This window comes from Phyllostomus discolor, chromosome 11, assembly GCF_004126475.2.
Source record: "Phyllostomus discolor isolate MPI-MPIP mPhyDis1 chromosome 11, mPhyDis1.pri.v3, whole genome shotgun sequence".
In the NCBI taxonomy this organism is placed as follows: domain Eukaryota; kingdom Metazoa; phylum Chordata; class Mammalia; order Chiroptera; family Phyllostomidae; genus Phyllostomus; species Phyllostomus discolor.
The window spans coordinates 45,943,126-46,015,214 of NC_040913.2; the positions used below are offsets into that span (position 1 = coordinate 45,943,126).

Consider the following 72,089-nt stretch of genomic DNA (forward strand, 5'->3'; position numbering starts at 1 on the left):
CTCCAGGATGTGCCGGACTGGGGATCCACACCTGGGCTAGGGATTGTCTGCATCTGCACTGTGGGGTTTGCCCATGCCTGTGCCCAGACCAGGGATCAAACCCACAACCTAAGTATGTGCCCTGACAGGGAATCAAACCTGCACTCCTTGGGTTATGGGACAATGCTCAACCAACTAAGCCACACTGGCCAGAGCAGTTTCATTTTTCTTGTTTTTTTTTTTTTTTTTTAATTTTTGAGGACCTAACCCCCCTTTTCCTAGCAATCTTTTCTGTATATCAGATCCACACATGATTTTGAAGGTAAAAGGATGGGGACCGGAATCTTCAAAGACAGAAAAAGAAAGGGCTCCTTAGACTCAGAATCAGCCCTTACTCTCAATATTTTCTCTGAGGAGAATTAGAACCTCCCAGGGACCAATCAGGGTTGGGTAGAGGTAATTCTGTTTGCTCTCTGTCATCAGGTGGCCATTGCAAGAACACCTGCCTATTTTTTACAGGCTTCAAGACTGATCACATTGGCCAATCTTTTCTTGTTTTTTGTAACCCCATGATAAAGATTGTTGCCTAGAAGAGCACAAAATACATTGTGCCTTGCCTCCTGCATGCTTTCTGTTTGTGGTCTCAAACTGAGTGTTGATTAGACTGGTCCTCTTCATTCCTAAATGCTAGATTGTTGGGCTGGGGACAGGAATGTAAGGGAGAAAATAGGAGAGAGTCTTTTAGCTGCAGAAAACCTTTATTCTTCTCCAGAAGTTCCAGGTTTGACTTCTATAAACTTTAGTGATCTGCACAGGATATTAAGGGATTCCTGAATCCCTCAAAATCGTATGCAAGATTGCACATGTGTGCATAGGTACATTTTTGGGGAAGAGGTTCCATAGCCACACAGGGTCTGCTACTTTAAAAAAAAAAATGAAGAAGAAGAATCACTGCTCATGAAAGGTTTTCTTAACTTAAAAAATACAAAGTTAACCCTACTGTTATAACTTTAAAGTAAAAATTAATAATTTTTAGTCAAGTGTGACTCTCAGACATCTGCTTATTAAAGAATAATTGAAGGAAAGATTGATTTAAATGTTTTGAATCTTGAACTTTTATCATGACTGAACATATGAACATAGATAATTCACTTCAACAAATATTTATTTAGTGTTAGCTATATTGGACATATAAAACTTGGTAGAATTCCATCTCCAACATCAGGGGAATGCAGAAGAAGCTGCAGGGGAATGCAGCTTTTTCTTTGATCAAATAGACTATACAAATAAGTCAGACACAAACAGGAGAACTAATCCTGCTGCAGTCTATAATAAGAATTAAAATTAGGAGATATTAGAGAATTGGGAGTCCTTTTGGCTTGTTTGAGAAATAATGAGGATATGAACTCAAAAGGTACAAAGCAAATGAAGAGAATGCATAAATTATATGATCTAAGCATAAATTTGTTTCATTTTTCATTTGTTTGTTTCATCTTACTTTAACACATCTCTTTTCTTGTATCAGGCAGGCACTTGTTAGGAATACTCAGGGAAAAAAATGGGTAGTGTCTGATCTCACAAAGCTCTCTGACCAGCCCTGACTAGGTCCTTTAATGTAGTAACTCAAAAATTAGTGCCATCCCTTACAAGTGCTCACAGTTTCCATCCAGAGCCATTTACCCACCATCCTTTCAAACCCTGCTTCCTAGACTGTTCCTAATCCTCCCAGCTTCTGATCACCTTATTTTCTTGATTTTGGTTCCATCCTTGGCAGTATTCCAGCTCTCATCTCTGTTTTCATTTCTTAGATACACTTCCTACTTCCTCTTTTGGGTTAGGCTGATTTCATGAGTTTTGGGTACATTTTTACTTAGTCCATTAAGGCCCTGTCGTCTTGATAACTAGGATTAGTCCTCATAGCTGCCTCTCTTTCTCCTGAATAGTCCAGACCCAGACACTCAGAGGCCAGCCATAAAAGACAGGTGAGCATGTAAACTAATGAAGAGGCAATGTCATCATGCTGTCTTTAGGGGTCAAGTAATATACTCTTGGGAGCACAGAGGTAGGTGCGGGACCTGATGAGTTCAGCAGGGTTCAGCATTAATAAAACTGCGTTCCTAAAGGAGCATCCATTGGTTTGAGCCAGTAAGAATTCACCTAAATGATTAACTGACCAACTTTCACAATCATTAAGGATTAGAGCAGGAAGGGGCTTTAGAGATCGTCAAATTCAGTCTTGTCATTTTTTTACTGAGAAGAAAACTGAGGCTCATGAGCATAAGACCCACAGGGAGTTTTTGACATATTCTTACCTGCCCAGTGCATTTTCCCAAATAGCACCTCGCTGCAGGGCAGTTAAATTATTAGTGGAAAGAAAAGATGTGTGTCATTTTGTTTCTAAAACTGTCAAGAGGAGCCACATCTTAAATATATTCCTTATGTGATCTATCAGAGTCCTAGACACCAATATACTTCCTTAAGAATTCCAGAGGAAATAGCAAGGCCGAGAAGAAAAATGGATTTGTGAAGAGATGAAGCAGGCAAGATAAATCTGGGGTTGCCTATAGTATCAAGCAAGACAGACAGACACAAGTTTGCATAAGAATCCTGAAAAGATGAAGTCAAAATTCACATCAAGGAGAGCATAGAATCTAGATCCTTCCTACTCCAGCTGTGGTCTGGGATCAGCGTCAGAACATGTGGGAACTTGCTGGACATGCAGCATACCAGGTTCCACCTCAGCCCCATTGAACCCAAATCTGCAGTCTAACAAGATCACCCAGTGATTCACATGCACACTAACATTTGAGAGGCAAACAACAAATTGCTTACTTTGGCTTTTTTCCCCTGACTAGTTAAAATTACATTGACAAACTAGGACAAATGAAATTTGCTTGAGTGCATGGATGAGGATACATAAGAAACCCCAAAAGAAAATCAAAACAAGATCTCAGTAAAAGTTTTACTTCTTGAGCAGAGTATATACCTTTAACAACTATTTTCCTCTGAGCTTTAACAAATTGTTTTGATTCGTACACTACATTGTGAAAGGGCCTGTGTTTGCAATTAGGTGGCTCTGACAGATGGGGCGGAGTGATTAGGTGTTTCTGCCCAAGAGGCAGGACAGTTACCTGTGCCCAAGAGTATATTTCTCCCAGATGAAATATGAACCCACTTTTTAAAGAACACAATAGTGTATTGTGCTGCCTGATGAAATTCATGGCAAACTGTTCAATCTTTTTAAAACATCATTTTGAGGAATAAATGTAAAAATTGGATAGCAAACAAATAAAACAAAAGTTAGCTGCCATCATTCAGGCTATATTTTACCTGGGTAATTTACACATTTCCAGATGCCAGGGAGGAAGCAGAGTCAGGAGTTCCAATCCTGGATGTCCCTTTGTTAACCCATACAGTTTAAAGCTTCTCAATCCCAACTAGGCTGCTTGAACCAACTGAGATGCCACAAATACAAACTGGTGGCTTTTCCCATGGGAAGCCAGAGAAGTAGAAAATATTTCAAGCAATTTGGGCATGCTTGCATAACCTTTTTGTGGAAGTTCCTGCACTAATAATTTGCAATTAAAGTGAAATTGAGCAAAAATAGAATGACCTCTCATTTCAACAAGGACTATATTTTGTAGACTCTGGTATATGAATGTGCTTTGTATCTGATCCTCACATAATGACAAAGAAACCTCAAACCACCAACTTTTGACATTCCTAGCAGTAAAGAGTATATATATCAGGAAGCTTGTGTAGCATTAATGATAATCCTTAGCTGACAACTAGCTATTATTGCATAAAATGTACAAAAACCAACAACCAAGTAAGGACAGAAAAACACATTCTCAGACCAAATTAGAGTTGCAAAAATCACATTATTTGTAACAAATGTGGTCTCTCAGTCAGCCTGATGTCTGAAATTCCCAAACTTCTGAGTCACTCCTCAGTTTATCATTAGCTGTTTGATATCTGGGATTAGGAATTTAATTTTTATCAATCTAACAAAAGCTTCCTTAGAAAAGTTACTCTGCAGTTGGAAAATACATATAATGTGTTATACAACATTATTTCTACATTTAATCTGTGAGTTATTGGTGTTATTTTCTTCCCTTACTTTGGATAAATAAGAGTTCAATGTTAACCAGAAAAGAGTTTGAGAATTGCTCTGCTAATATTATGCCATGACTATTTCAAATATTTCTGAGATACAATGAGATAGCTATAGGTTTCCTCTGAAATTTTATAAACTCTACGATTAATGTGTAGAGTGTTTACGTTATTTTATGGCTAAAAATATCTGTCAAAAGAATTTTCTGGGATTGAATCACCTATTTATCTAAACAATCCAAGCAGAACTGGGAGGTCCTGCTAGTGAGAATGACTAGTTGATGAAATGAAACTCCAAACTGAAGAGAGAGTACATCCTGCTCAGCCAGTGCCTAGGAGAGCTGCAGCAAGGGAAAAACTGGAGCCTGACTATGAAGGATATGGAGTGCTTTGCTGATGGTTTTGGCAAAGGAGACTTGAGAAAGACATGTGAGCAAGGTGGTAATGTGAATTCTCTATATTATAAGGTACTTCTAGCCCAGGGAGTGAAGGTGGCTAGGAGGGAGACTAGTTGGAAGGTTACTTAAATTAGGTGAAATATTGTGAGAGTTTAAACAAAGTATAGTTAAAAGACAAGAAATAAGTAAAATTGATAAAACATGTAGATGGATGAGATGGGAACTGAGGCAGCAGGTGAAGGCCAGGGCAGTGGTAACTGAAAATCTGTGGTAACTGCTGCTCTGAGTGTACATGAGATTGCACAGGCCAGAAAGTAGTATAGCAAGGCAGAAGGGCTATCAGGGTAGTGGGCATGAGAAAAAGCAGAGGAAAAAAAGGAACATGAGGGAAATCAGTCACAAGAGAAGAGATTTCAAGAGCCAGTCTGCAGAATGCTGTGCTGCAGAGAGATAGGAAACAGGCTGAGGCTGCTCATCTGTGGAATAGCCCACTGTCTGTGTCACTTCTTCACTAATCAACCCACTTTCCTTTAAACTCTAAAATAAAAGGAAGAAAGAGAGATGAAAGAAGGAAAGAAAGAAAGAAAGAAAGAAAGAAAGAAAGAAAGAAAGAAAGAAAGACAGAAAGAAAGAAAGAAAGAAAGAAAGAAGGAAAGAAAGAAAGAAAGAAGGAAAGAAAGAAAGAAAGAAACAGAAAATGAGAGAAAGAGGCTGCGTTCCATGTACAGTGGACTTTGACCTTTGAGAGGAGTTTAAATCCAGAGGAATGAGAAGACAAATCCCAACCTATAAACAGGGTTCAAGACATTATCTATTTCATCAAGGTGAGGGTGGGGCGGTCCACCTATTCCAACAGAACAAAAACCATGGAAATACACCCTGTTGGGGAATTCAAGTTGTATTGAATGAAAGGGGAATGAAAGGTCTCCAGAGGTAGTGTAGTGAGCAGTAGGATTATCATCAGAGGTCTATGAATTCATAGGCACAAGTGTTACTTTAGAGGAAATGAAAAATATATGTGGCAAGCATATATTTTTGCCACATATAAATATATGTGGCAAATCCTTTCTTAAATATCACACACAGAACAGGGTCACCAGCTGTGCTCATCAAAACAGTGTATTTAGTGACCCATCATTTCCTTGTTCCATAAACTGACACATCTTTATTTGCTGCTCCAAAGAGCAAGAATATATTTTTACCACTGTATGTATTTAAGCAGTCTTCCAATTTTTGTATTTCCAAATGTCTTTTTAAAATATATTTTATTGATTATGCTATTACGGTTGTCCCATTTTCCCCTCTTCACTCCCCTCCACACTGCATACCCCCTCCCACCCACATTCCCCCCCTTTAGTTTATGTCGGTGGGTCGTACGTATAAGTTCTTTGGCTTCTACATTTCCTATACTATTCTTGCCCTCCCCCTGTATATTTTTTACCTACCATCTATGCTACTTATTCTCTGTACCTTTTCCCCCTCTCTCGCTTCCCACTCGCCTCTTGATAACCTTCCATGTAATCTCCATTTCTGTGGTTCTCTTCCTGTTCTAGTTATTTGCTTAGTTTGTTTTTGTTTTTGTTTTCAGTGCGGTTGTTAATAATTGTGAGTTTACTGTCATTTTTACTGTTCATATTTTTTATCTTCTTCTTATATAAATCCCTTTAATATTTCAAAAAATAAGGGCTTGGTGGTGATGAACTCCTTTAATTTGACCTTATCTGAGAAGCACTTTATCTGCCACTCCATTCTAAATGAAAGCTTTGCAGGATAGAACAATCTTGGATGTAGGTCCTTGCCTTTCATGACTTGGAATACTCCTTTCCAGCCCCTTCTTGTCTGTAATGTCTCTTTTGAGAAATCAGCTGACAGTCCTATGGGAACTCCTTAGTAGCTAAATATCTCCTTTTCTCTTGCTGCTTCTAGGATTCTCTCCTTCATTTTAATCTTGGGTAATGTAATTATGATGTGCCTTGGTGTGTTCCTCCTTGGGTCCAACTTCTTTGGGGCTCTCTGAGCTTCCTGGACTTCCTGGAAGTCTATTTCCTTTGCCAGATTGGGGAAGTTCTCCTTTATTATTCATTCAAATAAGTTTTCCACTTGTTGCTCTTCCTCTTCTCCTTCTGGTACCCCTATAATTTTGATGTTGGAATGTTAAAAAAGATGTCCTGGAGGTTCCTAAGCCTCTCTTCATTTTTTTGAATTCTTATTTCTTCATTCTTTTCTAGTTGGATATTTCTTTTTTCCTTCTACTCCAAATGGTTGATTTGAGTCCCAGTTTCCTTCCCATAGCTATTGGTTCCCTGTATATTTTCCTTTATTTCACTTAGCATAGCCTTCATTTTTTCATCTAATTTGTGACCAAAATCAACCAGTTCTGTGAGCATCCTGATCACCAGTGCTTTGAACTGTGCATCTGATAGGTTGGCTATCTCTTCGTCACTTAGTTGTATTTTTTTCTGGAGCTTTGCTCTATTTCGTTTGGGCCACTTTTTTTTTTTTTTTTTTTGTCTTGATGTGCCTGTTATGTCATGAGGGGTGGAGTCTTAGGTGTTCACCAAGGGCAACCCAGTCGCTGTGTTGTGACGCTGTATGTGGGGCAGGGGTCTGAGAGGGAACAATGGTGCTTGCTCAGCTCTCTGCCAGATTTCAGTCACTTTCCCCGCTTCCCACAAGCAAATTAGGCCCTTCTGGTGCTGATTCTTGGGTGGGTGGGTTTGTGTATGTTCTAGGACCCTGTGGGTCTCTCCAATGAACTCTCCTGTGAGGCTGGGAGTTTCTCCCAGCACCTCAGTCCCCACAGGTGTTTTCAATCAGTGATTTGAGGCTTTATTTCCCTGTGTTGGGGCCCTGAGTTGTGCAGTCCATCTGCTCCCCAGTTGTTTCTCCTGGTTTATCTGTGTGGGAATGTGGGACCTCCCAGTCCGCAAGCCACCACCTCACAGAGTCCACTTGCTGCTGACTTGCTGCAAGTCCTCTCTGACCCACTGCCTGGCTGCCCATCTCCACCCTTCCTACCAGTCTGGATGAATGTGGTTTCTTTAACTCCTTGATTGTCAGACTTCCATACAGTTCGATTTTCTGTTGGTTCTGGTTGTTTTTTGTTTTTAAATTGTTGTTGTCCTTCTTTTGGTTGTGCGAGGAGGCAGAGTATGTCTACCTATGCCTCCATCTTGGCTGGAAGTTGTATTTCCAAATATCTTAACACTGACCTCTCTAAGTTTTTTCAGTCTTTACATATCTGGTTAATATTCTCAGCAACTGATATGCTAATGGAATGCTTTTTGTTTAGAAAGAAACATGCATAAGTTCACCACTATCACCATAATAAGCATTTATTTGCTTGCTCATTTGTTTATTTATATTTCATCAAAGAAAGCCAGTGGTACTAATTCTATTGTTGGCAGTTGACACACTCCACATAAGTATTTATTAAATGCATACATTTCATGTTGTCCAAATAAAGCAGAAGGTTGAATCACCCCCACCCAAATCTGCTCTTTAAAAAAAAAATTTTATTATGTGAGAAAGTGGAGATGAAATCTGATTTTTAATTCATATTTTTCTCTCCTTTTACATAAATTGTAGTCTTTACCCTCTGAAAGTATTTAGTAAAGGAAATTATCAGGGCTCCCTCCAAGGAAAACTGAACAGCAGGTGCCATTTCCCTTCAGGGTCTCTGACCTTTTCCTTCAGAGCCATCTCCATTCAACCACCACCCCTCCCCCAGACACTTGTAGTATTTCAAGTTATTCTGGAGTAGGGTTTTTCATGGCAACATCTTTTTTTTATTATATTGTGGGGTGAGGCCAAGTCCCTGAAGACTTCTGGTAAAGTAAGCAGATGGCCTCTTCCACACAGTGTCATTTAAGGGTCCCAGATCAGACTTCCTCCTTAGAACTCTTTTATCCAGGTGACTTAAGCTCTGAACTCTTCTCTCTATTGTCTTTAACACACAAACTTTCTGAGAAATAAATCATTAAAATAGTTCTCAGAGAGATGTTACTGTATGTTTAAATATGTGTTAATAGACTTTCTCCTTCTATTGAAATTATAATTTTGTATGATTATAGTCCAGTACTTATTTAGTAAACATACCCTGGACATGATGAAAAGAAGACTCAAAATATGGTTAAATATTTTCTATTCTGTTGGAAGATGACATCTGGAGGTGATAAGGACCAGGCCAGAAATCATGATCTAGAATACCAGCATCCTGTACAGCACTGCTTAAAGTACAAGTAAACTGAGAGATCCATTTATAGGTTACCCTAACATCATAACAGCAGCCCTCCAACATTCTTGTTTGACAAAAAGATAAGAAATACAGAACTCCTAGTAAAATTGGTAAACAGAAGACCCTCCACACAGACAGATGCATAGGAGCAAGTGAATTCTTCCTTGGGAATAGTCACTAAGAGGCTTAGTGTTTATAAACACTAAGGATATTTGAAATTAGGGATACTTAAAGCCAAGAATCCATGGCCAGTTTGAGGCAAATATATTCAATATCCAAAGGTTAATGCTAAGAACTATTGTATTACAATAAAGTGTGAAAATAAAGAAGAGGTCAAGAAATCAAAAACTGAACAAGAGCTAGAATCTTTGCAGTAGTCTTTCTTAGTTTCTTCATAGAGATGAGCTAACCCATGGTGTGCAGGAAAGGGGAATGCCGCTACACCCAGCCCTCCAGTAGTGTTGGATCCACTGGGAGCAGTAGCCTGCAGGGCAAGACAGAGGAACTGGGAGAGGGGAGCTCTGTCCCACTGCACTGCACTGTATTTCTGGGAGAGCTTTTACAAACTCCAAATCAGCTCTAAAAAAGGAAAATAAAATTTTCTCTGCGAAGTTCTACAGTCTTGGTAGAAGTCTTAGGAGATGAAACCATAAGAATTCCTGGATGACTATGTTGAAGACCCTATGAACTTTTCACCTTAGGACATCTTCACATGTTCTTAAAAGGAACTTCAAGTAATGGAATTCTTCTATGTTTTATTTTTCATATTAATCAGAAATCTATGGACCCTGAAGTTCTTTTCGGGAACTTCATGTATCTGTCATACTTCTTAAACCACCACAATTTCTGCCAACAGAGATGTAGCATAAAAAAAGATAAATAATATTCTGCTTTTTGGTAAAACAGAAGAAAAGTTTGAGATAAAAATAAAATTGGATGGCTAATCTACCATTTATTCTCAAACTTCTCCCCTGCCTCTGTCACTGAGGGTTGGGGAAGGAGGTCATGTGACATAATTTTGGCCAATGACATGTCAGCTGGAGTCTGCTAAGACTTGTAGGAAATGTTTGGCTATCCTGTTTAAATCAATGGATAAGGTTGATGCTGTCCTTATTCCCCTTTTCCTGCCTTAAATGCAGATTTGGCACCTAAAAAAGAGGCAGCCATCTTGTCATGGAAAAGATCCAACGAATTACCAACATAGTCACTGAGCTGATGAACTAATGCTAGGCCACCTACCTGTGGGCTTCTTGCTATGTGAGGAGAGTAATCCACCACCTGCTAAAACCACAGTGAATTGGATTCTCTGTTACTCACAGCCAGCCTCATTTGTAGCTGATATGGGATGACTTTCATAGGTTTCACAAAAGGGAGATAGCTTTTTCCTGAGTTTCTTCCAATAGTAGCATTTAATTAAAAATCAAAATATTTCCTAACAATGAATATCAGTCTGGGAATGGGCTTATGTATGGCACATTAAGCTATCTGGCAGCCAGTGAGATTCAACCCAAAAGGAAAATAAACTCACCCAACTCATTTCTAAATTATTTAATTTATTGACAACACCAAATAGAATTATAAGTAATTCAGGGTTTTCAGAGTTTGATATATTAATTCTTTGACTGTGAATCTTACAAACATTTTATGCCAACCAATGGTATAAAAAATCTTATAATACATTCCTTATCTTTTTGCAGAACTAAGTTCTTAGATGGCTGCTGTTATGATGTTAGGCTAACCTAAAAATGGATCTCTCAGTTTACTTGTACTTCAGGCAGTGCTGTACAAGATGCTGTTATTATAGATTATAATTCCTATAACATAAAGATCCTTTGGGTCTGGCAAAACTACTTTCACTCAGATTGTAATAAAACTTTATAATCTGTTGACTCTACTTAAAAAGTCTCTACTATATTTCACAGAAGCCAAAATGCCTTGGTCTCAAGCAAAACACAGGATTAAGGTGATTTTCCAGTAATCTGGGGCAAAAGGTGGAAAATTTCCCTCCTCTAAGGTACATCCTAGAAGAGAACCAACAGGTCTTACACTCATGCTGTAAGGGACTCAATGCCCAGGGACATTGGAAGGATCCTAGAAGCTTGTTAGAAAAGCAATTTTGGGATGACTCAAGACTAATGAGTTCGGAGCTACATTTGAAGAAGATATTCAGGGATTTGGGTCCATGTGAAAGTTTGAGAAGCACCACTCTAGAGTTCCACAGACTTGTTTTTGTCAGACCATCTAGTAAAGGTAGAGAGTGACCCCTTTGCATCCAGGACAGGAGCTGATGGGCCATGGATTGGTCCATCCACAGATGGGGACAAATGGTGACAAGTGATGAAAAGAAAAGAAGAGAAAGAAGCCTGGGCTTGGGGCATAGGGATGGCCTCTCTCTCCCAACCCTGTAATGCTGCTGTTCTATATCACAGGGGCTGGCCTGATATAGAAGCATTCTATAAGGCAATACTTCTCAAGCTACGGCCTGTAGGCACATGTTTCCTAGGGGTCTAGTCTCTTTTTATTGTTGAATTTTACATTTGAATTTCAATGACAATCTTCAAAAAGAATTACCATTATCAGAATCACATGGGACTCTGAGTATATTCATGTAATTCTTGTACTTCCAATGAGGATGCTACACAGACAAAAAAAAGTCACAGGAATTTGAAAAGATGAAAGTGCTGAGTTAAATCAGTAATCCCATGATCAAAGTTTTACACTCAAAAGACCCTGGCTCTATTGCAATCAGTAAGTATTGATTTCTCTTATAAGCAGATCCCATCATTGTATGTACCAACTTGCAAAAATTAATTAGCAGCAAGCATACAGTGAAGCATTTTCTTGTTCCTTGTTTAAGTAGTAATTGGATTTGTCATCCATTTAACATATATTCCAGTGACATCATATCAACTTTATCTTCAAGAGAACAAAACAGTTTTACAGAGCTACTTTTAAATTTGACATTTATGAATTTCTCACTAACAGTTTTGCTTATGTATGAGATAAGCTTTTATGGAACTAAATATATCTTGAAAATGTTAATACTATCTTGAAAAGTATACTTATGTGAACAAGCATTAGTAGCAGTATTACCGAAGCCAAAACTGTACTATAGAAGTCACAAAAAAGAAACCAAAAGATATATAAAATCAGACATAAAGCTGCACTTGAAATTGAATTTCTGCAAAGTGGCATTCTTCATCACAGTAAAATTATTAATATCTTAGTTTTATAGCTTTATTTATATAGTCATGTTCCAAATAATGATGTTTTGATCAATAACAGATTGCATATATGATGGTGATCCCATAAGGTTATAATGAAGCTGAAAAATTTCTCTTGCCTAGATACATTGTAGCCATAATAACCTCATAGCACAATACATTACTCCTGGTTTGTGGTGACACTGGTATAAACAAACCTGCACTGCCAGTTACATAACAGTATAGCACATACTACATAATACTTGATAATGATGATAAAGAACTATGTTATTGGTTTATATATTTACTATACTATGCCTTTTATTGCTATTTTAGAGTGTACTCTTTCTACTTATTAAAAATGTTTGCTATAAAACACTTTGCCATGTTACTCTAGCAGCAGTCTCATACATTTCATGTATACCATGTCTCTTGATTGCATCATTTTGTCTTGCGCTTGATTTAATTTTTTATTGTTTTGTGCAGTAACATGCTGTATAGGCTTGTAGTCTCAGAGCAGAGACTACATTATATCATATAGCCTAGGTACATAGTAGGCTATTCCATCAAGGTTTGTGTAAGTGCGCTCTATGATGTTTGCACAATGACAAAATCACCTAATGATGCATTTTTTAAAGATTTTATTTATTTATTTTCAGAGAGAAGGGAAGGGAGGGAGAAAGGGAGAGAAACATCGATGTGTGAGAGAAACATCAATTGGTTGCCTCTTGCAAGCTCCCAGCTGGGGACTTGGCCTGCAACTCAGGTATGTGTTGTGACTGGGAATCAAACCAGTGACTTTTTGGTTTGCAGGCCAACATTCAGTCCACTGAGCCACACCATCCAGAGCATAATGCATTTCTTGAGAGTATCCCTGCCATTAAGTGGTGCATGATTGCATTTAATTAGTTAGTAAATTCATTTTGGCTTTGTATTTGTGTAATAACTATATACATAAGGAGCTTATATTTTATTTTATGACTTTACATGTTTAAGTATTATTATAATAAACATAATAATAAAAGCTTATGATAATAAAGATGCCCAATAAAGGTGTCCATTATTTAAATTTGAAAAACATTCCTGTAAAAAGGTCCTTTATCTGATTTTGCCCACTTTGGGCATGAGAATCTAGCCTGAAGAATCATGTAGGTTTTACTTAGCACACCTACCTACTTATAACATTCCTTGAAAGGGTTCTTTAAAGGGGCATTTTATTACAATAACAAAATAGGTGAACACACACTATAAAATAAGAAGTGTTAGTTCATTTACATGTGTGTTTCTTCCAGAAAGGATTTAGGTGGTTTTTAAATATAAATAAAACATTGCAAGATAAAAGGAAATTAAAATAGATGAGCAAAAGAAAATAAGAAAATAAGAGTACAAGCATCAGAGGTAACCTGAGTGCAGTTTGAACATAAATGCACACCCTGAGGTCCTAATATCACACACAGAATGGCTTGCTCCAATGTGACTCTCTTGATAGGATCTATATGAACCATCTTCTTCTTCTTCTTTTTTTAATCCTCACCCGATGATATGCTTATTGAACTTGAGAGAGAGAAAGAAATATCAATGTGAGAGAGAATCATGGATCTGATGCCTCTCATATGCACCCTGACCAGGGATCCAACCTGCAACCTAGGTATGTGCCCTAATCAGGAACCAAACCAGCAGTCTTTTGGGGTATGGGAGGACACTCCAACCATGAGCTACCCTGCCAAAGCTGAACCATGCCTGTCTTATTCATCCTAGCACCCTAACAAAGCCTGGTACATTGCAGGTATTTAATAAATTAATGAATGAATCAATGAATGAAAAAGGTGGATTACAACAGGAAGAGGGGAAACATTAAATTGCACAGTAAGATAGAAATATATCAACTCTTCAGCAGATGTATGTCTGAAATTGAGAGGGAAAATTTTTCTCATGGGTGACTGTAGGTATATATTTTTGAAGGCAGTTGACTTAGGTATAAATATATTTTAGAGATCAAATGCAAATAACTAGAAATAAAACTGATGATATAAATATATCACTTTTAAAGAGAGATCAATAACTAAATTTAAATGACTCTCCAAATATACCAATATTTATAACTAGTGAAATAAAATAAGAACAAAGAGTTATATATACTACATCCCAACTTTACCCCCATACTGACACTTGGGGAGCCCTATCATTAAGAAGATGCCATACAAGTTTACCTAATTTGGGCAAAGCAGTCATTGTTGTCAAGTGTGTTTGTGCTATGATAAACTTAGCTGGTGAGCAATGAATGGGTCATAGATTATATCACTGAGACACATTTCCTTCCCCCATACTTCCCTGCCCACCCTGTCACCTATCTCTTATCCCACAGACTTTAGCCACAAATACCTTCACCCAGAATGTGACTATGCACAGGATGGGAATTTATATTGCACCAATCCACCTATGAGATGGCTTAGCATGTCCCATATGGTCATGTGCTCAGTTACAAAGGACTTGCAGTACCCCTTTGCCATTCCATGAGGTTCTGCTGGGTCTGTTGATCACAGTAGTGGGCATTTCTGGGTTCAGGGACAGTCATAGGATAAAAGCATGCCTAATCAGTCTTTCCTTGGAATTGGATTATGGTTACTAGGAAAAAGAAGCTTGTTTTCTCTATGTGTTATCCTAATTTGGAATGCTGAGACTCAGAATTGTTGAAAGCCATCTCTGATGGTTAATTTTATGTGCCACTTGCCAGGATCATGGTGCCCAGACGTAAGGTCAAACATTATTCTAAAAGTTTTTGTAAGGGCATTTTGAGTGACCTTAACATCTAATAGGTAGACTTGAGTAAATCAGGTTGCCCCACTCACCATAATATGAGTAGGATTTGCCCAGTTAGTTGAAGGCCTAAATGGAAAAAGACTGACACTGCAGATTTTGGGTTACGGGGTGGTTTTTTTTCTTATTTTAAACAAAAGTTTTATTTAAATAAGATGTTAGATCTGAAGGGAAAACTATAGATTCATTTCTTTTTTATTTTTAACTTTTTTATTGTTGTTCAAGTATAGTTTTCTGCCCTTCCCCCATCCCCCCATACCACCCCAGTTTTCCCCTCCTCCTTCCCCTGTTTCTAGCCCCCCTTGTTATTGTCCATGTGTTCTTTATAATTGTACTTGTAAACCCTTCACCCTTTTCACCAGTTATCCTCTCCCCTCTCATCTCTGGTCACTGCTAGCCTGTTCTCAAATTCAATGTCTTTGGTTATATTTTGCTTGCTTGTTCATTTTGTTGATTAGGTTCCAGTTAAAGGTAAGATCATATGGTATTTGTCTTTCACCACCTGGCTTATTTCACTTAGCATAGTGCCCTCCAGTTCCATCCATGCTATTGCAAAGAGTAGGAGCTTCTTCTTTCTTTCTGTTGCGTAGAATTCCACTATGTAAATGTACCATCGTTTTTTGATCCATTCATTTACTGATGGGCACTTCAGTTGCTTCCAGCATTTGGCTATCATAAATTGTGTTCCTATGAACACTGGGGTGCATAGGTTCTTTTGGATTGGTGTTTCAGGGTTCTTAGGATATAATCCTAGCAGTGCAATTGCTGGCTCAAAAGGCAGATCCATTTTTAGTTTTCTGAGAAAAATTCCATACCGTTTTCCATAGTGGTTGTACCAGTCTGCAATCCCACCAACAGTGTACTAGGGTTCCCTTTTCTCCACAGCCTCTCCAACAGTTGTTTGTTTCTTTGTTTATGATGGCCATTCTCAATGGTGTGAAGTGGCATCTCATTGTGGTTTTAATTTGCATCTCTCTGATGGCTAGTTATGCTGAGCATCTTTTCATATGTCTCTGGACTCCTCTGCATGTCCTCCTTGGAGAAGTGTCTGTTCAAGTCCTTTGCCCATTTTTAAATTGGGTTGCTTGTCTTCTTAGAGTGGAGTCATGTGAGTTCTTCACATATTTTGGAGATCAAACTCTTGTCTGAGGTATCTTTGGCAGGTATGTTTTCTCATATTGTTGGTTCTCTTTTCATGTTAATGCTGTTTTCTTTAGCTGTGCAGGAGCTTTTTATTTTGATAAGTCCCATTTGTTTATTCTTTCCTTTATGTTCCTTGCTTTAGGGGATATATCAGTGAAGATTTTTCTGCATGGAATATCTGAGATTTTTCTGCCTATGTTTTGCTCTAGGACTTTTATAGTGTCATGACTTATATTTAAGTCTTTTATCCACCTTGAATTTATTTTTGTGTATGGTGTAAGTTGGTGATTGAGTTTCATTTTTTTGCATGTAGCTATCCAGCTCTCTCAACACCATTTATTGAAGAGGCTATTTTTACTCCATTTTATGCTGTTGCCCCCTCCATTGAATATTAATTGACCATAGAGACTTGGGTTTATTTCTGGGCTCTCTGTTCTGTTCCATTGGCCCATGTGTCTGTTCTTATGCCAGTACCAGGCTGTTCTGATTACAGTGGCCTTGTAATACAGTTGGATATCAGGTATTGTGATCTCTCCTACTTTACTCTTCTTTCTCAAAATTGCTGTGGCTACTAGGGTAGTTTATCATTCCATATAAATTTCTGAAATGTTTGCTCTGTATCTGTGAAATACGTCATGGGTACTTTAATAGGTATTGCATTGAATCTGTAAATTGACATTTTGATGATCAATGAACATGTTTGGTATATGTTTCCATTTGTTTGTGTTTTCCTTAATTTCTTTCTTCAGTGTTGTATAGTTTTCTGAGTACAGATCTTTTACCTCCTTCATTAGGTTTATTCTTAGGTATTTTATTTTTCTTGTTGCTATATCGATGGCATTTTTTTTCCTAATTTTTGTTTCTGATATTTCATTGCTCATATACAAAAATGCCTTTGATTTCTTAATATTGACTTTGTATCCCGCTGTTTTGCCAAATTCATGTATTAGGTCAAGCAGTTTTTTGGCCGAGTCTATAGGATTTTCTATGTACCCTATCATGTCATCTGCAAACAATGACAGTTTTTCTTCCTCCATTCCAATATGGATGCCATTTATTTCTTTGTCTTGTCTGATTGATGTGGCTAGGACTGCCAGTACTATGTTGAATAGAAGTGTGGAAAGCAGACAGCCTTGTCTTTTTCCTGATCTTAGTGGAAAAGTTTTTAGGTTTTGCCTATTGAATATGATATTGGCTGTAGGTCTCTCATTCATGGTCTTTATTATGTTGAGGAATGCTCCCTCTATTCCCACTTTGCTGAGTACTTTTATCATAAATGGTTGCTGCACCTTATGCTTTTTCTCCATTTATTGATCATGTGATTTTTGTCTTTGCTTTTGTTTATGTGGTGTATTATGTTTGTTGATTTGTGAATGTTGTACCATCCTTGCATCCCTGGGATGAACTCTACTTCATCATGGTGCATAATTTTTTTAATGTATTGCTGGATGGTATTTGCCAATATTTTGTTGAAGGTTTTAGCATCTATGTTCATCAGCGATATTGGCCTGAAGTTTTCTTTCTTTGTTGTGTCTTTATCTGGTTTTAGGATTAGGATGATACTGACTTCATAAAAAGAGTTTTGGACTCTCCCATCTTCTTGTATGTTTTGGAATAGTCTGTGAAAAATATGGGTTAGCTCTTCCTTAAATACTTTGTAGAATTCTACTGTGAAACTGTCTGGTCCAGGGCTTTGGTGTGCTGGGAGTTTTTTTATTAGTGCTTCTATTTTGTCAGTTATTAGTCTGTTCAGAATTTCTGCTTCTTCTTCATTCCATTTTGGAAGATTATATTTTTCTAGAAATTTGTCCATTTCACCTAGGTTTTCAAATTCCTTGTCATATAGTTCTTCGTAGTAATTTCTTACAATCCTTTGTATTTCTGTGGTTTCAGTTGTAATCTTTCCTCTTTCATTTCTGATTGTGTTTATATGGGTCTTCTCTCTTTTTTTCTTGATGAGTCTGCTTAAAGGCTTGTCAATTTTGTTTATCTTTTCAAAGAACCAGCTCCGGGATTCATTGATCCTTTGAATTGTGCTTTTAGTCTCCATGTCATTTAATTCTGCTCTGATCTTGGTTATTTCCTTCCTTCTACTTGCTATGGGCTGTCTTTGTTGTTGTTGTTCGAGTTCTTGTAGCTGTAGGGTTAGGTTGTTTATTTTAAATGTTTCTATTTTTTTAGGTGGGCCTGTATTGCTATGAACTTCCCTCTCAGGACTCTCTTCACTGTGTCCCATAAGTTTTCAGTTGTTGTGAGTTCCTTTTCATTTCTTACCAGAAGGTTTTTTTATTTCTTCCCTGATCTTGTTCTTGACCCATTCATTGTTTAATAGCATGCTATTCAGTCTCCATGAGTTTGAGTATTTTTGAGCTTTTTCCTTCAGGTTGTTTTCTAGTTTCAGTCTCTTATGGTCAGAGAAAATGCTTGATATGATTTCAATTTTCTTGAATTTGTTGAGGCTTGTTTTGTGTCCTATCATGTGGTCTATCTTTGAAAATGTTCCATGTGCATTTGAAAGAATGTGTATTTTGCCTCTTTCGGATGAAAGGCTCTCTACATATCAGTTAAGTTCATTTGATCTAGGACATTGTTCAATGCCATAATATCTTTGTTGGTATTTTGTTTGGAAGATCTATCCATTTTTGATAGTGGGGTGTTGAAATCCCCTCCTCTAATTGTGTTACTATCAATATCTTTCTTGCAGTCCTCCAAGATTTTCTTTATGTATTTTGGTGCTCCTATGTTGGGTGCATATATATTTACCATTTTATGTCTTCTTGATGGATTCTTCCCTTGAATATTGTGAAGTGACCTCCTAGGTCTCTTTTTATGGCCCTTTTTTGGAAGTCTATTTTGTCTGATATGAGTATTGCTACCCTGGCTTTTTGTTTTTCTGTCCATTTGCTTGGAATATTTGTTTCCAGCCCTTCACTTTCACCCTGTGTAGGTCTTTTGTTCTGAAGTGGGTCTTTTGTAGGCAGCATATGTGTGGTTCATGCTTTCTTATCCATTCAGCTATTCTATGTCTTTAATTGGAACATTTAATCCATTTATATTTAAGGTTTTCATTGATAGGTACTTATTCATTGCCATTTTTTTATACCTGTGTTCCTCTCTCTCTCTCACTCTTTTCCTTCCTTTCCTTAAAGCAGTCCCTTTAGCATCTCTTGCAGAGCTGGTTTGGTGGAGGTGTATTGTTTTAGACTTCTTTTGTCTGGGAAGCTCCTTATTTGGCCTTCTATCTTGATTGAGAGCCTTGCTAGGTGAAGTAGCCTTGGTTACAGGCCTCTGGTTCTCATTATTTGAAATATTTCTTGCCATTCCCTTCTGGCTTGGAGTGTTTCTATTGAGAAGTCAGCTGCTAACCTTATTGGAGCTCCCTTGTATGTTACTTCCTGTTTCTCCCTTGCTGCTTTTAAGATTTCCTCTTTGTCTTGGAATTTTGCCATTTTAGTTATGATATGTCTTGAAGTGGGCCTCTTCAGGTTCCTGTTGATTGGGACTCTCTGTGTTTCCTGTATTTGTGTGACTTTTTCTCTCATTGAATTAGGGAAGTTTTTGATCATTACTTTTTCAAACAGGTTTGCTATCCCTTGTTCTTCTTCTTCTCCTTCTGGTATCCCTATTATGTGGATATTATTATGTTTCACTTTACCCTGCATTTCCCTTAACCCCTCTTCATTGTTTCTCAGCCTCTGTTCCTTTTCTTGCTCTATCTGGGTGTTTTTTCTACCTTGCCCTTCAGCTCACAGATTCAATATTCTGCTTCATCTAGCCTGCTTGTAATTCTTTCTACTGTGTTTTTTATTTCTGAGATTTTATTGTTCATTTCTTTCTGGGTTTTGTTTATAGTTTCTATAATCTTTTTCATGCCAATGTAGTTCTCACATGGTTCCTTGTAGTTGTGAGTTCCTTGAGCATCTTTATAACCATTATTTTGAATTCTATATCTGATAGTTTGGTTACCTCCATTTCCTTTAACTCTTTTAGTGGGGAGTCTTTCACTTCTTTTGATTGCGTGTTCTCTCTTTGTCTCCCAGTTTTAGGTGACTCTTTGTGTTTGTTTCTAAGCTTCCTGATGTTTTGCTTTGCTAGCTGTCTTTGTATGATGAACTTCAATGTAGGAATTCTATGGGGCTCAGTGGTGTGGTCTCTTTGATCTCCTTGTCCGGATGCTATAGATTTGCCCTTTCCTTCTTTGTGTGGTATCTCTTGTTGTATTTGGGTTTTTACCTTTTGGTGGTTTCATTGTTGGTGGGTTTTTTCCTCCAGTGGTATACTGATGCTCATAGCTCCCACCTATTCTTGTACATGATCAGTGGTAGTGGGTAAGAAAAATGGATTAAGACAGCGGGAGCATATTTTATGGGATTTAAAGTGCCAGCAAGTATAGAAGAGATAGGAGAGTCTTCAGATAAGCATAGTATTAACTGTGATATTTCACCCAACTAACCACTTTTTATCAAAGGTGAAGAAGTGGTAAGACTCTCGGTAGAAGGGAGGATGATTGTGAGATGAATCCAGAAAATTGCAATTGTGCAAGATTAGCTGATAATATATAATGTGATTAAAGGATAGAAAGTAGGCGTAGTGTGAGAGAGAATAGAGTTAACCACAACAACAATAATGCTCAGGATTAAAGAGAAGTGCGCTAAGATCATGAGGGGCTGCTGTGTAATGTGTACAGTTGTATGGAACAACAATTACTTACAACAGTACTAGAACAACAATACTATGACAAGAAATATATGATTTGAATAACCAGAGTGGAAAGTACCTGACCAAGAGTTGTGTGTTATTGGAACACGGGTGAAGTGAAAGGAGGAAATTAAAATATAATATGAAAGAAAGAATAAGGAAAACCAGTCAAACAATGCAATTAAACAGAGAAATAAAATGAGGAAAACTAAACATAAGGAAAAAAAATTTTTTAAATACTAATAAAAGTGGTAAAATAATGAAAAATAATAATACACATAAACAATAAAATGCCAGCTCTATGGGATAGCAAAGTGGCATTTGTCTCAGTTTCTCAGTTTCTGGGGTTAACCTTGTGCTCCCCCTTTTGATCTGTCTCTGGACCCTTCTTAACTCCACATCTTATTGTCTCACTTGGAGGAAGAAAAAAAGGGAAAAAAAGAGAGAGAAGAACAGAGGAACCAAAAAAGAAAAAGATAATAAGCCTCCTGCTGACTTTAAACCTGTTCAGCAAGTTCTGCTTGTCTTCCTAGATGCCACAGGAAGAGGGGAGGCTGGGCTTCGCTTTCCCCCTTCCTAAGGTTTTGAGAGGATGGGGGCCAGGTCTGGGCTGCAATATTCACTTTCCCAGCCTCTGGCCCAGGTCTTCTGTGAACTGCCAGGCTCAAATCAGCCACTCAGCTGCTCACAGCGTGAGTCAATCTTGGGTGCGCTGTTTCACTCAGCCACTCAGTCTCAGGTGCATGGCTCCAATCAGCCTCTGAGCACACAGTCTGAGACAAGCAGGACACCTGATTCATTTCTTTTAGTGTAATTTATCTCTACTTAAAAGCAGATTGTCCTACATGTAGTAGCTATATGTAAAAACATTATAAAATAGTCCTTGGTTTTACAGTGATAAGTGAAAAAAAACATTAAAATTCTCCAATTGAACACCAAAAGTTTTTTATTGGTCTTTTTTTGTTAAACAGTGAAAGAAAAATAACTGGAATACAAAGAGCTGAATGAACATGGCACTAGTGGAGAAAGGAGGTATTTTCATAAAACCAGGATTTTTCCCTTCCCATTTCCATCAAAACATACCATAGCCCATTTAGTTTTAAAAAATGAAAATGCTTGTGCACATATATTGCTTAATGTGCAATAAAGGAAACAGAAATGGAGAAATGAAAGGATAGAGAAAACTATACTATAGTAGTCAGGTTGTGGTAGAATTAAATGGAGGTTTTCTAACTGAGAATGAATGTCTTTTTGGTCTGAGGAATCAAGTTCTGGAGTCAAGAAACAGGTTCCCCTTTCAGTAGAAACCTCCTGTTTGCTGCTTGAACACATTAACTGCATCTTCATCCTCCATTTCCAACTGTGCAGGTGTGTCTGTTTCATTGATTGGCTGCCTGTTAAATCCAAATCTGATATACATCATTTGCAAACTCTGTTGTTCACAATAGGCTTTCACTAGTTTACTAAGTGGTGTATGCCACTCTTAATCTTATTCTTCACCACAGAACCATCCTGCCTGCCATATGATTGTTGTTCTCAGTTTTGACTCCTTCCTTGGGCTTTTCATAGGCCATGGCAAGTGTCAGAATCTCCTCAGCTGTCTCTTCACAAAAGAAGTACCAGGTCCTAATCAAATGAGCACATAAGCAACACAAGGAGTAGCAGAAGAAAGAGGTGGCAGTAGCGGGGGGCGGGGGGAGGGCATTAGCACATGGTGTGTTCCCTCCACACTGCATGCCTGACCCTGCAGATTTTGGATTTATTAGCATCCATAATAGCATGAGCTAATTCCTTAAAATAAATATGTATATATGTACACATTTAAAAATGTGTACACATTTGTACAAATGTGTATATATGTACACATTTATTTTATATCTTTATAAATATATAAGTATATTTATATATATTCATACTCATTTTGAATAAATATCATTGAAATTTCCATCTAAAAATGAGTCCCAAACCTCTGCCATATGTTCTATATATATCTGACATAAAAAAAATACTTTTTTAGATTGGCATTGCATTTTAAACCTGCTAAAATTTGTTCACATGTATTTTATTTGACCTTGAAGTTTATTTTTAATGGGCTTTGATTTGTATAAAATAATGCTACCAAAATCCTCCACTAGCTAAAGACGTTAGTTGATGAGTGATCATAGCATCAATTACATCTGCCTAGTAAGGTCCTTTCTGTCTATGTATTCAGCATGCCCAGCTTAGAAAGTCATTTTTCCAAAGGCTTCGAAAATTATAGTGAAAGAGAGACTCAGGATTCAGTTTACATTTTTGGATTATAGAATAACGATAGTTATTTTTCCTTTAATAGTTGAGTTCCTTGTTTTGCACTAGAAAAAAGATCTCAGCAATTTCCTTCCATAGTTGTTCAATTGTTGTTATGAATGAATTTATCCTCCCTGTTGCTGTGTTTCTGATCTTGATCTTAAGAGGAACAGATTTCCCTATGTAGTATTTGAAGCCATTCTTGTCCATTAATGACATAGATAATTTTGACATTAGTCAGTTTTGAAGCAAAGCATGCTTTAGAGAGAATATTGCATTCCTATAGTAATAAAATTTTTTTCCAAATTGCTTACAACTAGTTATTAGAATCAAAACAAACCCTCAAAAACAGCAAAACAGAGCAACCAAAATTATTCTGCTTTCATGTGGAGAAGAAACAAGTCAAATGCATCCCGTGATTATATTCAAAAGGAAGAGAATGAAACTTTGAAAAACTTCTTGGACCCTTTCCAACATAAACTTTCCTGTTTCTTACATGCACATTACAATGTAATTACTTCTGACTTAGCATGTGCTGTAAAATAGTTTTCCAAAGCACAACACATTAATGGTTACAGGAGAGCAAAAATGAGTTTTTCCAGACTCATACTGCAAATTGTTTAAAAAAAATTCCAATGATCAGTTTTAGGAGTTCGTTTGACACACTCTAATCTAACAGTTTACAACAAAATTTGTTGGGAAGTTTACAGTAATATTTTTAGTACCAGTCTATGAAGATTAATCTTGGATTTTAAAATCTGAATTACCTTGACATATTTTGTTTCCAGTCTGAAATCTATGATGTTCTGACTCATTTTTTGCAAGAGTTTAGATGGAGGCATTTGGATTATGTATATCTGTGTAGACAATTCAGCTGAAACATGTTTGCACATGTGTGTGAAGTCTATTTCTACAGAGCAGAAAATGGCCACATACTTTCAAATTATTATAGTCAGTGTTTTAGTAAGGCAGTTACCACATCATCATTTTTATTCACCCAACTTTCATGTTTTCCTTATTCTTTTCTTTCTTATCTATTAATCAGTTTGCTCATCCTTACCTGTTAATCCGTTTTCTTCAATGTGTACAAAGCCCTCTATCAGTGAAAATATGGGTAGTTTGTAAGGATAATGTGTACATTATAATTTGATGTCCTTTTTACCCTAGATGGATTATCTTCACTGTAAGCATTAACACTGATACTTGAGACTCAAGCAATTTCTACAGTAGCAGCTTCCTCTTTACCCTACAGTTTAATGCAGGGTAACTGGTATCCTGGCTACTCATGAATTCTAGCTACTATGCTATAGCTGTCATATCACATACATTATTATGAGCTTTTTAAATCTTAGCCTAAAGTGTAAAATAGTTTTGTATTAAGGGTAAGAACTCTCACACCATTTTATACATGGAAGAACTGAAATTTGATCTGGAACTCAGTCAACATCTGAGTTCTATATAAAGGCAGATATTTTGCAGACAGCCCACGAAAGAATAAATAAAATAACACACAAGTTTCATTAATGCTAATGGAAGTTTCTGAATATCAGTAAAAAATGAAGAGTCAATGATATTCATATTAAGAATTCTGTTAACTCAGCAGGGGGGCTTTTCCAAATCATCATGGGTGGCCAAAATGACTGCATATTCAAAGCCAAATGCTACCCTGGAATGCCCCCACAAAGCAGAGAGAAGAAATGCAAAGTTTAATTAAAAAGAGCTCTTCAAGGGCTAGAAGATCAACCCTGTCATTTAATTAAATTGTAGACATTTTGGTGAACTGATTATTTAAGTGATATATCTCATTTCTCAGATACCCTTTGTCTGATCTTGGACTGCCCCCACAAACTCCAAAGCCAAACAGATAGTGAACGTTTTTTCCTACCCAAGGAGATTACTCAGTGTTCTACAGTTCCGCTTGCTATTCCTTTTCCAGGCTTTGAGGAGTGGGAGCAAGGTGGTATTTTCCTCCCCATTCTCCTCAATGGGGCTTCTCACTAAACCTTTCGTGTGTTTGGAAATGGAACCAAAATCCAGCCTTAAGAAGGTCACAGGAGTCAACTTGTGCCAAGGAGAGCCTGGATGATCTTAGAGATGCAGAAAGAAAGATAATGGTGGCCTAATATGTTGCTTCTAACATGTTTCCATTTTACTGTCATGACACCGAGAGAGGAAGACTCTGAAAAGCTAAGATTTCCCTCTAGATTTAGCAGACTGAGGATTCCTTCTGCCCTCTGAGAGCATGGTGTCTTGTGATTACTTTTCTATTATCTTGACTCTCCACACTTGCCATGACAGAGGACCTTTTTGTCTGGTCATCCCTAGGCCAGTGGGGGAGGGGGAAAAGTGTTCACAACCGGTTAACTGCAGTCTTTTATTTTTTTCATTAATTGATCTCTCTGGAATGAAATGTACTCTATAGGCCTGAAACATAATGCTTTTTTTATTGTATTCTTCTTCATTGACCAATCCCCAAATTCCTTCCATTTTTAAACAATCAGTCCTCTTAGTCAGGATTGTCCATGGATGTAAGCAGAGAAGGTGGTCTGAGGCTAGTAGAGAGCCCAACTACCTGAAGTAATGTACTCCATGGGCCAGCCCCCAAATTTATATACTATCAATACTGAATTAGGCCCTTTGGAATAATGGAAGACAAAATTCCTCAGAGTAAAGTTCAAATTCCTCAGGGTAAAGTCTGGGAAAAAGAAACAGATTAGCTCATTGAAAATTACAAAAATAAATGCCAATATCCATTGACATTTTACCAAAGTTTGGTCCCTCATATTAGATCATGATATTGTGGAGTGACAAGGACTATGGAACTCACCTAGACCATGTGTTTTTCCAAAGTGGAAAGTGAGACTCTGCATTAAAGTGACCTGCTCAAAGTTTGTAGTGGCACAGAGGTAGAACCCAGGTGGTTTACTCCTGGCAAAGATCTTCCCATAGTTGTATCTTATGACTTGGAAAAGTTTGGCACAGCTGGAAAAGACTAGGATCTGGTACCAGCTACACAACAAGGATCAGGGGAGTACGGGGGCACAAACTGAGTTGCAGACACTGGGAAGTGCGGGAAACGAAGTCAGAGCTCTCATTTTTATGTATTAAACTCTGGAGTGTTCCCACAATTCCCATAGGCTCTGTGCTGATCAGTGAAGGATGTAGGGACAAGGAATTGTTAGTATCTCTAAGGCAGAGCCCTTAGGAAATGGGCAATAGAAGCCTTACTACATATTTGGGGAAGAGTTTTGGTAAAGGTGGCCAGCATGTGTGATGCTGGGAGAAGTCAGACTCAGAAGATCCACTTGAGGCCTGACAAAGTAAAGCTAGAAGTGCCTAAAAAAGACACGGAACAGCTAACAACTAATTATTCTCTCACATTTTTGTCTAGAACAGAGCCTAGTAGGGTCATATAATAAAGACTCAGACTGGTGATCTCAGGGTCCCAATAAAAGCCATACTGAATACAGAACTGAGAGCAGTCCCACCCTGATGGTGAACTCCTTGATGTTGAAAAGCAAATATTTGGTCCATTTTTTCTCATAGATATGTGAGATTTTTCACAATCTTTCTGTGAAATAGGTCAACAGTATCTCAATTTATTGACAGAAAAAAGAAGAAAGAACAAAGTGCCCAAACAACTTGCCCAAGAACATAAAATGCTTAAAGGCCAACCACGGTCTACCCATCACAAATGTCAAGTCCTTAAATCTAGGACCCTGTCTGTGGCTAAGCCATAGCTTCAAGTGGAGCTCCAGAAGTCGTAGCACACTACTCTGTTCCTCTATTATTGTTTGTGTTACAAAATTAGATTCTGAAAGTATTTTGTAACGTCTCTGCTAAGGCATCTTTTATAATCCAAATTACTTCTTTCTCAGTATTCTCTAAACATCTATGCTATCTTTCTATCTCACTAGCTGCTACTTTTCCATTGGCTTTGTCGGCTCCTTCCTTCTTATCTAAACTTCTAAATGTTGCACTCCAGAACACTAGATATATTTTCTCCCTAGTGTTCTGGTTCTGTTCCATATATCTCTTGTATAGCCGGGACTGCAAAATTTAGTTCTGCAGCCCCTACTCCCTTTCCAAGCTCTGTACTCAGGCCCCGTTCTCTACTCACTAGCTCCATGTGGATGACTTGTAGGCATTTCAAATTTCACATGTTAAAAAAAAAAAAGAACTCTTGTTTCCATAGGCACTTTACTTCCCTCTCCCAAACTGATTCCTCCTCAGTTTTCTGTCTTAATAAGTGACATCACTATTCAGCCACTTACTATAAACCTAAAAGTCTTTCTCCTCACATATCTATATCCAGTCTGTCATCAAATTGTGTCAGCTCTACCTGCAAACTATATCCATAATTGTGACCTCTTTCACCATCTCTGCCTCTACCACCATCTTTCAACTGGGCTGGCCTTTTTATAGTTTTCAAGATGCCAGTCTTAGCCTTAATAATATTTTCCCCATCCAGTAACCAAAGTGTCCTAATACTTAAATCAGAGCAAGTTCCCCCTGTTTGAAAGCCTTCAATAACTTCCCAATACCCTTAACATAAAACTCAACTCTCAAGCATAGTCTATGCAGCCCTGATGACCTGGCCCCACATACCCTGCCAAGCTCAATGACTAGATTGCTGCCTCAGTCCAGTCACACTTGCTTTCCTGCTTTCCTCCAACACTTGTGTCTTAATCTTTTCTGTGTCATGGATCCCTTCAGAAGGCTAGTAAAGCCTATGGATAGCCTCTCAGAAAGTTTTCTTTTTTCTTAGTTCAAGAATACAGAACACATCTATACACTTTTTTAAACTTACCACCAAGTGCACACAGACATCTTTATCAATATGTCTTTCCCAGGTATTTGGAAATGTAATGAATTTCCCTCACAAGAAAGTTTTTAAATGCATAAAAAATATATAAGATCACAAAAGATACAATGACATTAAAATATGGTTATTAGAATATTAAAATCAAATTTGTGATATAGTAATATACGTGCTTCCTCATCATGTTAAATAACATGATTTAGTAATGGCTCTCATAACTATCATAATTTTGAATGCTCTTCCCCCAGATCTCCATGTAGCTCACTGTCATCTCACCCTAGCTTCTGTCCAAAGGCTGCTTTTTCATTCCCCTAGCTAGAACAGCAGCCCCACCAACCTGCCACACTCCTGCTTTTATTCTGCTTCATCTCCGCACTTTATGGACTACTCTTTGAAGTCATGTTGCTTATGTGTTTATGTACTTTTTTACTGGCTTTCTGAGGGTAAGCTCTCTTGTTTGACTTGTTCTCCAAGGACTCCCAGCATCTAGAACTGAGCCTGGTGCAAGGAAGCATGCAGCAAATATGTGTGAGATGAGTGAATGTCTGTAAAGTGTGGAACACGATCTAGACTTTTAGACACATGAAGTATGGCTCTTGGGAAGAGATGTTTTGTTCCAAATTTTAATCAAGAAGGACATGTTTCTAAAGGTTTTAAAATTTTTTTCAAAACTGGGATTTCTAACAGAGGAAATATGTTCCAGTTTTGTATAGTATTATAAAAATGGCTCATGACATAGCTTGGCATCTGTCTGGATCCCTAACAGAGGACTTATTAGACTCCTGGAAGGCTGGCAAACCTTTATCACATTGACCAATTATTTGGTTTGACTACCTCAATTAAAGTATAAGAGACTATTTCTAACAGCTGTTTTCTTTTAAACTTGCTCTTACTATTATGAATTTGTCTCACCTTAAAAAGGTAATCTCATTGAATTGGAATTATACTTCACCCAAAAGAAAATAATGTTATAGAGCAAACACAATGGTTTATCATATTATGTGGAGGTGAATTTATTCTTTATTGCAAGGAGTGGTTTAATATGAACATGTTGTGTTGAGGCACTGGGGACTTGTTGGTGACACTCATTATCCATTAGAAATATGGACCTTGCCCTGGATGGTGTGACTTGGTAGATTGTGTGCCAGCCTGCAAATCAAAGGGTCACTTGTTCAATTCCCAGTCAGGGCACACGCCTGGCTGGCAGGCCAGGTCCCCAGTTGGGGGAATGCAAAAGGCAAAGATGCATTGATGTTTCTCTCCCTCTCTTTCTCCCTCCCTTCCCCTTTCTCTAAAAATAAGTAAATAAAATCATTTAAAAAAAAGAAATATGGGTCTTGGACTCAGGAAAATAGACACACCTTCAGAGATAAACAGATATTATTCTTGTACATGTGATGCTGGAGCTACAGTAGTGGGTGGGATTTCCCAAGTAGAATAAGAAAAAGAACTAAAATAAATTCCTAAGAAGCCCATGGAAGAGGAAAAAAAACAAGAAGGAAAACTTGGAGTCAGAAGTACAAAGTTTTCCAAGTATCTACTTGTTGAAGTATAAATTGACTTACTAATTGCCTAAGGTATGTAATTCCTGACTGGTTCTTGAAGATAAGGGAAAAGAAAGAGGGAAAGGTAATACATGCCCTATGAGCTTTAAAAAAAGGGGGGAAATAAATAGCACAAAAGTAACCAACTGCATCTGAAAAATGCTAATTATTTCTCATTCATAAATTATCTTACAAAAACAAACACCTAAATAGAAGAGTTGGCAAAATGTGGAGCTTGGTAAAGAAATCCAGAGAAAATACCAGGGCAAACCTCAGGTGAATACAGGAATAACTCTGAGAGCAAAAAAAGAAAAATTAGAAAAACTTATTATATGCCACCCAGTGGGTGTGTCCCTGCTGTAACAAGAAATTGTTGATGTTCCCAGAATATCTGTGTTAAGTAATTGAAACAAACAGTTTGCATTCAAACAATTGCATTTTGAAAGGAAAATTAAAAGTAAAGCAGAAACAATATAATCCTGAAACAAACTGACATACATATTATATGAACATAAAGTAGTGAAACCAGAACAGGGAAATTCATTTAATTGCATTTTGTAGGACTTTTAATTAGTAATCATTGGAAAATAAATTGACAATATTTTTAAATGGTTGAGTACAATTCTAGGGTGCATAATGCTTATTCCTGATAAAAATAAACTGATTGGAAAAAATTTCCAAAGTTTTCTTTTAAGCAAAACACTTTTATTTAATGGAAATCTTTCATAGAGACTCAATATATAAAGTAGCTAAATGTGATTGAATCTAGTTGGGAGTAGGGAGCCCAGATACCTTCTTACTGAGCCTCCTCACCCTCCCTGGAGACTCTACCTCCTAACTCCCTCACCCCACTTCTTCAGGTGGCCGGTAAGGACTCTCTATATAAACACAGGGATCTGTGTAACATGGTTTGAAAACTGCATGGAACAATCTCAAGAATGTTAAATATTAGTTACTGTACACATGTAAACTGTCCTGAAATCTTTGAGCTTATGTATGAAAGAAACTTGATAGAGGTTCTCCAAGTCTTAAAAGTTTACATGACATGACCAATGACATGTTGTGAGGCCAAAAAAAACTTTTCTATCAACAATGAAAAACAATTTTCTATCAGCCATGCTGTGAAGAAGACTGAATTATCTGTTATCACTATAGAAATTACACTACAGAGGACTTCTGGTCAAGATGGAGGCATAGGTAAACACACTCACCTCTGTGCACAACTACAGAAAAATATTACAACTAGACCACAAAACAAATATCACCCAGATTTGTCAGAAAATCTAGCTCTGTGGAAGTCTAACAATGAAGGATTTAAAGACGCCACATTCATCCAGATAGGTAGGAGGGGTGGAGAAGTGGAGAAGCACAGAGAGCCAGAAGAAAGGATGGCCCCACATTCAGGTGGAGTGGATAAAAAACTGGAGGGATACCACAGAAGCAAGGGATCCTAGCCCTAGTCCAGACTGTAATGGGGTGTAGACCAGAAGGCCCCAGGACCCCCAAAAAAGGGATTTGTAATGGAGTCCAAAACTTGGGGTGTCCGAGAATATAAGGTATCACCCATAGGCCTAGCTGGGGGATGGGAGATATGGAGCAGGGCCATTGAGAGTTACTTTGCATATCAATAACAGTAGACTAGTCTTCCAGCCTGAGTGGAGCCAGAAAGGTATGCATGACTTTAACCCATGATATAACTGGGAGGCAGCTCCCCCAATTACTGCACATGCACGAAAACTTGGAGATGGTTCGCTCCACACCACAGGGCCAAACCTGCCAGAAATAACGATGGCAGCCAAGAAAGGCAGAGAAGATGGGAGTGATGTCAGGTGTAGCCAATTCTGGGAGGAGTCAAAAATGGGGTTACAGAGGAGGTTCCAAGCTAGGATTTAAAGTAAAGGCAGGCTGCCACAAGGAACGGAGACAAGGGGGGACAGGAAACAGTGGGAGACCATGCAGGAATAAAAGAGGTGAAAAGACTCTCTGGTGGGCCATGAGGAGGTGCCACATGGTTTTGGATTAAGAACTGGAGATAACAGCAACACAGCAGATTATGCTGGAAACTGTGGGAGACCTGCCCAACTGAGCATGAATTACTGGGAGGAAGTGGGAGTCCAGTGGAGCTTCAGACTTCTGTGTCTTTTCCTGAAATATGGTACCCCTGACTGGCCTGGTTTGGCATGGGGAGGCAGGACTGTGTGTGTTTGGAAGTATTTTAAATGGGACTTTGAGATTTATTGGCAACATTCCACCATTACTTTAAACCTGTATAACTTTTGAATACATAGTTCCTTTCCTTTTTACCAAACTCTGGCATTGAGAGCCACAGTTCCTACCTGGCAGTGGGCAAGAAGAACCTAGGCCCTGGAGCAGGGGCTTATTTTGGTAACAGTATCTGGGGTCCCCAAAGGAGTCCAATTCTGTAACAAGGCCACCCAGCCCAGGGTCCCAATGCCAGGAAGATAAAAATCCATAACTTCCAGCTGTAAAAACCAGTGGGGACTGGGGCAGCTGATGAAACTGTGGGATTCTCAAGAGACTCGGTTTAAAAGGCCTGCAATGGACTTAGGACTCACACAGACCTACCCTCTCTGGGATATGGCACCAGTGACATAGGGGCAGAAAGTGAAGTGCAGGTGCCGGAGACAGCTTCCTCCCAGGCAATCTTCAGAGTCCAGGCAGAGGCATTGTCTCCTCTCTGGCCCTCCCCCACACAGAGCCACAAAGCAGTGAAATGGGCTGCCCCAACTGGGCGATACCTATAGCTCCACCCCACAAAATTTACAGATGCCTTTTCTACAGTAGCCCATCATACTAAGATTGGGAGTCAAAGCAGCTCTACCTAATACACAGAAACAAACACAGGGAGGCTGGGACAACTAAATGAAACAGAGATAAACAACTCACCAGATGCAGATTTTGAAACAGTGGCTATCAGGATGCTCAAAGAAATCATTGTCTCCTGCAAATAGTCTAAAAAAGACCCAGGCAGAAATGAAGGTTGCATTAAGTGAAATAAAGAAAAATCTACAGGGAACCAACAATGGAGAGGATGAAGCCAAGAATCAAATCAGTGATTTGGAACATAAGAAAGAAAAAAGCATTCAGTCAAAACAGCAAGAAGAAAAAATAATTTTTAAAAAATGAGGATAGGCTAAGAAGCCTCTGGGACATCTCCAAGTGTACCAACATCCAAATCAGGGGTGCCCAAAGGAAGAGAGAAAGAGCACGATATCAAAAGCTTATTGAAAAAATAATGAAAGAAAACTTCCCTAATTTGGTGAAGGCAATAGACACAAAAGTCCAGGAAGAACAGTGAATCCCAAACAAGTTGGACCCAAAGAGGTCCACATCAAGACACATCACAATTAAAATGCCAAATGTTAAAGATAAAGACAGAATCTTGAAAGCAGAAAGTTACCTACACAGGAGTTCCTGTAATATTGTCAGTTGATTTTTCAAAAGAAATGCCTTTGCAGGCAAGAAGATACTGGCAAGAAGTATTCAGAGCGATGAAAAGCAAGGACCTACAACCTAGATTACTCTATGAAGCAAAGCTACCATTTAGAAGGGAAGGGCAGATAAAGTGCTTACCAGACAAAGCAGAACTAAAGAAGTTCATCATCACCAAGACATTATTATATGAAATGTTAAAGGGACTTATCTAAGAAAAAGGAGATCAAACTATGAACATTAAAATGGCCACAAATTTACAGCTATCAACAACTGAATCTAAAAAATAAACTAAGTAAACAAGCAGAACAGGAACAGAATCATAGATATGGAGATCATTTGGAGGGTTATGAGCGGGAAGGGAGAAGGGGAAAAATAGGGGAAAAGGTACAGAGATTAAGAAGAACAAATTGGTAGGTACAGAATAGACAGGGGGATGTTAAGAACAGTATAGGAAATGGAGTAGCTAAAGAACTTATATGCATGACCATGGACATGAACTAAGGGAGAGGATTGCTGGAGGGAATGAGGGTACTGGGCAGAGGGTGGCAAGGAGGAAGTAACTGGGACAACTGTAACAGCATAATTGATAAAATATACTTCAATAAATAAGTAAATAAATTAATAAAATAACAAAGTAGAAGAAAAAATAAATGAGAAACAAAAAAACTAAAGAAACTGACACAACAAAAGTATGGTACTGTAAGAAGCAATTAAGAAGTATGCAGCTGCCCTGGCTGGTATGGCTCAGTTGGTAGGAGCATCACCCTATAACCAAAGGGCCATAGGTACAAACCCCACTCAGGGCACATAACTAAACTGTGGGTCTGATCCCAGGTCTGAGTGGTACCATCTTTGGTGTGGGAACATATGGGGGGCACCTAAACAATGTTTCTCTTTCACATCAATGTTTTCCCTTCTCTCCCTTTCTCTCTCTCTAAAAGCAATAATAATAGTAAAAAAAAAAAAAGTCCTTTGGTGTGGATAAAAAAAGTATGCAGCCAAGAAAAATGTAGTGGAAAGGCATTACAGAGGAACACCAGGCTGTTAAGCAGTAAAAAATATTATCATGGTGAGAGGAAGATGGCTTCGGGGTAGGAGGGAGCAGATTGCACTTCTCTCTACACATGGGAGAAAATCCTAGCTGATCTATGGAGTAAAAGGGCAAACAACCAACAATACATCAACATATGAAAATAAGAGACCAAAAATTGTAGTGGAACCGAAAAACCAGACGGTGAGGAGAGTGCTGCAGGACAATAAGGTTCCAGGGACCAACGCAGGGTCCAGCAGGGCTGCAGCCCCAGGCCTGGCACCTGCTGCTGGGTTTGCCACAGAGTCCTTGGGAGAGAGCAGAGGCACCTGCTCCCTCCCCAGCCAAACAAAGTCAGAGAGGCACAGGGAGAAAGCCAGTTGCTAGCAAACACACAGGAGCTGTGAGCACCCTCGGAGTCTGTGGACAGTGACAGACTTGAGAGTTGCCTGACAGGCCCTGACCCCCATAGTCACTGGTCTGTCTGGAGAATTGGGCTGTGGAAGAGGCCAGGCCATTGTATGGAGCAGCAGGCTTGAGTAGGAGGAATTTCTCAAAAAGAAAAAGTGAAAAGGCAGACACTGGGGAATTCTCCTACAGCAATCGCTCTGGCCTCCCTGCCACCCAGTTAGGCAGCAATCCCAATCCCGAGGTTGGGTGGAAGGCTGTGCTTGAGCAGAAGACCCTGTGCACCCCCATAGCACTGGGAAGGGTGGGGCAGCCTGGCCGAGTGCACCCCCGCACCCCAGCCCATAGTGGTAACCCTGGGGAAAGGCCTGGTTTCCACGCCCAAGGCGCAGGGGAGAGGTGCCAGGATAGCTCCCCAGACAGTGCGCGTGGCTGACTGAGTGCAGATAGGGAAGGAAGAAAAGCCATACCAATTGCTCCTTAGCTGGCTACAGCCAGCAAGACCAGAAAAACCGGTTTGAACACTTTGAAACCGAGAGGCTTTTTAATTTTCTTCTATTTTTATTTTTTAATAATTTTAAATTTTTATTATTTTTTCTCTTTGAATTCCTTTTTCCTCTCTTTCCTTCTTCTTGTTTTTATTCCTTCTTCCTTTCTTTCCTCCAATTCTATCTCTTTTTCCTTCCTTCGTCTGCTTTTTTTTTTTTTTTAAATAATGCCTACAAGTGAGACCACAAGAAAACAACAACCCTGGAACTGTGAAAAGACCAGAGTTGGACCCAAAGAAGGGGGATCACAACAGCTGTGACAGTGAGACAAATTTCACTTTGCCATTATAGAGAACCTGCAAGTTATTGCATATTTGTATTATTATTATTTCCATAATTCTTACATCTTTTATTTTAAGTCTTTTTGTATTCCTCTTCTTTCTGTATAGTCTGCTTTGCTAGGTGGATTATAATGTATCATTTGACAGGTTTCCCCTGTTATCTTTTTCATGGTGTATTGCTAATTTACTGCCCCTCACTTCACTTGTGTCCCATTAGCACACTACTCAATGCCCTATACTCCCTATTTTTGTTATCTAGATCACATAGATTCTGTCATATGATTGTTGTTCTAATATTATTGTAAATAATAGCTGTTCCATAAAATTGTAAGTACTTCACAACACCCCTCCCAGATCCTAGTCCACATCACAGGTTCCTGAATTCTATTACTGTAGTGGTTAACTCTATCCTCTCACACACTACACCTATTTACTATCTTTTACTCTCACCCCACCTCAGAATCTGACCTCCCACAACCCCACTGTTTCCTAGATCCAATTCACAATCCTTCCTTCCCCTACAAAAGTCTTATCTTCTTTCCATCCTTTCTAAAAATTGGCTATTTGGGTGGAAGATCACAGTTAACACTATACATAGCCAAAGGATCTCCTATCTCTTCTCTACTGGCTACTACTGTAAATATCATAGAAGACTCTATTGCTGTCTTAAACCATTTTGCCTTCCCCTTTCAACTGATCACAAAAAAAAGAGTAGATAGAAGCAATGAACACCAGGATACCCACTGGAAGAGGAAACCCAACAACAAAGGAACCACTAACAGATAACAACAGAAGAAGGTGAAGGAGGGAGTGGAAACCACACAAACCTCAATCCAGAACCTATCTGGAAATACAACTAAACAGTATAGACACTACCCAGTACAAACAACTAAACAAGAGCAAGAGAGAATCCTCAAAACCTTATACACATGGAAACACCAGCTTCAATACAACCTGCCCTCACCAGCACAACAAAATACAAGAGGTGGGGGACAGAGTGACCCTTCATTTAACCAGCTGGTGGGAAGGACCCACCAAAGAAAGACCCAACAACAATCAAAACCCAAAGACAAACACAGAGCTAACTTAAATGACAGCCCAAGACCAGTGAGCTCAGGAGATCAAGGAGACTTCACCACTGAATCTCACAGGTATTCTACCACAGAAGTTCATACCATAAACCCAAGCAGCCAGAACAGATCAATTTAAGAAGCTGAGGCTAACAGAAAGAGTCCCATAAACAATGGAAAGACAAAGAAACAATCCTCAAATGAAAGGAAAGGAGGAAGCCTCAGAAAGAATGCTAAATGAAATAGAGGCAACTCAACTATCAGATACTGAGTTCAAAGTAATGATTATCAGGAAGCTCAATGAGCTCACAATGAGCTACCAGAACCTACAGGGAAGCTACAATGAACTCACTGCAAACTATATCAACATGAAAAAGGAAATAGAAACTATCAACAAGGGCCAAGAGGAAATGAAGAACACAATTTCTGAACTGAAGAACACAGTAGAAGGAATGAAAAGCAGGATCGGTGAAGCAGAAGATTGGATCAACGAATTGGAAGACAAAGTAGAAAAAAAATACCCAGAAAGAGCAAGAAAAGGAAAAGAGGCTCAGAAAAAATGAAGAAGAATTAAGAGAAATGCAAGACAATATGAAATGCAATAATATCCACATAGTAGATATACCAGAAGGAGAAGAAGAACAAAGGATAGAAAACCTCTTTGAAAAAGTAATGATCAAAAACTTCCCTAATTTGATGAGAGAAAAAGTCACACAAATACGGGAAACACAGAGAGTCCCAACCAACAGGAACCTGAAGAGGCCCACTTCAAGACATATCATAATTAAAATGGCAAAATACCAAAACAAAGAGAGAATCTTAAAAGCAGCAAGGGAGAAACAGGAAGTAATATACAAGGGAGCTCCAATAAGGTTAGCAGCTGACTTCTCAATAGAAACACTCCAAGCCAGAAGGGAATGGCAAGAAATATTTCAAATAATGAGAACCAGAGGCCTGTAACCAAGGCTACTTCACCTAGCAAGTCTCTCAATCAAGATAGAAGGCCAAATAAGGAGCTTCCCAGACAAAATAAGTCTAAAAGAATACACCTCCACCAAACCAGCTCTGCAAGAGATGCTAAAGGGACTGCTTTAAGGAAAGAAAAAAAGAGAGAGAGAGAAAGAGAGGAAGACAGGTATGAAAATGGCAATGAATAAGTACCTATCAATAAAAACCTTAAATGTAAATGGATTAAATGTTCCAATCAAAAGACATAGAATAGCTGAATGGATAAGAAAGCATGAACCACACATATGCTGCCTACAAAAGACCCACTTCAGAACAAAAGACCTACACAGGCTGAAAGTGAAGGGCTGGAAACAAATATTCCAAGCAAATGGACAGAAAAACAAAAAGCCAGGGTAGCAATACTCATATCAGACAAAATAGACTTCCAAAAAAACGGCCATAAAGAGAGGCCCAGAAGGTCACTACATAATACACAAGGGAAGAATCCACCAAGAAGACATAAACATTGAAAATATATATGCAGCCAACATAAGAGCACCCAAATACATAAAGAAAATCTTAGAGGACTTCAAGAAAGATATTGACAGCAACACAATTATAGTAGGGGATATTAACACCCTACTGTCAAAAATGGACAGATCTTCTAAACAAAATATCAACAAAGATATTATGGCATTGAACAATGTCCTATATAAAATGAGTTTAACTGATATATAGAGAGCCCTTCATCCCAAAGAAGCCAAATACACATTCTTTTCAAGTGCACATGGAACATTTTCAAAGATAGACCACATGATAGGACACAAAGCAAGCCTCAACAAATTCAAGAAAATTGAAATCATATTAAGCATTTTCTCTGGCCACAAGGGACTGAAACTAGAAACCAACCCCAAGGGGAAAAACCCAAAACACTCAAAATCATGGATATCGAATAGCATGCTATTAAACAATGAATGGGTCAAAAATGAAATTAGGGAAGAAATTGAAAAGTTCCTGGAAACAAATGAAAATGAACTCACAATCACCCAAAACTTATGGGACACAGCCAAGGCAGTCCTGAGAGGGAAGTTCATAGTGACACAGGCCCACCTAAAAAAAGTTAGAAACATTTCAAACAAACAACCTAACCCTACAGCTACAAGAACTCGAGGAACAGCAACAAAGACAGCCCAGAGAAAGTAGAAGGAAGGGAATAACCCAGATCAGAGCAGAATTAAATGACATAGAGACTAAAAACACAATTCTAAGGATCAATAAATCCAGGAGCTGGTTTTTTGAAAAGGTAAACAAAATCGACAAGCCTTTAAGCAGACTCATCAAGAAAAAAAGAGAAAGGACCCAAATAAACACAATCAGAAATGAAAGAGGAGAGATTACAACTGACACCACAGAAATACAAAGGATTGTAAGAAATTACTATGAAGAACTATATGCCAAGAAATTTGAAAACCTAGGTGAAATGGACAAATTTCTAGAAAAATACAATCTTCCAAAATGGAATGAAGAAGCAGCAGAAAGCCTGAACAGACCAATAACAGCAGATGAAATTGAAGCAGTAATCAAAACACTCCTGACACACAAAAGTCCAGGTCCGGATGGTTTCACAGGAGAATTCTACAAAGCATTTAAGGAAGAGTTAACCCCTATCCTTCACAGACTATTCCAAAATATCCAGAATGACAGAAGACTGCCAAACTCTTTTTATGAAGCCAGCATTGTCCTAATCCCAAAACCAGATAAAGACACAACAAAGAAAGAAAACTTCAGGCCAATATTATTGATGAACATTGACGCTAAAATCCTCAACAAAATACTGGCAAACCACATCCAACAATACATTAAAAAGATCATACACCATGACCAAGTGGGATTCATTGCAGGGATGCAAGAATGGTACAATATTCACAAATCAGTAAATGTAATACATCACATAAACAAAAGCAAACACAAAAATCAAATGGTCATATCAATAAATGGGGAAAAAGCACTTTATAAGGTACAGCACCCGTTTATGATAAAAACACTGGGCAAAGTGGGAATAGAGGGAGCATTCCTCAACATAATAAAGGCCATATATGAGAGACCTACAGCCAACATCATACTCAATGAGCAAAAACTAAAATCTTTTCCACTAATATCAGTAACAAGACAAAGCTGTCCACTTTCACCACTTCTATTCAATATAGTAGTGGAAGTTTTAGCCACAGTGATCAGACAAGAAAAGGAAATAAAGGGCATCCAAATCAGAAAGGAGGAAACAAAAGTGTCATTGTTTGCAGCTCACATGTTAGTATACATAGAAAATCCTATAGACTCGGCCAAAAAACTGCTTGACCTAATAAACAAATTTGGTAAAACAGCAGGATACAAAGTCCATATCCAGAAATCAAAGGCATTTTTGTACCAACAATGAAACACCAGAAGCAGAAATCAAGAAAAAAAATCCCATTTGATATAGCAAAAAGAAAAATAAGATACCTAGGAATAAATCTAAGCAAGGAAGTAAAAGACCTGTATGCAGAAAACTACACAACACTGAAGAAAGAAATCAAGGAAGACACAAACAAATGGAAACATATACCGTGTTCATGGATCAGAAGAATTAACATCATCAAAATGTCCATACTACCCAAAGCAATTTACATATTCAATGCAATATCTATTAAAGTATCAATGGTATATTTCACAGACATAGAACAAACACTTCAAAAATTTATATGGAACCATAAACGACCCTGAATAGCCACAGCAATTTTGAGAAAGAAGAGTAAAGTAGGAGGAATCACAATACATGATACAAAACTGTATTACAAGGCCACTATAATCAAAACAGCCTGATACTGGCATAAAAACCAGCACATGGACCAATGGAACAGAACAGAGAGCCCAGAAATAAACCCAAGTCTCCATGGTTAATTAATATTTGACAAAGGGGGCAGCAACATAAAATGGGATAACAATAGCCTCTTCAACAAATGGTGTTGGGAGAACTGGACAGCTACATGCAAAAAAGTAAAACTAGAGCACCAACTTACACCTTACAGAAAAATAAATTCAAGGTGGATAAAAGATTTAAATATAAGCTGTGACACCATTAAAGTCCTAGAGGAGAACATAGGCAGGAAAATCTCAGATATTTCACACAGCAACATTTTTACCGATGTGCCCCCTGGAGCAAGGGACATAAAGGAAAGAATAAACAAATGGGATCTCATCAAAATAAAAAGCTCCTGCATGGCTAAAGAAAACAGTATTAAAATAAAAAGAGAACCAACTGTATGGGAAAACATATTTGCCAATGATACCTCAGGTAAGGGTTTCATCTCCAAAATATATAAAGAACCTACACGACTCCACTCTAAGAAGACAAGCAACCCAATTAAAAAATGGGCAAAGGACTTGAACAGACACTTCTCCAAGGAGGACATACAGAGGATCCAGAGACACATGAAAAGATGCTCAGCATCACTAGCCATCAGAGAGAAGCAAGTTAAAACCACAGTGAGATACCACTTCACACCAGTCAGAATGGCCATCATAAACAAAGCAACAAACAACAAGTGTTGGAGAGGTTGTGGGGAAAAGGGAACCCTAGTGCACTATTGGTGGGATTGCAGACTGGTACAACCACTATGGAAAACAGTATGGAACTTCCTCAGAAAACTAAAAATGGATCTGCCTTTTGAGCCAGCAATTGCACTGCTAGGATTATATCCTAAGAACCCTGAAACACCAATCCAAAAGAACCTATGCACCCCAGTGCATAGGAACACAATTTATGATAGCCAAATGCTGGAAGCAACTGAAGTACCCATCAGTAAATGAATGGATCAAAAAACGATGGTACATTTACACAGTGGAATTCTATGCAGCAGAAAGAAAGAAGGAACTCCTACCATTTGGGACTGCATGGATGGAACTGTAAAGCATTATGCTAAGTGAAATAAGCCAAGGGGTGAAAGACAAATACCATCTGATCTCACCTTTAACAGGAACCTAATCAACAAAACAAAGAAACAAGCAAAATATAACCAAAGACACTGAAATAGAGAACGGGCTGACAGTGTTCAGAGGGGAGAGGGGAGGGAATTTCAGGGGAATTTCAGGGGAAAAGGGGAAGGGTTTAGAGGAGCAAGTATAATGGACACATGGACAAAAACTAGGGGCAGGTGGGGATGGGAGGGAGGAAGAGAGGGTTGGGTGGGTGGGCTGGGATGGGAGTAAAAGATAGAAAATTGTACTTGAACAATAATTAAAATAAAATTATTTTTAAAAATACTGTTATAATTTTTACAGTGCTTTTGTTATTGCTCAGATTTTTAAACTTTAAAATTTGTTGTGATTTCTCTTCTCATTCTAAATCAATATTCATGTTTGGACTGACTTTATATTTGGCATTTGTATTCTTTTTATTGAAGATGGTGCCAAAAATTTTACAAGCTTCAGGCCTCCCAAAAGCTGGACCCAACCTAGTCTACCAGTGGAGCAGATGGAGGGATGCAACCAGGGATGGAGAAATTGAGGGACAGAGAACAAGAGTCTTATTTTAGATTACATTCATAACAAAGTCAGATCACACTCCTGCCTCTCAAGCCACTGGATTCTTTATCACTCAATTAACATGATGGAATCATGTTAATCTTGGATACTTAGAGGAAGAAAATTACTAGTATAATAAGGATCCACACTGCATCTAAGCTGGGGTTCAAGTATGGGCATAAATTATCAATGGCTGGGGTGGGCCCAGAACATATTTATTCATGTGAAGAACCTGTGAAGACTTCTGGAAAGAACTCATTCTAAGAAGAGCAGGAGTCCTACATGAGCAGCTAGACCCTATCGTAAGTCCTTGTCATTAAAGTTCCGAGTTAGGCAGAGTATTTGTCAGTCACTTTTGTTTTATGAACAACATATTCACACTTAACCACTCACATTTACACAAGACTCACTTGTAAGGCCTTTACAGAGATCCGAGCCTAAGGAAAGCAGCTTCCCTGAGTTTCCGTACTACTGTGGGGTTAGTGAGATCCCATTGAGAGAGGGGCAGAGCCAGGGCAACATTGGCATCCTGAAAGCTCCACTGCTTTCCAGTGCTGTGGCATGAGACAGCAGCACCAGCACAAGGAAATTTGGCCTCAAGGATTTGGAGGATTCCAGAAAAGTCAGGGAAACATTACAGACAACTGAGGAGGTCAGAGCTTATCTGGTGTGGGCATGGATTAGTGAAACTTGGTTTATTACTAAAAATGTGGTCCAGCTTCAGGGAAGTGAGGCGTGGGGAAACCAGGGTTGTTTGTAATGACTGTGTGGACAGTTGGGGTCCTCAGGGATAACATAATTAAGGGCACCTGGGTGTTCCCTACCACATACTTGCTGTGTGACTTTATGCCTCTGCTTCCTCATGCTTCCTCACGCTTCCTCATGCTTCCTCAGTGGGTGCCAGTGTCAGATCGGTGATCTCTAGGGTGTCTGCTAGCTCTAAAATTCTATGGTTATAAACAAAAATCTTTATGTACCTTCTGGAGTAACATCAAGCAATTACAAGAGATTCTTTTTAAATAAAAGTGGAAAGAGGTGCATGTTAAAGAACAGAAAAAAACAAAGTGCTATCACAGGTGCCTCCTGAAAAATTTTGTTAGTTTCAATAAAGAGCAAATAAATGTCATCAAATAAGGAACTGAAGTATCTCTCACAGGTCCATGTGCATATACACTATACTGGATACCTCTCAAAAAAACAAGAATCCAATTCTCTTTTTTGTTGTTGTTTTTTCTGATTCTTTTTTATCTGGGCTTACCATTCAGTGCAGCAGCTGGTTCAAGGAAGCATCTCACTGTGACCAATTAAAGATGAAATCAATGAGGTAATGACACATATATGACCCTGCAAATGCAGTAAAACAAACCTGTGTGCACATAGACTAATAGTTTCTGGAGACAAAGACAATCCTCATTTGTAGTGTACCAGTTGTAGTGAGAGAGAGGGATATTCTTCATTACCATTTTGAATAATGGCTATTTACATGATCATAAACATCTCTTTGCATGATATCAAGAAATATGCCTTCTAATTGGGGTTTCTTCCATAGTTATTTTCTGAGAAATACTGGATCTTTACCTGAATAAGCTGGGAAATCTATCTGAAAAGTGTAAGTCAAAAAAGCCAGAGAGAAGAATTCAATCTCAGATCTGGCTATTGAAATCTTCAAAGTAATGTTCTCTTTATTCCATCAGAGAGAGAATATACAAATTGTTTTAGTCATGCAAATAGCTGGGCTTTCAGAGGTCTAGAGACAGTGACTTTTGGAATCATGCTGAGACCTGGAAAACACCTACTAATATCTAGATGAACAATAAGCCCAGAGAAAACAAGCCACTCCTCTGGTGTTACATGTCTCAGGGGCACAAATGCAACTGACATCTAGGGCCACTGAGGAGATGAAATACTTTTTAGAACAGTGGTTCTGGAAGTACTGCTGAATAGGGCAGTAGGAGAGGTGGCTGTAGGTGCCATGACCACAGAATGCTGACCACAGACTGCCAAAGAATTGTGCAGCACCTGCCCAACCATACCTGGTAGCCCTGCTCTACCCACCTTGTCCCTGCTCAGAATCATTTAGTTCTAAGTCCTATGACTGTCAGTCTTAGGAGAAGGAAGGGCGGAGGCACTAGAGTAGCTCACTGCCCTGCCCACCGCCTTTTCCTTTCTTAGGAATAGATTTTTTTAGGTTGCTTACAAAGTGGAGCTGATGGCTTTCCCACATGCCCTGCAGTCAAACAAAGCTGCAACACCTGGAAAACTCAAATGACCTTTAATACAGGTTGGAAACATTAGAAATGACAATGAAAAATTAGGGAATTATGAGAAAAATTGAAAATCCTTAACTTATTTAGGAAGATGGCAGGTTGCAATTCTCCAGTCTCTTACGTCTCTGCTAAACACAGCTACTGCTAAAGAGAATATGAACCACAGTGTTGCTCAGCCTCTTTCAAGGTGGCAATTTTCCGAAAGCAGAGGACTCAAGTGCAGAGGACAGACAAAAAGAGTTCTCAAAGAAGACAAAAAGCCAGATTCCTGTAGAAAAGCATGCAGCAGGCCAGTTTCCTCAGGCACACCCACTGATTTCATTGACTTCTATTGAAGTAACTCTAAAATATGATAGAAAATGGCCCTAAGATTATATGTCCTAATCCATGCCCATGACAGGGAACTATCATAAATTTGGTATGGACATAAATGTGCCAGCTTTGAGCCCTGCTACTACATCCTATTCACTTCTTCCTGCCAATACTACAGGGTTTATTCACACGCACAGATTCCTGTGTTCCTCTGGGAAAACTCACTGCCACAGACCTTTCTTTCCCTCAGTGTATCTTCTGTGCAATGCCATGCCCAAGGAGGGGACTTAATACCAAAAACTCGGTAAAGTTAATGTTTAAACCATTGACTCTCAACTCTGGCTGCACATCTGAATCATCTGGGGAGGTTTGTAAAGACACCCATGCCTGGCTCCCACCCCAGACCAAACACATCAACATCTTAAGTAGAACCAGAGCATTGGCATATATTAAAATCTGGTGCAAATCAAGGTATCTTCCAAGTTGCAGAACTAAATCATTGAATCACTAACTCTGCTCAAATTCAAAGCTCTTTTCTTTGAATTTCAACTCTTCAGGAAGACCCCTAGATTCTGGTTGCATATTTTGGGGAGCTTTAAAGAAGTCCAATGCCCAAACTGCACCTTGTATTGATTAAATAAGAATTTCTAGAGGGGAGAGAAGAGGGAATTTCAGGGGGGAATGGGTAGGGATTACAGGAACAAATTTGGAGGACACATGGACAAAAACTAAGGGTGGGGGGTGGTGGGGGGAAGGGGGGAGGGTTGGGTGGAGGGGCTGAAACGGGAGTAGGGGGCAGAAAACTGTACTTGAACAATGATTGAAATAAAAAAAAATAAATAAAAAAAAATAAAAAAAATAAAAATAAAAACAGGAAAAAAAAAAAAAAAAGAATTTCTGAGGGAAGGAACTAGGCATAAGTATTAAAGATATGTCAGATGCTTTCAAAGTTTAGCCAAATCTGAGAACCAGTGAGTTAAATGGTAACAATCCAATCCAAATGGCAGGATCTGAGTTGGGCCTACCAAATCAGGGTCAGAAAACTGCTGCAGAGTTTGGCTGGCACCCAGGTGGCGGTATTAACAAATCTAAAGATAGAATGTGTCAACCAAAGAAGGATGTCTGCATGGAAAGAGAAAGTGGAAGTCAGAGGGAAAGGATTCGCCAAGGGGGGTGCATGGGGGACCTCACAGGAACATCCAGTCCTATCTGTTTGGCAGGTTCATCCCCAAAAGGAAGTGAAGGCATGAGCATGAGAAAATCTGACACCCTCTGACATCAAAACCACCCCTTTAATATCCCTTTAAGGCTGTGTACGCAAGCTACTGCTACTCATTTGTCTTCCTATTTAGTTTCCTACTGGGAGAGGATGTGTTAGTTAAGGCGACACAAATGTCCACTGTGCTCAGAAGTCCTTAATTCTCATTGAAAATTAATAAATTGTCATTTTGCTTTATATAGTAGTCTCTTGACAGCTTGACTCATATGAATCCATCCCTGAGAACCCAATCCACTCTAACATGATGATAAAATCATTTCCAAGTCTGCAAATCAATTTCACCAAAGTAGCACCATCTCAAAATTCCTGGAGCTTAGCACAGAGCCCTTTTCATGGTAGTTCTCTACCAGGTTGGGAAGACAGAGGTAAATGTTTTGTGATTTTGTTTCTCACTGGTACTCATCTTAGTGCTGAGACACTATACTCAAGGGTCAATATGTAAATATTTACACTATGTCAGCAGTGCTGCCCTTTCTGCACAATGCAGTCCTGGTGCTGGAGCAGAGTCCTGAATGTCCCTGGGGGCCAGGTGTGAATCTTTTAGGTGCTTGGCCTTAAAGAATTCAGAAGGCACTGGGGAGGTAATTAATATCTTTAGGGCAGAGTGGGGCTCTGGGGAGGCTCAGGATACTGATGTGCTACCAATCAATACAGAAGTATCTTGCTATCTGAAAAACTAGTTGAAATAAACTTACTGGTACATAACAGCTGGACGTCAGCTTTTCGTAAGTAACACATATTTGTTGATTAAATAAATAGAACTCATAAAGCATCCTTTCCCACGGCTGGTGGTACTCCATTATCAGTCTACCACAGCAGTTGCCAAAGACTTTCTCTCCCAGATATCCTTGACACGAGACCCACGTCAAGAGTTTAACTAAACATGGACTTAGCTTTAGATCACAAATGCTTGGGAGCTGATTGCATCTGGTGGCTGAGACATGAGGGGTGAGAAAAGAAAGGACTGTGCCTTCCTCACAGGATTAAGACTACAAAGCCCAGGACCACTTCAGTTTTAATTTTAAAAGATGTTACAAAACCCTCACGTCTTTACAACTATGAAACTCCCTTAGCAAAATTATTGTTCTTTGCATAGTATTTGAAAGCTGTGTTCTAATATGAAAGCAAAAATCCATTACTCTAATATTTGTGGCAAAGCAGCCTGATCAGATGAGAACAAAACTTGAAAGTGGAATCTACTGTGCTTTTCCAACAAAGCAACCATCTAAGAACTGCCTCGTTAGCATTCTGCCCTACCTCTCGCCAGCATTTGATATTCTGTGAGGAGTGATTGCTGGGGAGGATGTCAGTGAGTGAGAAAGCTGGGAAACACTTGTTTACCATGTCATTCCTGTTTTTTCATTTTGGTGGTAACTTGTCCATTTCCCTCCTCAGGGTACCTTAAAGGGACCTGTGCAACCAAGGGAATAGAAAAATCTAAAGAATTCTTTATGGTTAATTGTGTTGTTATTGTTAAATATGAAACCATGTCAATTCATAGTTTGGTGTGCTGTCTGAAGTTTTAGCTCTTCAGACCTTTTCTCTGGCTACCTTACTCTTCCCCCTCTCCTCAGTCCCTATCTTCCTAAATTTTACTGAATCGTGTCTTGTGCTCGTGTCTTGAGAGGTCTAGTCTAGACATGTCTTTAGAGAAGGTTAGTATTCCTCCAAAAATGGTTTATATTCTCACTAATACACAGAGTATTTCATAGCTGATGGGCGTATATGATTAGAATAAGGATTTTTTTGGTGCTTGCTAATGATAGGAGATAACTAAACAGATGGATGGATACCAATCATGTTATGGTACCGAAACATATACAGAGCAACTCCAAAGACCTGCTACAATAGCAAGCCATTTCTTGCTATTGTGTCCATGTAACTATTTTGGTATCATCTCTGAGCATCAAAAAGCTCTCACCTAAGATGGAAACAGAATTTACTATCCAAAAAAAATAATCCATTTTATCTTATCAACCCAGAGTAAAAACAGCACGTGGACTCAGGGCTGCCAGCATACCCTCATGCCAGCTGGTTCAATGGATAGAAGTGAGAATGTTAATAAACACTCTAATGAAAGGAATTTGTTGGATAGTAATTAACATATGCCATTAGTATCTGTCCTGTTGGCCAGACACTGCAGACAGGCTGAAACCATACATACAAATGAGTGTCTGCTAGGATGCTGTGGGGCAGAAAGGGGGGCCGTGTCATTGTGAGCGGCTGGTGTTGTCAGCAGCTTTAAATCTCAGGCCACTTAGTAACAAAAACAGAGAAGGTTTTTGTGTCCTGGAACAATCATGTGACAGAAAAATTTTTAATTTTAATAAACATTTTTTCATTCTTGTTTACTTTTATTTCACCTCAAAACTTGCTGTTTATAGATTTTTTAAGGAAAATACTGACAGTTTTTTCCTCAGTCAATGAGTGCAGAAGTACAACCTAGGGTTAAACCACAGTTTCTTAATCTTTCCAAGAAAAGAGATGATGACATGAGTCTCATGGGCACCCTGGTAGTGGTATTTCTCAAGATTTACATTATCCTTTCCTGGTTGACTACAATTGCTTATAAATCATGCCATTCACTACCAAATGCTGACTCTTACTACACAATGCAAAGTCACAACTGGAAATGCCGTGGCCAGTTTGCTTTGCTAGCCTCTTTTTGCCAATGAGAAACCAAGGCCCAGAGAGGTGAACCAATGCTCCCTGAACCACAGGCCTGGTTCACTGACTGTTGTCAAGCTTTTTTTCTCCTCCTAGGCCACATTCTCAAGTTGCTTGCTTGCTTCTCACTTTGAGTATGACTAGGAGTGGCCAGTCTGACACTACTTTGGAGAGGAAAAAAAGAGGCATTATAAAAGAAACCAAACCACACTTGTATCCTTCTTCCCATGTGTTGATTTGCTGGAAACACACCATTTTGAGGAAAAAACTCAAATACCAGAAGCTCTGAACCTTAGTGACATTTGACAATGAGATGGTATGAGGAGTTAAAGCTAGAAAATCTAGCAAGAGCAAAAGATCAGCAGAAAAAGAAAAGAATGAGAAATCAGAGAGATCACAGTAGAATATGAGTTGACAAAGAAGACTGATACCACAAATAAGTAGGTAGATACCTCTGGAAGAGCAGCATGTGAAAGTTAAAAAATAATTTTCTCATTAAATATTAATTTGAAGGACTAAATTTGGACATTTGAGATAAAGTTGGCTGATGTTTATCTTTGTGTTATCTTTGAAGAAAGAACTTATTGCCCTGACCAGTGTGGCTCAATTGGTTGGGCATTGCCCCACAAAGTGAAAGGTCGACAGTTTGATTCCTGGTCAGGGAACAACTGATCCATTTTTCTCTCACACACCTATGTTTCTCTCCCTTTCTTTCTCCATCACTTCCCCTCTCTCTAAAAATAAATAAATAAAATACTTTTTAAAAAAGACATTAAACCAATCAAAGAATAAACAAAAATATAGACAAATTAGTTTAACCTACTTTAGATAACAAAATAACTTTCCAAGATTGTTCAAGCTTTTTTTTTTAAATGCAATGTGTTGCCTTTAAATGAATAGCATCTACTTGCTAAAACAGACAGAAAATCCTTTGTTTGCATCTGATTCATAGTGTTAGTTCCCCTCCCAAATGGAATTAAAAAACAAAGGGCTCTATTTGGCAAAGGATTTAAACTGCCCTTCTTTGGATGGGTGTAGCCAGGCCAAGAGGGTGTGCTCTTCCTCACTTGCTGCACCTTGGAAAACTCTTAGTCAATCAGGGAGATCTTCTCAGGACAAGAAGGCAATTCAGGGCTGACAGAGTGCTATGGGCCCCAAAGGAATCTTGAAGCTGGCCTGGAGAATCCATTTCAGGCAGTCATTTCTCTAATCAGATTGGCCCTTCTCTCAGCTGCTGACACAATTTATTCATTAATTTATTTATTCTTCAAAGAACTTGTATTGCACCTTTTTGGTGCCAGATGTGGTGCTGGCCTTCAGCTTTGAACAGCAAGATGGATGTTTGCCTTCATATAGCTTTTGCTGCCTTCTGCATTTGCCACTTTGTCAGATTCTACAGCAGTTTATAGCAGCATGAAGTGTTAGTTTTTTTTGCTTTGGAAGAAGATTAAAAACAAGTGTTTAAACAATTCCTTTATACTGTAAGTTTGTGGGCCTCACAACGCCCCACACAGCTCTGGGGAGATAGTATATGTCCATTCAAAGGTTCATAGACTAGAATATAAATGTTAGTGCTTAGAAAGCCCCTGGAGACCATCTGCTACAACCCTGTCATTTAACAGATGAGGACACTGAAGCACAGAGAAGAAAGCTGCTCTGTTTAAGGTTGTACAGACTGTCTTGGGCAAAGCCAGCCTCCAGGGCTCTGTCCTCTGTACCAACTTTGCACAAAAACAACCAATGAAATCTTGCTTTAAGCAAGAACTACTTGAGAGTCAATAGATATGTATTAGGAGAAAAGATAAATTTAGACCTTACAAAAAAAAAAAACCAGAACAAAAGAGTAACTTAAGGATATCCTTCAAACATTTTTACGAACTTATAGAAACAAGGGTCCTGATTAGGTATCCCTTTTGGAATGTGAGTGGAATGTGAATTCAAATGTGAACTGGACACACTGAAACACTACCATATGACTGGGAGCAGACATGGGGAAAGATGGTGAGTGCATTCCGGCCTGCACTCCCAAGATGGACCCTTGAGACCTCTCCTCAGGAGAGCAAATCCTTTGTCCCAGACTCAGGAGCAGTGGTAATCAGGCCAGTGCATGCACAGGCTCCTTCACTGGGTTGTGTTCCAGTGGGGTCAGTGATGACAGCTCACATTCCCCAGCAGCAGAAACAGACCCTCACATAGGACAGTGGCTTCAGCACACTGTGTCACCTACTGACAACTCTTCTCTCCAGGTGTCTGCATCTCTTTGTGTTTACTGCAATTTTGACATACTTCTGCCCAGGAAACTGACTTTTCTTTTAATGATTTGCTGTTTTTAAAATTACAAACATAATGTGCATTTATTATAATATATTCAAATAACATAGAAATCAGAAAAATAAGAACTCCTTTTCCCTCACTTTGTGCTTCTCCTTTAATTCCTTTCTTGGAGGTAACCTCTGTCAACAATTAATCTACATATTCTTCAAGAGGAAAAAATACATTATATATGTATATATATGTGTATATATATACATGTGTGTATATGTATATACACAAACAACTTATATTTTTATTTCCTTTTATGTGCACCTATATAGAAATTTTTAATGTAAACTATAGCATACCATATATATTGTTTGGCAACTTGCCCTTTTCACTAAACTAAATATTATACATGTTTTCCCATGGATGCTATATGTTATAAGATATTACAAGATGTTATATGTTATAAGATATTGCTATATGTTATAAGATACTCCAAGTTATTTAATGAGTACCCAATTCATGAACATTTAGGTAGTTTCCAATTCATTACTTTTTAAAATAACCTTCAATTAACATTTGGTAACTTTCTTCATTATTCTTTCCCACCCATTGCTTTAAGCTTAGTCATATGAATGCACCACCATATCTTAGTCCCATTTTTAAACAATGACATTACAAGTCTGTGCTCATTAAGTAACTGCTGTACCACATTAAGGGATGAATATGAGCTTTAGAATGTCATAAAATCAAGTTATTGAAGGATTAATACCACCTTTTGTTCTTTTCCCACACAGCTGCTAGATTTTACCTATATTTTCATCAAAAATTAACATAAAAATTAAAACCAAGTCCATGTAATCAGTTGTTACACATCTCCCTGAAGATGTGAGTGACAGGGTAGATGCTGCTGAACTGTGTCCAGTGTCTACCTCAGAGTGGACTCTCCATAAACATTAAACCAACCACAGAGGCTAAGCTGAGCTGCAGAGGAACATGTGTTCATCAGACCTCCATGAATCTCCTCCCACTTTATACAAAACCCTGAAGGTTTAACTGGAAACAAGACACAGTCTCTGCCCTCAAGAACCTCAGCTATAGTAGAAGAGATAGACACGGCAGCACCAGCTAAAGCACTACCAATGAATTAAGTGTACAATTGAAGAACTAGCAAAAGGCAAGAGTAGCTCACAGGACAGCTTTGCAAAAGGGAAATCACAACAATGTGTGTTTGAACAGACCCTGAGCAGAATTTTGATGGTGGAGTGAGTGGTGGAGAGGAGAAGTTTCAGGTTAAAGAGCAAGGACCCAGGTGTCAATGCAAATTGTGTAGGGAACAGTGAACAAAGAGTGATACTCTATGTCTGGAAACTAGAGGCTACAGAGGGACCTAATATGAGGCTGGAAAGACACTTGCAATCAGATTGCTAAAATCTGTGAACAGAAAGCAAGGAGTTTTCTGTGCTACTTTGGTAGGCAAAAGTGTTTCGTGGCAGGTGTAGGAATGTACTCCAGCCCATGCTTTGAGAAGATAGCCTGAGATGGATTATTCAAACAAGCAAGAAATTGAAGGCAAACAGTTGAGAGATCTTTTTTTGCAATAAACCAGGGGGGAAATGATATGCTAGCTCAGGTCCCCTGAGAAGCAGGTTTGTCTGTTTGTGTCAGACTTGTGTTTCAAATACCAGTTCTTAGAAATTGGTCATATATACCAATGCATGAAGAGTGTCTTGTGCTGCTACCAATAAAAATGAAGATGTGGCACAACTTGGAGGGTGGTTATATAATGTATGAGCACTAGAAAAATGGGGAATCTTTGGCCTATTTTCATATTATCAAATATTTATCCTTTGTAGTCAGTGTCACCTTTCCTCTTTATGTGGCATTATGACTTTTCTAGAATTGCATAATAATGAAATTTTAAATTGGTGCCTGTTTTAGTTCCTTAGTTCCAAGTTCTTTAGTTCCAAGTAAGAAATTCCTTATGTTTTTAGTCCTTTTATGCCAGAATCAAACTACACCTGCAGTCTGTTCACTTGCCTTTAATATTGAGCGCTAACAAGTATTTTACATGCATTATCTAATTTTATTCTCCATGACAGTGTTACAAGAAAGACACCATCCATTCATGCATCAATATTTGAGTGCCCACTATAAGATAAGCACTGGGAATACAATAATTTTAAAAATGACAAAGTCACTGTTTTCATGGAGCTGAGCTGACTTTCAGGTGAGATATTAAGACAATAGGAAACAAATGCATGGCTGTATGCATAAGGTCAGGTGGTGGTGAGGACTTGGTGTGAAAATGAAGCAGAGGGAGGGGACATAGCAGATAGAAAAAGATGATGGGAGAGAGGGCAGAATGGGCAGGGATGCCCTCTGAAGAGAGGCCTGAATAAATGAAGGAATGAACCATGCACACATCTGGAGAAAGAGCATTCCAGCAGTGGCAACCTCTAATTGCAAGACTATCTTAATACTAGTCTTCAAAAACTGTCTACTGAGGTGAGACTGGACAAGTATAGGAAGAAAAGCAAGGAGGCTGGTATGGCTGAAGCAACATGAGCAAGAAGGTATGAGACATTGGGTAGGATCCAGGGGCCAGATCATATGGGACCTTGTAGGTTTGGGGATTTTGTTCTGGGTATAATCAAACACCACTGAAGGGTTTTGAATAAAGGAGTGACAAGATCTGGTTCCTAATTTTGACCTCTGTTTAACAGATGGGGAACCTGAGGCTCAGAGAATAAGTTGCCAAATGTCACACAGCAGGGAAGTCTCAGGTAGGCTGGGCTCAAGTCATGTCATTGTGAGTCTGATCCTGTGCTCCTGACCACTCGGCTTATTGCCTCCTTCCTTGCACAACCTCTTATTTAGCTTATATCAAATTCTCATTTTGTAGGAAAACATGTGGAATATTTTATGGGTCTACAAAAAATAAGATTGAACATTTTATCCTTTGGAAGTAATTGACACCAAAGAACATATGGTGGACAGGTTCTCAGAGATTCTTAATTACTTCCAGTTTCCTTTGGTAGCCATTTCAAGAACATTTATTCATTTTCTGAGTTAGTAGTTAGCATTTGGATTATAATTTATGTGTTGTGATTGAACTGAGGATGTCATGCAGAGGAATACTTCCATGATTCTCATCTTTTAAAAAGCTTTTTAAGTGGGGGGTAGAAATGGGAGGGAGGTGGGGAGGACTGGGGGAGTTGGGAATGGGAGTAAAAGACAGAAAACTACTGAAACAACAATTAAAATAAAATAAAATAAATTTTTAAAATACAAAGCCTTTTAATTTTTGTACAATTTTAGACTTTCAAAAAACTTGCAAAATTATTCAATCCAGAGAGTTTCTATATAGTCTTTGCTCAGTTTCCTCTAATATTAGCATCTTACATACATAACCATAATGCAATTAGCGAATTAACAAATTGACAATGACACAATATTATATTAGTTTCAGGTGTACAACCCAGTGATCAGACATTACCTAATTTACTAAGTGATCATCCTGATAGATCTCCCAGCCATCTGATACCATACATAATTAGGTTATTATTGTCTATATTCACTATGCTGTACTTTAAAACCCCATGACCAATTTGTACTTAATCCCATTACCTTTTTCATCCACCCCACCAATCCCCCTCCCATCTAGCAACCATCAAAATGTTCTCTGTATCTACTGCAGTGTATTCACTTACCTGTTCAACCCGCGTATACAGGTAAAGTTGTTTCAAAATTGCTAACACATGCCCTACAAGAGATAAATTTACTCACTAAAGTATAGTATAATGTCTGTGTACAATTCTTTTTTTTTTGTCTTTAGCTTTACAGTATCCACTTAAAACAGTATTTTCCAAAGCTACTTAAGTTGCCTTTATCTCCCTCCACCCCAAGTCATGGTTGTATCATTCATTTGTAATACTGTTAGATTTACTTGCTACAATCTGCATTCCATCTTGAGCCTCTGAGGACCTGGTTGATTTTTTAAAATTGCATACAGTAAAACTTTTTTTGGACTATACCATTCAATGGATTTTGACAAGTGCTTGGAGTCATGTGTCCACCACTGTAGGAACACACAGGCTAAGTTCCATCACCCCCCAAATTTCCTTGTACTGATTCTTTGTAGTCAACCACTCTCCTGTCCCCAAACCCTAGCAACTGTTCTTACAGTTTGCCTTCTTGAGAATGTCATGTAAATGTAATCACACAATTTGTAGCCTTTCTGTTCTTGCTTCTTTCACTAAGCATAAGGTATTTAAGACTCATCCATGTTGTTGCATGGATCACTAGTTTGTTCCTCTTTTATTACTGCATACTACTCCATGGTATGGATTTATCATAGTTTGTTCACCATTAAAGAACATCTGAATTGGTTCTAGTTTAGGGTGATTATGAGTATGGCTGCTACAAACATCCATGTATAGGTTGTGTGGAAGAATAAGTTTTCATTTCACTTGAGTAAATATACCTAGGAGTGGGATTGCTGGACTGTATGATAAGTAAATATTTAACTTTATAAAAAACTGGAAAACTGTTTCCCAAAGTAGCCATAACCATTAGAAATTCATACCAACAAAGTATCAGAATTTATCACTATCAGCAGTTGTTGTTTTTAGTTTTTCTTTCTTTTTTAAGCCATTCTAAAAATGTGTTGTTATACTTATTGTGATTTTAATTTGTATGTCTGTAATAATTAATAATGTGAAGCATCTTTCTATGTGCTTATTTACCAACTGAATGTCTTCTTTGGTGAAGTGGTTATTCAAATCTTTTGTGTATCTTTTCACCCATGATTTTTAAAAACTTCCCCCCTTTTATGGATGTAATACCCTCATACCCACATACCCTCATAATATAAATTTATATTTTTATGTTGATATACTTTGTCAAACCATCGCCCCTAAGATTCTGATGACTCCCTAAAGGCCACCATTTCAGTATTCAGTCTCCTAGTGATGTGGTCAGTCCATTGGTATTGCTAAGAGAGTTATGGGAATTGGGCATGCTTTTCGGCAGCATGAACATCCTAGAGGAACTCAATGTTGAGTGCTGGGAGAATTTCAGTGCTGGTGTTTCAGGTAGAATAGGATGGTGACTGTGTGCATTTGTTGGGATATAGGAAATGATTTATTTCTGCAGGATTCCTGACTTATGGGAGTATTTGGACACAACCTCACTCTCCAGAATTAAATTTAACAAATTATAATTAAAATACAATGGGGAATGGCAGGTAGAGGGAAGGCTATCATGTGTGAGAGACTTTGTTTACTAATTCACACAATCCTCACAACTCTGAGAGGTCACTTACATCCATTGACAGGTAAGAAAACTGAAACCATGAGTCCCAGAGCTAGTCAGTTGCAGATCCTGGGCCAGATCCCACAGCTGTCTGACTCCAAAATGTTCATATTTTGCACAAGATTATTTTACGGTCTCATGGGTTTAATTTATATATAATATTAGATATAATATTTTTAAAAGGTGTCAATTTAGAGAATCATAGAGACTCTGAGAGGTGGAAACCTGCTATTATTGGGACCCAAGGACAGAACTTAATTCTGGCTCCTACTCATTTTTGTGTGTGTGTGAATTTGGAGAAATAATTGAACAGTCTTTTGTTTTAGCTTGTCTCTCTTTAACAGTGGTCTCCAAACTTTTGATTGCAAATCCCATCAGTAAAAAAATGTTTCAGCGTGCTTGGTCATTAAGTGTTTGTTTATAAAATTCTATGCATATAAAGCTCCATTAACATACTATGTAGCTGAAATTTCAAACTGTTGAGATAAAGAGAAAATAACCATAACTCTGCTCTCACTAGTATTTTAGTTGAGACCATGTGATAAATTAGGTTGTCCTTATTTTTACCTATTATCGCAGATGCATGGGAAAGGTGTCTGCACTACCATATTCTTGTTGTATATTGTTATTAGTTTTACTCTCTGATTTCATCTGAGAAATATTTTCATGCCATTAGCCCATTTTTATTGAGGTTAGTTTTATTAAAACTTGATTATAAAACCTGTAAATCTATGCAGCCTATCTCACATAAACTCCGGTGTGTTCTAGTACACTGAAAACAAATAAATTATGGTGATGCTAATTAACCTCTCCAAATTATGGGATTTCCTCAAATTGTCTTCTGTTATTCAGAGCAATTAACCTTCTGATATGTGGGCTGAGGAAGGAGACTTGTGTCAATCTATTTATTAAATACTAGTAAATCCTAATTTGTTTTATTTTCTATAAAAATAAGTCTAAGATCAAATATTTTCTTCCAGTACTCCAAAAGATTGCCTTGCATGTCCACTAGGTATAAAAATTTCATTTTAGAGACCACTGATCTATAAAATAAGTAGATGTTCCCCCAAATAGGGGAAACCTAGGGGATCAATGGTATGGATTCCATTATCCTTTGTTGAATTATTTGATAAAAAGACTAAAATGCCCCTAAGAAAAGTATTATCAAATCTCTAAACTAATGTTGCTGCAGGAACTGAGAGAATATAGAACTGTGGCTGATAGAAATCAAATTAAGTATGTGCTTCTGAACACAGCCCATTTCCTGTTCTACCTTTAACATTCAGTCCTAGGACAGATGGAATTTCTACTGGTCAAGGAACCCAGGTGAGTCTAAGATTTACTCAGAATATTCTTCTCTGAACTCTCTCTTTCCCATCTCAGGATATTGAAGACTTTTTTTTAAATCAATAGTTTCAGAATAAGCTGGGTTCAGGCATCCATGATGGAAAAAACCCTGGGCTGATACAGATAGGATCATCCAAGTCCAGCTCATAGCAGTAGCTACTTGGAAGTTGAGCTGAGTGTCAACCCCAATCCAAGGATTTTAGATGGAAGTGAGTCAACTTCAGGAATGAAGTGAATTCTACATTTAGCCCCAAATTAGTCACCATGGCAAGTAGCAGTACAGCCATTGTCTTGCTCCACTTCCTTTTGAGTTGCAGTGACGTGACCAGTGGAGACGGGCCTGGAGAAGGAATGGGCCAGCTTGATTTAAGTGGGGAAGTCCAGAACCAGGCAAACCCCCAATATTGCTTTCTACTACTGAAGCAAAATGTTGTATGGCTTTATTAGGAGTCTCCTCTCCCTCAGCTGTCGCCTAAAAAAAAAATAGCTCTAAAGTAGAAGTAAAAGAAACATGATATGAAAGGACCTATAATTCAATATAGTTCAAGAAATTTAGAATTCAAGAGAAAGAATGTAATAAATGACCTGGAGGAAAAGAAGTTTCCAGTCTCTACACCATAGTTCATGTCTGCTAGAACTTCTACAGCAAGGTGAACCAGTCAGCAAACAAACATTCTTCTACTAAAAAAATATTTTTTTAAATACTTACTTTTTGGAATAAGAAATTCTCATACATCTGTTTATTTAAGTTCAAAAGTTACAATAGAGAATACAGTAAAAGTCTCCCTTTTTTCTCCCCCATACCACAGCAACTCAGTTCCTCTTCAATTCAGAGAGATGCTGAGACAGTTCACCTTTATTAGCTGAAACTATGTGACTTATGGGTGAGTCAGTGTGGCTTATAGTTAAGGGCAGCTATCCAAGAACAAATTTTAGCAGAATAGAAAGTTGTTAATGAAGCTTTTTTTTAATTTTTAAAGAATTCTTCCATGTATGCACAATTTAACAGCATCAGCAGCATTATCTTCAGACATGAAGCACTAGTAAAAACCATAGAGGTTATCAGTACTCAAGAGAAAAACATTTTGGTGGACTGGAAAGAGATAACATAATTTACCTTCTTTTGATTTTTTTACAGGATGTTCGGAAACTTGATGATGAGAATCTTCCTGTAAGTGAGTTGGGGTTTGGCATCTGGCTTGACCCGAATTGCCCAGGCACAGCTGGCCCTAATTATTATAAAGGACTTCTCTTAGCTCTGGAATGTGCCAAATCATTGGGTTGAAATCGAGTCATTTCCCATTAATTTTTCCTTTCTTCTGATATAATTCTAGATTCTTCCAATCATCAGACTCTGTTTAAGAGAACAAGCTCCTCACTTCCCAACCATAATTCTAGTCCCAGTTTCCAGGAACCCATGAAATGATTAGTTGTAATTTGAGTGACTGCCATTTAATCTCCTTTCCTGTGGGGGAATATGAGAGAGAAGGTAGCAAAGATTCATTTGTACCTGCTATTTTACATCTCTATCTCATTTAACAATAGGTGTCTACCCCCTCCTGTTACCTTCTCAATGGAACAAGTAGCATGCAGTGGAACTGGTAAAGCCTCATAACTGTGGTATATTTATTCTGACCCCAACCATTCCAGAAATCACCATGAGTTTAAAAAATGTGTTTGTGGAGGGGGGTATTATTTCCTAGGCAAAGACTTACAAATATAACATCGTAAGTGGATACTTAAAGTTTTTCAAGTGTCCCAGAAATCTTCCAGCTCTGGTTAATGAACCCTTGAGATGTCTCTATGTTATAATCCTCTGGACCACCATCTTCTAAATAACTCACTATAATTTAAATAGTAATGCAGGTGACTTAAGCTGTCTCAGTGTTATGACAACAAACAAATGTCAGTGAAGAGTGGTAATTCATTTTTTTAAGATCTATTCAGACTGTCTTAAAAGTAACAACTTAAAAGTTTTCCAGGCTATTGTTATCCAAAGTTCTGTCATTTGCATAACACCTTTATTACTTTTTAAGAGGAATTTTTAAAAGTGTATCAAAATTATACTGCTTATAGTTAAGGCTCAACTAGTTCTACAATTCTTGTTACAAAATATAAAGATGTCCTCCAGCCCTGAAATTACCTCTTTCAGTGCTTCTAAATTATTTTTATATGTACTTCTGATTCTTTATTTTCAAAAACAGGTCCTAATATTTTCACTTGATTTTTTATTTTAGCATTATCTATTCAGATTTAGCTTAATTTCAGTATTCCTCACTCAACTCCCACTCCATTTTCTACCTTCCCCTTCTTCCAATACAGACATTTGGGTAAAATCAGTGTTCAGGTGACACTACGTTAATGATGAAACTACGATGGACAACTGAGCTGCAAGTAAACAGTAATGACCTTTCCTTTTCTGCAGAGCTATTTGTTTTCTTTGGAAAACTCTTTGCAGAGTTAATCGTAGGACTATGGTTGATAAGATATTTTTTAAATACACTTTTCACTAATATATTTCCAAACTGTCCCCTAGTTGCATATATCTTCTCTCAACATTCATGCTCTTGGTATCCCAACATGTTCATCTTCTTGAAGGATTCTTTTCTGGAGGCTCCTGTCCCACTGGGGGAGGAGGGAAGATTTCTGGTTGTGTGAACACAGGGGGCAGGGGTCCTTCTCTTGCCACAACAGACTTGTTTTTAACCTTAGCTCTCCACCTCTTCTTCCAGAGGTTATAGATGCTACAAATTCCTAGTCCTTTTGGAGGTTCTAAATATTTTCTAAAATGCATTATATTAAGAGGAAGAAAAATCTGGCATACAACTAATGGTATGCACTATACTTAGGGAAATACTACTACTCCAGTCTTAAGGAGAAACTAATGTCCAGGGAAGTTACATGGCCTTGCTTGAGGTCTAGCCAATGACAGAACCAGGACATTCTTTGAATCCCCTGCTTGTTCTTTATCACTAAGCAGGCTTCCTCCCTCTCTAGCTAGATGTACTCACTAACCAAATACCTTTCTCTCTAAGCTACCCCCTACCACTTAACATGTCATACCATGATCAAATTATCCAGCCCCTGAGTAACTGACATTGTTTAAAGCTCAGAGTTCCAAATATAACCCATTTGTAGCCTTAAATAGAGAGATACATTGGTGGAAAAATCAATGAAATCAGTATTATTTTCTACTTATCTGACAAGAATGGTTAGTTATTAAATAAGCAACTTTTCCATTGTGGTTTCCAAAAGTCTTATTTATTGCACAACTAATAAGGAAACGTATGTTCTTTTGTTTGCTATGTGCAATGTATGGGACCTCCAAGTCACAGAGATCTTACTTATTTTCCCAAACAGAAGGTAGTACAGTATATAAATAGCAGAATTATTTTGTAAACACAATTTTTTCCAAACCCATTATTTAAATAGAAATGGCCCAAAGCCTGCATTACTTCAAGCACAGGAATTCCCACACAGTTTATCCTTACCAACAAATTCCACAGTACCAAATTCAGCTTGGTGAGACCAGCATAATGCTGAAAATACTTCCTTTGCTGCCACTTGGCAATGTTTAATTAAAAAAAAAGGAGCAGATGTTGAACCATAGAGATAAGTTACATTTTCTAATTATAAATGTCATTATAACTAATTAAAGCCAGAATGAAAGACACAAATTCGATAATGATATATCATATAACTAGCACTTTAGAGTTTGTTTTTGACAGAATGTGACCTGTGTCATAAATATTGGTCCTCTATAGGGCACATATTATACTTTTTTTTAACTTTTAACAGTCTAACTTCAAATAATATTCCACTTTAGGAATAAGAATCTTGTAACAGTACTTTTCTTTTTACTTTTTCTTGTCTTTGTGTTATTGTCATACATTTTGTTTCAACATTTGTTATAAATCACTTTAGAGATATTGCTGCATTGCCTTCTGGACTACAGTTTCTAATAAGAAATCTGATGTCATTGTCATTTGTTGTTTCCAGGTATGTAATGTGTCCCTTTTCATCTGGATGCTTTTAAGATTTACCTTTTACCAATCATTTTCAATAATTTGATTATCATGTGTTGTGGCACAGTTTCCTTAATGTTAATTCTGCTGGTTGTTTTTGAGCTCCTTGAATCTCTCAGTTTATAGTTTTCATTAAAGTAGAACATTTTTATTTATTTCTTCAAAATTTTTCCCCATCCCCACACCATTTTCTTGGCATTTTAATTATGCATATGTAGTCCACTTGGATTACACATGGGTAGTCTGCAAGTCACTGGTGTTCTATTAATTTCTTGCCTTTTTCCCCTCTGTGCTTCACTGTGGATAGTTTATATTGCTCTGCCTTCAACTTCACTTATCTCTTCTGTTTCGGTGTCTGATTAACTATTAATCCCATCCAGTATTTTTCATTTTAGATCATGTATTTTTCATCTGTGTATGTCCCATCCACAGGTCTTTTTTATATTAGCAATTTACCTTCTCATCAAGTTTATGTTTTCCTTTATTTCTACTTTCTGGTACATTTAAAAATAGCTGTTTTAATGTTCCTATTTGCTAATTTGCCATTTCTATAATTTTAGAAATGTTTCTAAACATTTCTATTGATTAGAAATCAATAGAAATTGATTCTATTTCTGTTTCTATTCTAGAGTCTGTTTCTATTGATTAGATTTTCTTCTGGTTATAAGTAGTCTTTTCCTGCTTCTTCGCATGCTAGTATTTTTCACTAGAAGCCTTACACTGTAATTCTACATTATTTGCTGAATTTTGATGTATTCTTTTAAATAGTGTTAAACTTAATTATGGCACTAGGTTGAGTTACCTGGGATCAATTGGATTCTTTAAAGTCCCGATTTTAAGCTTTTTATGATGGGTCCACAGCAGTCTTTACTCCAGTGCGTATTTAGTTCCTCTACTAAGGCAGGACTAAATAAGAAGAGTCCCCCTTCTGAAGATTCTACTAGGTGGTCTTTCTACTCTGGCTGGTAGGAACACAAACTATTCTCAGCCTTGTGTGAGCCCCAGGAAATGTTTAGCTTGCTACTTTTGGGGTAATTCCTTATCCTCATATATATTTCTCTCATATGTACATAGATCAGTATTCAACCAAAGTTTCAAAGTGACCCATCTGCAAACCTCTGGAACTTGCTGTCTTTTGAAACTGCCCCCAATAAGTTCTAGTAGCTTTGACCTTCCTTCACCTGGATTTCCTACTCGTTGCAATGAGACTATTGACCTACATTCTCCTCCTTGCACTATAGTCTGGAAATTGTCTCCAGTCAGCAAGTTGGAGCAATTGTAAGATTCACCTCTTTTTTTTTCCTCCCTTCCTGAAAGGGTCATAGTTCTATGTCAAAATATCTGAAAACTATTGTTTCACATACTTTTTCCAGTTTTCTAGTTATTAAAGGTAGAAGGGTAAATGTACTTCCTGTTACTCCATCTTGACCAGAACAGAAGTCTTTTGAGTTCTTACAATGAATGTGTATTGTTAGAAAAATGCCTTTTCTACAACTTTCCCTTGTGACTGTATAGTTTCTTACCAAGTTTGGTGTTTTAATAATAATTAATTATGCTGGAACCTTCATTTTAGCCATATTATCAGCAGGCTCCTTTTCCTATTTCCTTGCCTGACACCTGCCAGATACCTGAAAGAAGACAGAGTCAAACCCTTGATTTCTCAGGTTTGAGTTTTGCCAGTTCATTTGCATACCCTTGATGTGGTGACAGAGTTTTCATGTTTAGATCACTAGGTATTGTGGTTACCTGGAGCCCCAGTACTGACTACAGTTGCTAGAAATAATATTTAAAAAGGTGGTTACCCTCAAAGCCCTAATCAAAGCTGCAAGCGTTCTCAAGTGCTCTCCTTTCCTTTTTCTCCTCCCATGTCCTGGAGCCCCTGCCTCTTGGCTTTAGGCATTCAGTAGCATTCAATTAGTCCCTGACTCTCCAAATCCCTTCTAGAGCCTTGTATCCAGACACATCTTGTTTCAAAATTATCTTTTCTTTCTTCTAACAAACTAGTCAAATTCCAATTACCCCATAGGCTTAACCCATTCACTATAAGAAGCCTGAAGGCAGGAACTAAATCTTATTTTTGGTGTTTCATCAGCCCGTAGAACATCATCTGAAAATGGAATAATTTTTAAAAGAAACTCTCTCTGCTTAGTGTTTATGCCAGCTGTGAAGATAATACGAAGCTGAAGATCTTGGTGGCCTTCATTGCTACAAAGTAGGGAATGTGAGAATGAAGGCAAATACAAGAAATGCAAAGAAAAAGAAAATGTAAAATACTATCACGGTGATAAGATTTGGGCTCCTGAACTCAGTTCAGCTACCTAGATTTACCCTTAGATTTTGCAAGAGCCTATATTTTCCCATTTTTGCCTAAATTAGTTCAAATTGGGCTTGTCACCAGTGGGTATAAGCAACCTTCTATATCAAACATCAAGCTGGGGATGAAGTATAAGGAAAAGGTCATATGTCAAGACAATTAGTGACTTACAGTGTAGCACTCCTCTCCCCACAACCTCCCTGCCATCTGCATCTAAGAGGCAGCAGGCAGAATGGGGAGCAGGCAAAATCCAAGCCTGAAACACTGGTGGGCCGAGGCTTGACAACCCTAGCCTATGGGCTCATGTCACTTTCAGTGTACCTTAGTTGGGGTGAGGAAATGGGAAGAGGTACTTCATGCTGGCTCAAACACACACCAAAATCTTCCCTTTTGGGTGGTGGCACATAACTCCATGGCCCCAGAGTTCTGTTGACAAGGAGGAACAATGGTTTCACATTTCAGTGTTTCTGTTTCTCAAATCTTTGTGGAAATTTCTCTGTTCTGCCAGCTTATCTGTTCAAGTCCTGGGTAGCTGAAGGCAGGTATGTACAGGAAAGGAGAGTACCCCACAGAATCAAAGTGCTGTTGCCTTTGGCCTTCATTTCCAAGCTGTCTTTTGGCAAATGTGTAGAATGCTAATGAGATGTGTCTTAAACTTCTTCCACAAGAGTCTCTGATTAAGGCCATTAGTGTGAGAGCTTCAAGAAACTTTAGTGAGCCATGAACTGGTGCCAAGGGTCTCTTAGGTAAAGAGGCCAAGTTTCAGCTCTGCTACTGATGGGCTTGCAGGAAGGGGGAAGAGGTCTCAATGAAACCAAAAGAAGAAGTAATAAAGAAGAAAGAAGGAAGAAGAAGAAGGAGGAAGAGAAGGAGAAGAAGAAGGAGAGGAAGAAGTTGTCACCCTGTCTAGGATGTCCAAAATAGTGCAGGGCTATATTGATATGTCAATGCAGAATAATAATGGATTTTGCAGTGTTAAGTTCATTTCTTGGTTGCTAAGATAAGTTTGGCAGGAACCACATCGCTGACAGACAAATCATGATGATGTGTTTTAAGAGTAAAAAATTAAAAAATGAATATCGTGGAAAACCAATAATAGTGAACATTTTTCTGGGTAATCACTTTGTGTTAGATGTTTTCATAGACATAGACTACTTCTCTATTTCTGCAAAGAAAATATTATTCCCATTTTACAAATACAGAGAGTAAATCTCTAAGAGGTTGAATAACTATAAAACTAGAATCTTGAATGTCTAGAAAGAATCTTTCTTTAATACCACATTGCCTTTCGCTATACCATGCAACTTCCCAGCAGCTCATGAGTACCCCACCCTGCCACTCACACATACATACCAGAGAAAGGCAAATGAGACTTCTTTCTTATGGAACTGGACCTTCTGTCTCTATTTTCTAGTTGTCTTTAAAACTGAGTAAGGACACTCTTTCTTCCTACATAAGATTGTGGTATCTGGCACTGTTTCACCAAAATTAAGCCAGTTGCAACTACCAAAGAGGCATATTCATACTAATGTGATAAGCTAATAGCCACTTGTCTTTCACTGTCACACACAGAGCCCTTTAATCTCCAATGCTGTTTATTGAATTTTTATTGTGATAATGTATATCACAGAATTTTTCCTTTAATCATTTCTAAATGCACAGTCCTATAGTGTTAAGTACCTTCACATTGTTGTGCATCCATCACCACTATTTATCCACAGATCCCTTCATCACCTCAATCAGGAATTCTGTGCCCATTAAACAGTAACTGCCCATTCCCCAAACCCTCTAGCCCCTGACAATCACCATTTTACTTTCTATTTCTATGAATTTGATTACTCCAGACACCTCGTGTGAGTGGAATTGTACAGTATCTGTGCCTGGCTTATTTCACTCAGCCTAATGTCCTCCAGGGTTATCCACATTGCAGCATGTGTCAGTTTCCTTCCTTTTAAGGCTGAAAAATATTCCATTGTATGCATAGACCAAATTTTATTTATCCATTCATCTGTGGATGGATTCAATATACTTTTGAAAATTCTAGGGGATAGAAAAGCCTTCCTTATTTTTAATTTTTTTAATTCTCACCTGAGGAAATTTTTTATTATTCATTTTAGAGTGAGAGGAAGGGAGAGAAGGGAGAGAAAAAGAAACATAGATCTGTTAGGTACATGCCCTGACTGGGAATCAGACCCACAAACTTTCATTTACAGAACAATACTCCAAGCAACTGAGCCACTCTTGCCAAGGCCTTCCTTATTATAAACCCAATTCTTCAGGAGTTGCTTCAGAGGAGGGACACCTTCCATCCATCTGTTCTCTGCCTTGAAGGGACTGGGGCTCTTAAAGCCCTTCACCCACGCCAATGGCCCCCTGAGTGGAGAACTTGGCAGGAAGTGACTCATCTTCACAATCTCTAGGGGGCAGTCTGTCTACTGTAGTCAGCAGAACCTTCCAGATGCAAGCCCCTCCAAAGAAGAGCAGAGCTTCAGCTTGCATTCTCAGATCCATGTTCATTCATCTACTCTGTATAGAAGACCTATCTGTATGTGTGTGTCCCTGTATATGTATGAATGTTCATATCTGTTAATAAAGCTGGAAGTACATCAGCTACTGGCCCCATGAAATACCTATGGAAGTTTTCTGAGCACACATTCCTCCTTTGGCAAATAATCTCCAAAAATGCGGTGAGGGTGAAGGTAAATAAATGAGAGATGCCAGAATGAGAAATGAAATTGGGTACTCCTGAGATGGCCAGTGCCAATGGCTTGCTCTGGGTATAAAGAGGAGATTTCACCACGTGCTTCTCCCCAGAGGTAGGAGGGGCAGATCATGTTGCTTCTCACTCCTGCCCCACCCTGAGGAATGGACTCAGTGACACTGCAGGCCTTTCTTTCTCTTCCCTGATATCTTTTGAGTCAAGGCGCCTTGTTGACCTAGTGGATCAGATAAAGGACTGCAAAAGCATTGTCCAAATTGCCCAGGGAGGATGTGGCCAACATTCCTAGGTGTGTTTGTAAATGTGGCTGAGACAGTATGTGCAAAGTAAGCAATGCTGGCAGAGAAAACCTGTATTTGGAGACCAGTAATTCTCTCCAGCCACATGTACTTCTGATTAATCCATTCTTCATAGTAGTACATGCACATTTACACTCAACCTTGGAGGGTGAGTCCTACAATCAAAGCTCCTTCCAGGTAGGTTCTGTAATAGGATATTATTCGTTATAGTAGAATCCTGCTTTTCCAGAACTTAATAATTCATCAATTGATAAACTTTCCTGCTACCTTGTTTTAAGATTCTAGAAAATTCAACTCATTTATTTATTACTTACTCATTACTCACTTTTAAAATAATTTAAAATTACATTTGGTTAATATTCATAAAATTTTTAATCAAGGACATCTATACAGAAGTATGAAAATTGGTTGGTTGATAGAAGAAAATCATTAAATTAGAAGATTTAAATTCAGGAAGTAATAAAATTAAGTATGAAGTTTAGCTCTGAGCTTCCTGGTAATGAAATAAAAAGGGAAAAAAAGTTCAGCTGTATATGTCCTATTATTTAATTAAAGAGAGCATACAAATCCATCAGGAGATGTCTTGATGAATTTCCTAGTAGAGATTATTTTCAAACTTAATTTGAATAGGGATTTTTAAGAATTCATCTACTCCGTACTATTTGTATATGCATGCCTCTGTATATGTATGGATGTATATATCTGTCTGCTACCTATAGTCCCTTTGTGTGTCTGTGTATTTCAGAGGTAAAAATAAAAATCTATCAGGAACCGTTGCAAGGCCTCATCTGGTTCAATTTATATGAATGACTCTCTCTCCTGGAAAAGGATCTGGTAGGAAGGATGAGGGTAAAGGTAATCTCATATCCCTGGGACATCTGTACATTTACTCTGTTCTGCTAGGGAGCTGAGATGATCCTACACAAGCCTAATGATTCATAATCTGGGACCCTTGGCAGCTAGCTGGGGGGAGGGATCAGTCAGTGTTGCTACCCTAAGCCCAGCATCCAGGTGCCTCAGGAAAGCTCTTTGGCACCCAGGTGCCCTACAGCCAGAGTATTTCTATCTAAACTCAGCATGTGTGCCAAGTCTAGCATATGACTGGGCACTTGCTCAGCTCCTATTTGGCACTCCAGTTCCCTACTGGCCCTGGAACCCTGCCCCAAACCACAGCTGCCTGGCTTAGGGCCTGACACTGCCCATTCCTTGCCAGAATACTCTCTCTCTCTCTCACTCTCTCTCTCTCTCACTCTCTCTCTCTCTCTCTCACTCTCTCTCTCTCTCTCTCTCTCTCTCTCTCTCTCTCTCGGGAGCTGGAACTTCCCATCATACCCTTCCCTTGGCTGCTGCAAGGGGTCCTGCTTCCCCTGGATGGCCCAGACAGCCCGCAACTTCATGAAGCTACTTGCCTGTCAGAAATATTCCTCTGCCCAGAAACCCTAAAAATCCACTGCCTCAACCTCTCTAATTAAACATTTTAGAAGGTTAGACCCAAGTTCACCAAACCCCAGGGAAGTCATCATGTAGATTCCAGGATGTCCTCCTTAGAAGTCAGCTCACACCAATCCTGGACTCTCCCCTCTCCACCTACCCACTGAATAGAAAGGTTATGAAAGTAGAATGAGGTCTCATCTTTCCTAGAGAGCTGCCCACGTAGATGGTGTGTCCAGGCTTCCTAACATCAGAGGGGAGTTTGTGGGATAGTGACTGGAGGGGGGCTGTTCCTCAACCCCATAAGCAAAAATGAGGGAATCAAAAGGGTCCAAAGTTGCTTCATTGCAATGGAATGAACAAGATTTGCTGGCTTTACCTGGTCATGCTGCTGTAGAGAGACCAACAATATATGCCCCATGGCCACCCTGTTGGTGGGAAATACAGGGATAAGGTCTCCTCAAGCCCTACCCTTTAAGTACCTGAGAAAGAACTGAAACATTTCATATACCTTTTGCAGTCAGTTCTTAGATAAACCAAGGTTGGGAGCAGGGGAATGGATCTGTTGGGGCTGTAACAGTCAATTGTGTCCTGCTGGGGGAGAGTTTCCAGGTGCCCCCCCACCCCCAGTAATTTGCAGAGCCAGAAGGAACTGTAATCTTCGAAAACCCATCAGAGAACCCTGCCAAGCAAAGTTGTGGGGTGTGTGCTCTGTAAGACTCAAGGGTCTCAGAGAGTACCAATTACCAGGACAGCCACAGATGATGATCAGCATATGTAGGCCCATCTGCTTAGAGAGATATTTATAACTGATCAAAGCAACTCTGCACTGCCAGGTGCATAACAGGCACTCAATAAACATTCACAGCTTCCACTCACCAGATGTGGCAGAGGTGGAGAGAGGGATACCCCCTGGGTAGGCAGAACAACATGTGGCTGCAGAGGGCTCCTTTGAGTAAAGTGGAAGCATACCCCTCCATTCCTCCTGCTGAGGCCTTGCCACCAGGAGAAACTCTGAGAAGCCATCACCATGTGGAGAGAACAGTTTTCTCTGGTTCCCTCCTTCTCCCTCTTAGTTCCAGGAAAACATCTGTGGACAGTAAAGGAAAAGTGGGCTGATGGAGGCGGAGGTGGAGGCAAAGTGTGGGGGAAGGAAATATGGATGGGTCACTGCAGTTTTGCTCTTCAAAGCACCTAAACCACATGAGCTGGGTCATCTCTTTTGTAACTTGAGATGCAAGAGCATGGGTATTTATTTTCATGTAATGATTGAAAAGTAGATAAAATTCATAAATAGTGAGCCACATGCCTTAAGTGACCTTCAAATACAGTAGTAACAAAAAGCAATTACATAAAGAAGTACATCTGATTTTAGATGTGTCAGAAAGCTAAACAAAATAGAAAGAAAATCCATTATTCTGGACAAATAAGATAAAGAGTAATTAAGGGTACCTTAGTTATTTTCTTAAAGGGAGAATGATGAGTACATTGAAGTGATAACCTGCAGTTTGTCTGGAGTGCTTTAAGATGGAAATACCCAAACCAGCCTCTCCCAACCCCTTTTCCCTATGGCTACAAAAACTCACACTGAGTCTGCTGTGAAGAAGTGAGTGTGGCAGGAGCTGTTGCACTGAGTCCAGGGAGCCTGGAGGCCACTGCCAACCCTGTGGCTGAGAAGCTGCTGCCAGGAAGCCACAAACAGGAGGGCCAAGGACAAGTGAGCAGTGATCACAGGAGAGGCTTGAGAAAGAACAAAAGGAAAAAAGACAAGGTAGTTATTAAACAGCAAAAACCATTTCGAAGCAAAATTTGTTACTGCTGTCCAAATTCAGTGTTACCTCTGCATGAGAAGCAAAGACCCATAGCAGTGTCAGTGGTTAAGAGGTGGTCCACGAGCCCCTTCCCCTTCGTCAGCCAAGGCCCCCTCTCCAGCCAAAACTACTGAGGCAGAATTTCTCAAGGTCAGCCCAGGAATCTGTATTTTTTAAGCTTATAAATATAATAATTTTGAAAACCATTAACCCAAAGGGTGAAAGACCAAATTGTTAACATATATCCTGCCTTAATCTTGCAGTCACTGGAAAGCACATTGGATTTGGAATCAAAATATTTGGGTTAAATTATACCACTTGGCCTTGAGCAATTCACTTAATTTCTTATGATTCCAGTTTTTCTCATTTGCAAAATGGAAATTCTGCCCAGAGTTGTAAACATTAATTGCAGGAATGTAAAGGCACTTGCAATGTAAATTCTGTAAGATTAGATACATTTTTATTATCATTTTTAGTAACCATCATATCAAAAGTTCCCACCCATAATGGCAGCTACCATAACTCTTGCCTGGACTACTATAATATTCACAATGTTACAGAATGGACCTGGGGGTTATATGGTCCCTCCATTACTGTGGATTCTTTACCAACCTCCAGGGAATTGGAATTATGGCTCTCAATGCCCAAGTTTGGTGAAAAGGAAAGGAACTATTTATTTATTCAAAAGTTATATAGACTTAGAGTAATGACTTAATGTCTTCGTTAAAATCCCAAAGTCCCTTAAAATACCCACAAACACACACAGTCCTTCCTTCCCCGCTTTGCCCAGTCAGGCCAGTCAGGGGTACCATATCTCAGGAAAAAACAGAAGTTCGTGGCTCAGCTAGCCCCTGGCTCTTCCCAGTAATCCATACTCAACTGGCAGGCTTCCCATGGTTCCCAGCACCATGAGCTGTGTTGCTGCAATCTCCAGTTTTTAATCCAAACTCACGTGGCACCTTCACATGGCGCACCAGAGAGAGTCCTTTCACCCCTTTCCTTCCCTACAAGGTCTCCCATCGTCCCCATCCATAGTCCTGCATTGTCTCTCCTGCTTCCTAAACTGCAAGGTAAAAGGAGCCCCAAGACTGCATGGTTATCTCCTGCATGGTTGCCATGCCTGGGTTTAAATCCCTGCACGAATCTTCCTCTGCAACCCCATTTCCTACTCCTCCCACAATTGTCTACATCTGCCAATACTCCCATATTTTTCCAGCCTTTCTTGGCTACCATAGTGAGTATGGGCAGGCTTGGCCCTTTGGCATGGATTGAACCATCTCCAGACTCTCACACAGGCACTGTGAAGAGGAGCTGCCTCTCAGTTACAGCAAGAGTTAAAGTCATGCCCATCTCTCTGGCTCAGAGTTAGTCCATAGCTACTTAACTTATATATGAAGCTAGCCAGCAGTTATAGATATGTAAAATAACCAGTTTTGCATATCAAATATGAAGTGGGCCAACTGTTGATATCCAAAGTAACTCTTAAGGGTTCTGATGACTGTGTCCTATCCCCCAGTCTCAGCTTACAGGGGTGGAGATATCCTATATTTTTATGTTTTCTCGACACCCGAGTTCTGGACCCCATTTTAAATCCTTCATTTGGGGAATCCTAACAGCACCCCATTACAACAAAAAATCACTCACTTTGCACGGTATCATTTTAACTGAAACTTTGCCTATTGTAACCATGACTTTGACAGCACAATTTCATAATAATGGTAGTTGTTATTTTTCTTAATTGCTGGAGTTGAATAATACAGAATATGAAAAGAAGCACTAGTATCTAGAATGGATATTGAGTTGACATAGTTACTAATTCACTCAACAAATACTTTAGTGAACACTTACTAAGTACCAGGCACTGTTAAAGGTATCAGGAATACAATAGTATATAGACCAAACAATGTTCTCCAAAGAGTTATTTATGATAGTGAAACACTGAAAATAAGCTAAATGTCAAAAAAACATAAGAACATTTTATTATAGCCATGAAATGAGATAGAGTCATTATAGCCATTAAAAATCATGTTCTATATCAGATTTTTTGAAAGGGAAAATATTCAAATTATATTTATACTTGAAAAAGATCAGGCAAAAAAAATACATAGAACATGTCATTTAAAAAAACAAAGTAGGAATTCTGCTCAAGATGGCAGCATAAGCAGACAAGACTTGCCTCTTTGCACAACCATGTCAAAATTACAACTAAAATATAGAACAACCATCACTCAGAACACTCAGAAATCCAGTTGAATGGAAATGTGACAACTATGGACATGAAACCACATCCACCCAGACCAGGAGGAGTGCAGATATGAAGTGGGCTGACCTCTCATCCAGTGCAGTGGAAAAAAATTTGGAAGGAATATCTTGAGATCTAGAATTCCCAGACCCACACCAGGTCCCCCAGACCAACAAGGTCCCATTGCCAGGTAGATAAGTCCCCACAACTACTAGCTGCAAAACCAGGAGGGATTGAGTCAGGGGAAGAAACTTCTGGAG

General features: G+C 38.7%; 1 pseudogene; it reads right to left on the reverse strand.

Moving 5' to 3' along the window:
- Positions 1–21,885: 21,885 nt before the first annotated feature.
- On the reverse strand, positions 21,886–22,162 carry LOC114508898 (annotated as a pseudogene).
- Between the last annotated feature and the right edge of the window lie 49,927 nt (positions 22,163–72,089).